The sequence below is a fragment of the Sorex fumeus genome, unplaced genomic scaffold (assembly GCF_029834395.1).
Source record: "Sorex fumeus unplaced genomic scaffold, SorFum_2.1 ptg000063l, whole genome shotgun sequence".
In the NCBI taxonomy this organism is placed as follows: Eukaryota; Metazoa; Chordata; class Mammalia; order Eulipotyphla; family Soricidae; genus Sorex; species Sorex fumeus.
The window spans coordinates 78,436,493-78,508,054 of record NW_026606120.1 but is presented as its reverse complement, the minus strand read 5'-3'; the positions used below and the strand labels follow the sequence as shown (position 1 = coordinate 78,508,054).

The following is a 71,562-nucleotide window of genomic DNA, read 5'->3' as shown; positions in this document are numbered from 1 at the left end:
CCTTCCTCTTTCCCTTTCTCAGGGTAAGTTTATGACCCATGTAAACTGCTTTGCACAGGTTTGGGCCCAGGATCCTTCCATCATACTTGGGGGTCACCTGTATCTCAGTCTGAGATATGTCATTTTTCTTTCCCTTCATAGCAGACTTCACCCTGTACTCTCCCCTCTGGAGATACCTGTGGTTTTTATTTTTGGTACAGAGCTCTCTCTCTCTCTCTCTCTCTCTCTCTCTCTCTCTCTCTCTCTCTATATATATATATGTATGTATATATATGTATGTATATATACACATATATAATATTTCTCTAAATAAAACTATTTTACTTTAAAAATATGGTTTGGAGGCTGGAGCAATAGCACAGTGGGTAGGGCGTTTGCCTTGCACGCGGCCGACCTGGGTTCGATTCCCAGCACCCCATATGGTCCCCCAAGCACCGCCAGGGGTTATTCCTGAGTGCAGAGCCAAGAGTAACCCCTGAGCCCAAAAGCAAAAAAATAAAATAAAATAAAATATGGTTGGGCCCTTGCTCTAAAAGCATTTTTTTTTCAGGAATGTATCCTTTTGTTTTGCTTTGTTTTGTTTTTGGCCACATCTGATGGTGCTCAGCAATCACTCCTGACAGGTTTCAGGAACCATATGAGATCCTGGGAAGCAAACCTGGGCCAGCCACATGCAAGGTAAGTACTTTACCTGCTATACTGTCTCTCCGGCCCCTGTTTTGCATTGTTTTATTTACTTTTTAGACTTCTAGGGTACTTTAGATTTCTGGGTCTCCCAAGTGGCACTCAGCAGGCCTGGGGTCCCTCATGGCAATTCTTGGCCAGTCTGACCCATGCTGAGTGCACGGACTTGAGGATTTGCGCAGTCTGGGGTCTGTAGTGTCTGTGACTCCCCACGCCACTCTGCAGTGTTTGGGAGCCTTCAGAGCTGCACCCAGAGATGCTTGCGGAACCAGGTGGAGCTGGAGTGAAACTGGGGTCAACTGTACACAAAGCCTCTCTGTTAACCCCTAAACTATTTGTCTGACTCCCAGGATCCATTTAAATGGATGGGCTGTGGCTGGGGCTATGGCTGGGGCCAGAGAGATCGCACAGGGGTTTGTCTCGCATGTGACTGGCCCCAGTTTGATTTCTGATTTTGTGTCATCTCTGCATACCTCTAGGAGTGACTTCCTTATGTAGAACCAGAAGTTCCCAGCATGGCCAGTTGTGCCCCTGATCCCCCACTAAAGCTATGATAAAATAGGGGGTCGTCTTGGTGTTGAAGGATCAACGAAGTGGAATTGGGAGGTAAAGATACCCAAACCCCAGTTCTGATACTGTGTAAAACCAAGGCATCAGTACCCACCTTCCAGGGTTCTTAGCTCCGAGAGAATGCTGGTGGGTGACTGACAAATCCAACTTCCTGAACATGAATCACTGCTGGCCTCTAGTGGCTACTAGATCCATTACATAGTGAATGATCCCCTGACTTGAGCAAAGCCATAATCCCAGATGTGGCACCCCACCCCCACCCTCCCAACACACACACAGACACACAACACACACACACACACACACACACACACACACACAGAAAGAAGAAGTAGGGAAGTTTTCATTTTAGTTAGAATATGGAACCTATTAAACCCTCCTTTGGGGAGAACTTAAGGTATGATTTCTTGACTAGTTTGTAATCCATTTGTGTAGCAGTCCTGAAGTTTTTGAGACAGTATAAATTCTGTGGGATAAGATCCAAATCTGCTAATAAAACAAAACAAGAAAATAAATTTTATAGTGGTGAATTAAGGGGCAAAGAAATAGATCAGAGGCAAAGGATCCTGCCCTGCACACAGTTGATCCAGGTTCCACACCCCCACCCCCACACACACCACACGAGGTCCCCTGCCGGGCATGATTCCCAAGCACAGAGCCAGGAGTAAGCCCTGAGCAGTGCTGGGTGGGACCCCCCAAAGAAAAGCAACAAAATAGGGGTCAAATATAGAATGAAGAATAGGATTGGATTTTCAGGGTTGAGCTTAATGTGACCTATTCCCCTGCTGGTGCTCAATATTGTTTTGCAAAGTTACTTCTATAAACACAGGAGACTGAGCTAATTTGCCCAGTTAAGAGGATTTCCAAGAGAGTGTTGACATCACAGAAGTGGGGTTCCAGAAGGTGGGGGTCGCCAGCACTCCCACTTTCTTCAGAACATGACTCATGTTTGGACTAGTGCTTGTGGTTTATGAGGAAGTAGAGGCTCTGACCCCAAAGAGCCTTGTCACGCAGATTCTCACAGAGAGAACCTGGCTAGCTGGGACCAGAGTGAGAGAGGGATAGGAGGAAGGTAAGCGGCAGGGGGAGAGGCGGGGTGCCCTGTCGGAAGTGCTCTCACCTTGGGAAACTTCCAGAGGTAGCTGCATGGGCAGAAGTGGAGCTCCCCACTTCCACAGCTGTCTTTGAAGGTGCCTACTAGGGCCTGGCGGGCAGGGTTGTATGCAACAGACATGGATGAAAAAGTGTTTGTCTGGAATTCGAATGTAACTGGATGTCTCGCTAGGCTGGCAGGGAAAAGGAAGCAAACAAATGAGAGAACTAAGCTCAAACAATATAAAGTGAATCTTAAAGACACAACAGCAGGGGCGGGGATGGGGTTCGGGGTGAAGGCCAAGCGTTGCAAGTAACCTGGGTTCCCCACATTGCAAAGAAACCCAAGTAGACAAAACAGCATAGCATGAGACAAGAAGGACATCCAGGTGCTGGAGTCCTGAAAGCTGGTGGCTAGAGGAACCCAGGCTTTTATCCTCAGAAACACAGACACACACAGACACACACAGACACACATACACACTAGAGTAGTCATTTCCCCCATCCAAATGGCCAGTGAAAACACAAAAAGATGATGGAAATCATTAGCAGTCAGTCAATAATAGCCACAAAGCACTAGCACTTCACACCGACTAGGTTAGCTTCGAGCAAAAATGTCAAGTAAGGGAGCCAGAGTGATAGCAGCCAAGCGTTTGCCTTGCACATGGCTGACCCAAGTTCAATTCCCACCATCCCATACGGTCCTCCAAGCACCACCAGGAGTAATTTTCTGAGTGCAGAGCCAGGAGTGATCCCCAAGCATAAAGTGCCCTCAAACAAAAAAAGTTAAAAAAAAGTCAAGTAATATTCAGTTGGAAAGGAGGTAGAGAAAATTGAACCTTTATACACTCCTGTTGGGAAGGTAAACAATGTCACTACTTTGGAAGTCTGATGATTTTATACATTTTTTTTCCATACTGGGGCTTTAACCCAGGTCTCTCACATGTAAGGCTTACACTTTGCCTCTAAACCATATCACCAGTAAATGTTATGTAACCATATGACCCAGTAATTCTACCTCTTGATATATGTACTCAAATGATACTATTTGTCCACATAAAAAAGTACATGAATGTTCATAGCAGTTTCATTCATAATTAAAATCTACCCACAGGATGGAATACTATTTGGCTATAAAAAGAAATAAAATCTCGATATAGATATTATAGCATGAATAAACCTTGAAAATACAGTGAAGTAAAGAAGCTAGACACAAATGCTGCCTCTGAGTGCCCATCTGACACGCTTCGATTCTTTTTATTTGTTTGTTTTGCTTTTGGGGCCACACCTGATGGTACTAAGGAACTGCTCCCAAATCAGTGCTTCGGACCATGTGAAGGCAGGTGTTGAAACTGGGCCTCCCACATGCAAAACATGCCTACTTCCTTTTGAGCCTCCACTCCACAGCTCATAGGTAAAGCCCTTCCTCACTTTTTGGTATTAGGTAACCCAGACTTGTACCCTTTTCTACCCTCTGGGAAGTCCTGGTTCTTGCTTGTAAGTGTTGTGAAACCAAGAATTGCCCGCTTATTCTTTAGTTTTTTGTTTTGGGACCACACCTGGTGCTATTCAGGTGTCTTACACTCAGGAGTCACTTCTGGTGGGCCCTGGGGACCTTCAGGATGCCGGGGATGGTCCCAGGTTGGCCAATGCAAGGCAAATGCCCTCCCCACAGTACCATCGCTCTGGCTGCGACCACCACTTACTTTTTCCTTTACTCATCAGGACAGCCCTGTTAAGTAGGTGTCAGTAAATACTGAATGAATGAATTAACTGGGTGTGTGCTGGCTGCTCTCTCCAGATCCCACAGGTTCTCAGACCAGCAGGAAGCCAATGGCACTCTTAAGCACAAGCTGTCCATGGCTGCTCCTTCCCTCGATGACAATGGTGAGGATGCTCCTCATCTGCACGGTCAGCTGCCTTGAGGCCACCCATCATGCCCACATGATCAGCCGCTGTGAACTGGCCAAGTTGCTGAAGGAGGAGGACTTGGATGGGTTTGAGGGCTACTCCCTGAGTGACTGTGAGTGCCCATGCCTCCTCTCCCGGCTACAGCCTCTGGAGCCCTCGTTCTTTCTCCCTCAGATCTCATTTGAAGCCAGGTTCCATTAGCAATCTTGGAGCCGGATTGATATCATAGCGGGCAGGGCGTTTGCCTTGCACGTAGCTGACCCGGGTTCAATCCCTGGCATCCCATGTGGTCCCCTGAGCACTGCCAGAAATAACCTCAGAGTGCAGAGCCACGAGTAACCCCTGAGTATCTCTGGGTGTGGCCCCAAAACAAAAGCAATCAAATAGCAACCTCTCCCAAAAGACTTTCTAAATGTTCACTCCTTTATTCATCAAGCACTTAGTAGGTGTTGGGGATAGATAGAAAAACAGAGCTCCTCCCTGCACTGTGCTTGCTTTCTAGGGGGAAAGAGAAAAGTTATAAACTCATAAATGTATGAGCCCTTCCTGATCAATGGTGATATGTATTCTGCTGAAAAAGAAACTTGGAGAATGATAGGTGACATTGCTCTGAAAGGGGGAAGTTGAGGAGTCTGAGGAGGTGACATGGGGCAGTGCTGAAGTACAGTACTTGGTCCCCCAGCTGTCTGGAGGGAAGAGCATTCCAGGCAGAGGCAACAGCCAGTGCCAAGGCTTGGCCTTGCTCTGTTGGGGTGTGGGGTCAGGATGGGGGAATCTCTTTCTTTCACTCCAGATCTGTGTCTCACAGCACTGCTTTTATCTTGCTTTGTGATTGGGTTTTTTTTTTAGGTTGCTAATAGGGGACCACTGGATTAAGAAAGCATAAATGGACAGATAGACAGAGGGTGCACGGCTGACGGGTGGGTAGACGAAACAGAGGGTGAAAGGAAAAGGGAAGGGGTGATGAGACCATTCTTCACCTCCCAATCTCCCTCATCTCTGTTTCTGTCAGCAAGGCCCCTCTCACACCCCTCTCCCCTCCATTTGCAGGGATCTGCCTGGCTTTTGTGGAAAGCAACTTCAACACAACAAAGGTAAATGAAAACGTAGATGGCAGCTACGACTACGGCATCTTCCAGATCAACAGCCACCTCTGGTGCAACGATTACCTCAGCCACTCGGAAAACATTTGCCACGTGGAATGCAAAGGTCTGACTGGGAGGAGCGGTGAGGGGGGCCAGGATCTCCTCACAGGACTTCTCTCCCTGCCTTGCCGAGAGCCTGGGCAGAGGAGATGATGGGCAGCAAGATCCTCTTGAGAGCATCTGCCGTGACCTGAACATCTCCAAAGTTTCCAAGGAGCCGACAGGGCTGTAGGGCAGGAGCTGCAGCCACCAACGGTCCTGGAATGTATCAGACCCAAGCATGATACCTGTAGAGCTTGTGTCCTCCTGCTTCCTGTGAATGGAAGCTCGGATGAGCCCCACTTGGCTGAAGCGCAAACGGAGGCTTGGAGAACAAGTGTCAATGCCCAAGGCTCAGCTCCAGCCACTCGGCAGCTCTTTCTTGGGCTCAGGGTCAGACCAGAGGCCAAGTGCAAACTTCAAGCCTAGGTGCAAGGTGGCCCCCACGCCTGCTCTGAGGTGACTGATGTCCCTGGGCTCCTTCCCACAAGACCCTTCCTCTTAGGCGGGTCTTTGCCTTGGTCTCTCAGCTACTTGCATTGGCTTTTTCCTTTTCCGACAGATGGCCCCTAAATTTGGGGGAATAGGGGAACTTCCATTTCCTCTGATCAGGAAGTTGGTAATCAACAGGTCCAATGCACTGTCACTCCACCTGCCTGATCCGCCCACAGCTACCAACAATGGCTCCCAAACATTGGATAGCCTGTGTGCGGGAGGGAGGCTGCCCTGCAGGGTCACTCAGATCCGGGGGGGTGGAGTGGAACTAGGGAGTGTCTATCTCAGTGCTGGGGGGCTTCTCCTGTGCCCACATACAGAGCTGCTGTCTGTGAGTGTCTCTCTCTCTCCCTTTCAGAACTGCTTGTGCCTGATCTCCTCGCATCCGTCAACTGTGCCAAAAAGATTCTGTCCAGAGCAGGAGGGATGAGGAACTGGTGAGGAGGGAAGATGAACTAGGACTAGGGTAGATGGCAGCATCACTGGAAGGATGTGGTGACAGAAGAAGGAGCAGTGGGCAGGAACTGGCAGTGCCTAGCAGGCTTTGATTCACAAGGCCTGGGATTTTCTGGTTCTTTCTTGGATACAGCGTGGAGCAACCCTGGGTTGGTTGCAGTAAGAGACCCACTTAAGCTAAAGGAGAGAGAGGAAGAGGAGTCTTTTTAAAAATTTTTATTTTACTTATTCATTTATTTTTTTTTTTACATCATACCGGCAGTACTCAGGAGTGGTTCTGCACTCAGGAATTACTCTTGGCAGTGCTCTGGGGACTATATGGGACGCCCAGGATCGAACCTGGGTTGGCCACGTGCAAGGCAAATGCCCTACCCATTGTACTATTTCTCCAGCCCCCAAAATGAGGAGGCTTACAGAGCCCAGCCAAGAGGCTTGGGGAAACCTTGGGAAGAAAATGGAAATAAGACTGCGAAGTGTTTGCAGGAGGGGCCAGAGCCACAGTGGGTAAGGAGCTTGTTTACATGCAGCTGACCCGGGTTTGATTCACTGGCATCCTTTATGATCCCCTGAGCCAGGCAGAAGTAATTCCTGAGTGCAGAGCCAGCTAGATGGGACCCAAAAACCCTAGTCTACTGGCTACTGCTTTGCTGGGAATGTGGCTCACAGCACCCCCTGTATGCCAGCTTTCTCCACTCCTGATGGGCCCCTCAAGTTCCACCACTAAAGTCCTAAGCAGTCATGAGGATGGCTTCAGTCCAGACCAAGTACCTGGGATGCAAAGTCCCCTAGATCAGCTCTTGGTTCCATAATTGGAGCCATAGGAGCATTTGCACGAAACAATCGTGTCTAGGTGTAGCTAGCAGCAACATTTTCAGTGGAAAAAGAAATGTCCTATTCCCCAGAGAGGTAGACACCCTCAAACAATCAACTCAGCCATGGTGGGTGTTCCAATGGTTACTGAACTTCTCTGAATTTCACAGTGAACAGATAAATTAATTATATAAGCGCCTGCCCTCTCCAGGTGACTGTGTGGTGCTGGGCAAACTCTCAGGTACCTCAGGGGTACCTTAAGACTGACTCTTTCCAGAGAGAGAGTCTGTGGGGCAAGGGGGTGGGCAACATTTTTCTTGAGTAACTCTTGGCCCAAGACAAACAGGGCCCATTCCTGTCATAGGAGAAAACTGTTCGAAAATGTAGACGCACCCGAATGGGGGAAGAGCAAAGGCCACAGATGAGGACAATTGAAAGGAAGCATCAGAAGGGCCATGGGAGGCCGGAGCAGAGATCCACAAAGGAGACCCAGGGAGTGGCCGCGGGGGCTCACAGAGCACTGGGTCAGGGTGGATGGAAGCCAGAACCAGTGTTTTGTCTCCACAGGGTGAGGTGGAAGCTGCACTGTGAGGGCCGACCACTCTCTTACTGGTTGACCAGCTGTCACCTGGAATGAGGAGGGGAAAGCCGGCTTGCTGTGGAGTTTTTCCAGAACTTCCCTCTCTCCTCACTTGGGGATTCTTCATCTCTTCGGTCCTTTGCTTTCATTCTGTGTCACTTTCTTCCCTCTCCTTCACAAGCCAAATGGTACCAGAGCCCCAGGACTAAAGGATTTCCAAGGGCTGCCTCCTCGTTCCCGTGCAATTCCAGGCCCCTAGCTCCTGACTGTCATTTGTAAAATCAAGGGGACCCCGATGAAGTTTCTATATTTTGAGAATTATTAAAGCATTCCTTGTATGAAGAAAGTTCACATTTTCCTGATTGAATTTGAGTGCCTACTGCAATCGGAGCATAGTACTAAAACCTATTGTCTGCGACATGTTCATTGTAAAGTGGAGACCTGTGTGAGCAGTTTCACAGAGTAATGGGATAGGCAATGAACGCTGTAATTACTGGTTTGAAACAATATCAAACCAGGCTCCAGGTAACTTATCCAAAGCCAATTGTTTTTTTGTGGAGAGAGAATTCTCGAGAGTAGCTTAATGATCTGGCATGGAGGCAGAAAAAGACAGTGGTGGGTGGAGGAAGTGTATCAGAATGCCAGTGATTTCAGACTGATCTGGAAGAACAAACTAGAATTCAGATCATCTTTGAAAAGTCCTGGATAGAATCTATGTATTTGTTTTGTCCGGGGAGGGGTATTTGGGGCCACACCTAAGTGTCTGGGGCTATTCCTGAATGTCTTGCTTAGGAGTGACCCCTTGGAGTGCTGGGGATACACTCCCAGTCATCAAACAAAAGCAGGAATATTAATGATTAGGGACGATCCTTTCTAAAAAGACAGGGGTGGAGGGCAGCCAATATGTTTCTTTATATTTAGCACAGCGGTAGGGCGTTTGCCTTGCATGCAGCCAACATGGCCGACCCGAGTTCGATTCCTCCGCCCCTCTCGGAGAGCCCGGCAAGCTACCGAGAGTTTCTTGCTCACACGGCAGAGCCTGGCAAGCTCCCCGTGACGTATTAGATATGCCAAACACAGTAACAACAAAATCTCCAATGGAGACGTTACTGGGCCCACTCGAGCAAATCGATGAACAACGGGAGGGCCTTTACTTTACTTTATATTTTACATGCTATTCCAACAATAAAAGTTGGGTTGCCCACATGCAAAGCAAGCACCTTACACTCTGTCCTATCTATCTTACCCAGAATCTAATTTTTTTGTTTCTTTTTGCACCACACCCAGCGACGTTCAGGGGTTACTCCTGACTGTGCACTCAGGAATCACTCCTGGCAGTGTTCAGAAGACCATATGGGATGCAGGGGATCAAACCCAGGTCAGTCACATGCAAGACCAGCCTCCCCCTGTTGATTTAATTTTCTTAGGAGGTGCCAGTAGGGAATAAAATCTGTTTAAAGACAATACAGGGCAATTTTCAGAAAAGGGACAGATGGAGGCATATCCTGAGCGTAGCAGCCATCAGTCCTGGTAAAACTGGGGTGTGCCTTGAATCACTCATGTTCCTACTTCTGAGTTTTAACCAGTTTTAACCACAACAGCCACAAAATGAGAAATGATGATATGGTAGTTTCCAGACTTCTAGATTTACAGAACAGAAAAAACAACAATAATACAATTAAGACCATGATCAAAGATTTTTCACTTTTAAAACAACTTTAAGACTGAAGGGGATAAATAAAAATATCTTCCTCTTCACAAAACAATTATCAGCATTGTAAAGAGGTCACGCTTGATTAATGGAACCAATTTTTGTATTAGAAAAGAAGAACATTGGTTATATTATCCCTCTTGTTTTTTTGGGGGGCCAAGCCTGGCAATGCTCAGGGGTTTCTTCAGGCTCTGCACGCAGGAATTACTCCTGGGGGGTCCTCAGGGGACCATATGGGATGCTAGGGATTGAACTTGGTCAGCTGCATGCAAGGCAAATACTCTACCTGCTGTATTATCGCTCTGATCCGTGATTATATTATCCTTTTTTCAAGGACTAGGGAAAATGTCACAATGGGATTTGGTGTTGTCCTGACTCTGCTGACCTGGGTTCAATTCCCAGCTCCATGAGCACAAAGCCAGGAGTCAGCCTTGAGCATCACCAGGTGTGGCCCCCCAAACAAGTGAACTAACAGTTTAGAATTACAGATGGGTAGGACCTGCTTGCCTTCTCAGGTCGTTGCTCCACCAAATAGCTACAGGGAAGCTAAGAATAGTCTCTTGGGCTCCATGAGCTCCCATGTTGGAGCCACTACTTGAATCAACTCAATTCCCCAGTTTCTGCCCTGTTCTCAGCTCCCACATCATCCCAGCCCCACAAACATACCTTCACAATGGTCCAGTATCCTGTGGGGTTGGGATTGCGCGGAGAGGAAGGAAATTGTTTTTTAAGGATTCAGGCGGGACTACACCTGAATTAGTAGATTTAGTACATTTTTATTTACTAAAAATCTAATGACAAAGATTTTTATGACCTGCCTCTTCCATGGTAGTTTTCCCCATAGTCAGCACTCCTCATTTTCCAGTTTCACTAGGTGGTGCTCACTGTCTGCTACCCAAAGGATCCAGATGAACAAGAATCCGCTGCGTTCTAGAGGTCCTTACCCCAGCGTCCTTCAATTAGCTCTCTGGTCTCTAATCCCTGGGTTTAGTGACTCCAAGATGAGATACAACAATTTTCACACACTTTCCTCTATGGAAACCTTTTTGGATCATTTTTAGTCAATTATTTATAACAAGCATACAAAATAAGTCATTTAACATCCTCTTTTGAGGCAGTCTTGGGTAGTGGTGGGAAAACTCAAAGGTGGTGGAAAGGTGTAATGGTGGAATTGGTGTTGAAATATTGAATGTAACCAATTACCGTGAACAACTCTTTGAAAAAAAGAAAGAAAATTAGCCCTCTGGCCTCTTCAAGAAAGTCTTGAGCTGATGTGACACCGCGGAGTTCGAAGGTGGGAACTTAGCTCCGAGCCCCGCCCACTGTGGGCTGAGCGGGCCACAGAAGCCCCGCCCCCAACACGCCCCATCCCTCGCGCGCGCCCCCTATGGAAAAGCGCGGGCGAGTCCGGCGCAGGCGCAGTGCCGCGTGAGCAGGCGCGCGCAGGCGCAGTGAGGTCGAGGATGAAGGAGGCGGTTCCCGGCGAGAGTGACAGAACCCTGTTGGTTTGGGATCTGAGCCCTGGGCCCACGACCGAAGCGTTGCATGTGAGCCAGGCCCGGAGGGCAGGGCGGGGTGTTCCGGGAAAGACGCCCCGCGAGCCAGACTTCCCGCCACGACCCCGCGCCCTGCCGTGTGCCAAGGCAACCGTGGCTGTCAGCTCTCCGCGACAGATTCTCGTGCTGGCCCTCGAGCCCCTTGGCCGTGGCCGTACGACGCTGCTGCAGCCCGGGCTCGGAGAGCGCAGCGTGCTGGGGATGTGGCCCCCGCGCAGGGGTGGGCGTGTGCGGGGAGGGTGGGTCTTGGCCGCCTGACAGTGCGGTGGGTGACCGCGGCGGTCCCGCAGCATTTTCTGTCCTCAGCCTCCTCCCGCTTCGCCTTCTTTACGAGGTGCGTGTCTTCCCCAACGCTGCGGCCGCCCCGCCGGGGTTCTACGCCGTGGTCACCGTTTCAATTCGGCGCGCGCCGCCCACTCAGCCCAACGGGCCTGCGACCTGCAGCCGCTCTTTGAGTCCTCTCCCCTGAAGTTGGATCGGCGCTTGGCGGGGGTCGCGGCCCCGTGGGAAGCAGAGCTGGGCCGGAGCACCTTACACTGGCAGCTAGCCACCCCCACCCACCAGCATCCTGCTGCCTCGCAGCGCCCACCAGTATCCTGGCAGCACACAGCCGGTCCCCCCAGGCTGTCTTCTGCAGAAACTCCGAGGCTGGTTGCAGTAAGAGACTAGCTGGAAGGGTCAGAGCCCAGTGGCCAGCCACCTCTGGGCTTTGAGGGGGTCCAGGTGTGCGCTTGACAGTCCTGCTGGCTGGAGGGACTCGTGGCCAGCGCCATCGTTCTGTCTTCCACCAACCGTTCCCGATGCCCACCCTCAGTTCCCAGTTCCCACTGAAAACTTTCTTCCCTTTGCGTGCACCCTGGGCTCCACGGTCTCCAGCTCCTGAATTCCGTCTTGCTTGGGCGGGCCTCATTTTAGTCCCATTCTTTTGTGTGGCCCATTTCCATCTTTCTGAGGGTTGGTTCCGTTTTGGTGGAGCAGGGTGTTGTGTAGAAGGGAAGGGGGTAGAACCTGGGGGTCCCCTGCTCCGCTGTTTTCCCGTGCACACCCCCCCATCCCTTCCCATGCCTCTGAATATATGTATGAGGAATATTTTTTCCAAACCTTTAACTTGATAATTCTAAGCCTTCTCTGACTGACTCCCTGAAATGGCTTCTCACTCCTCGTCTTGCTGGTCATTCTCACTCCCCGTCCTTTTGTCCTTGCCTGTGCTTTCATCAGACATGAGAACACCCCTCCGTGTGTGTGTGTGTGTATACATTTGTAAAAATATTGTTCCCTCTATGATTGGTAGCCTTCTACTTTAAACCCCATCAATTGTGGTGTGCTACTCTTGGAATATTAGAGTGTGAGGTATGTCAAGTTCCTAGTTTATAATAGAGTAGTCTGTAGGGGTCAGCTTCAATTTGCCCATTTGAAATACATAATCAGTATGAGATCTGTGCCATGATCTTGACTAATTTCTCCATTCTAGTCACCTGTTTAGGAATGTCCAGAATAGATCAGACAGCAAAAATATACGGTAATAGCCCTGACAGAATATACCTACCACGGAGCCTTTGAGACATAGCCTTGTGTGATGCCTTCCCTTACTAAGATTGTGATGTAGTTCTCTTTTATTTTTTTAAATTTTTTTGATTTTTTTGGGTTATACCCAGCGATGTTCAGGGGTTGCTCCTGGTTCTGCACTCATAAATTACTTCTGGCAGTGCTGGGGGGACCATATGGGATGCAGGGGATTGAACCCGGGTCAGCCACATACAATGCAGATGCCCTACCTGTACTATTGTTCCAGCCCCAGTTCTCTTTTTATTTTATTGTTTTAATTTTTTTTTTTTTTACTTTTTGGGTCACACCCAGCGATGCTCAGGGTTTATTCCTGGCTCTGCACTTAGGAATTACTCCTGGCGGTGCTTAGGGGACCATATGGGATGCTGGGGATCGAACCAATGTCAGCCGTGTGCAAGACCTACTGCTGTCCTATCGCTCCAGCCCCTACAGTTCTCTTTTTACACTTCATAAAAATCAATTATACAGATTGGCTTTTGTAAATCTATTTGTTTTGGTTGGATTTAGGACCATTATCATTCCTTACTAAAAGGAAGACAACTCAGAAGTTTGCTATTCAAAAGTCTGTGTCAGATGCATTTCAGAAACTGATCATTGTGTTTTTAGCTAAGACTTTTCTAGGTTGTCCTTGAAGTACTGCAGTTTTCTTACTTGAAGAGCAAATAAATTGATTTTGAGAAGTCAATTTTATTGAAAATAATGGAAATATAAGTACTTCCTATTCTTTTTTTACTAGCTGCTTTACAGATTAGTCTCAAATTTTTTTTTTTTGGTGTGTAATCTGCGAAAAATAACTACAGCAAATGTTACCCCCAATGTATAAATGTAGGATAGTTTAGATTTTAGAGAGAGGAGCGTATTTGACCCAATTCTTCTTTCTCAACTGTTTGTCAAAAAAGCAGAACAGTATAGTGGTTCTAAACTTTAGACTCCTCTGTTTAAGTACTAGCTTTGCCCATTTTTTTTTCTTTTCTTGGTTTTTGGGCCACACCTGCTGATGCTTAGGGCTTACTCCTGGCTCTGTGCTCAAGGACCAGTCCTAGCAGGACTTGGGGAACCACATGGGGTGCCAGGGACTGAACCTGTGTTGTTGTATGCAGGGCAAATGTTCTACCCACTGTAATAGCATTCTGACCCCTGTAGGTCTTCTAAACATAATATTTGAAGGTATTTCTAAGCTCCAATTTTCTGAAAAAGTATACTTTTAATTTAGCTTACCTTATATTGTAAAGATAATATAAGGTACTGCTGGAGTGATAGCACAGCGGTAGGGCGTTCGCCTTACACGCGGCCAACATGGCCGACCCGAGTTCGATTCCTCCGCCCCTCTCGGAGAGCCCGGCAAGCTACCGAGAGTATTCGATATGCCAGACACAGTAACAACAAAGTCTCCAATGGAGACGTTACTGGGCCCGCTCGAGCAAATCGACGATCAACGGGAGGGCCTTTACCTTTTTACCTTTTATATTGTAAAAGTAAATACTTAACACTTACCTAGAACTGCACTCATTTGTGGAATATAAAGTAACAGAATGGGAGACTAACACCCAAGGATAGTCGAGATAGGGACCAGGAGGATTGCTCCACGATAGCATGGAAGCCGGCTTCACATGCTGGGTGAAAAGGCAGCTGAGATAGAGAAGGGACCACCAAGTAAAGGATGCTTGCAGGGCCCATTCGGGATAAGAGATGTGTGCTGAAGGTAGACTACAGACCGAACATGATGGCCATTTAATGCCTATATTGGAAACCACAACACCCAAAGGCAGAGAGAGATTAAAAGGGAATAGGCCTGCCATAGGAGAGTGGGAGGGATTGGGGGGTCATGAGAGGGATACTGGGAACATTGGTGGTGGAGAATGGGCACTGGTATAGTAATGGGTACTCAATCATTGTATGACTGAAACATAAGCAGAAAAGTTTGTAAGTCTGTGACTGTACCTCACAGTGATTCATTAAAAAAAAAGAAACATATTAAGTAATAAAAATAGTAGCACTGTAGCACTGTCCTCCCATGTTTATAGATTTGCTCTAGTGCACCCAGTAATGTCTCCATTGTGAGACTTGTTACTGTGTTTGGCATATGGAATATGGGTAGCTTGCCAGGCTTTAGTAACAGAAAAAATATTCTAATTATTGCTGCTGTTTTCCTGCTGAAGAGGAAACTTAACTGGAATGAGTTCAGGTTTGGTTTTCAGCCCTGACATATTGAGTGTTTGTGATTCTATGTAACAACCAACTATGTATTGTAAACCTTCACAGTGATTCTGCTGGGGCCAGGAAGACAGCTGAGAGGTCTAGTGCACATGCTGTGCATGTGGAAGGCCACGGTTGGATTCCTGGCACCACATGGGTATCCAGGAGCAACCCCTGAGTACTTAGGTCAGGAGAAGACTCTAAACACTGCTGGGTGTGGCCCCCAACAACAAAAACAAATAGTGGTCATACTATTTAAGATTTTTAATTTTTCTCTATCACTTAATCACTTAATCACTTAACTTCCCATTAGTCGGCGATTTGCTCGAGCGGGCGCCAGTAACGTCTCCATCTGTCCCTTTCGCGTGCTAGTGTAGCCCAATGGCATCTGTTCGCTCCGGGAACATGAAGGGCCTCAAACTGATCGTTCATGATCTTGACGAAGAAGTCTGACCATCTGGTAGGTGGGCGGCCACGCGGTCTTTTGACATCCCGTGGAATCCAGTCGGTAACAGCTTTAGTCCAGCGGTCGTCTTTAAATCTCATTACGTGACCAGCCCATCTGATTTTCGACACCTTGGCAATATAATATAAATTATAGTGCTATGAATATTACTAACTGTGCCCAAATGAAACTGAATAATCAGTACTGAATCCACAAATAGAATTGCTTTCCTTGCTCTGTAGACCTGCAGTCTTAGAGACACAAATTTGAAGTTGTCAGAGACCTTATTTATGACACGAGTAGATCCTGGGTTGACTTCAACCTTGTGATCTGGGCAATTCTTCTAGTAAATGTGACTTCTTTGGTCATCTGGTAAAATTTCTATCAACTTTATAACTTTCTATCTATAATAAAATTTCTATCAACTATAATGACTATAAAACTTTAAGAACCAATGGGGGCTAAGGAAGATGATACTGGAGCCAAGGCACCTGCCTTGCATATCCCTGGCACAGCATATGGTCCCCTCTAGCACCACCAGGGAGCTCAAAGCCAGGAATAGCCCCTGAGTACCAGAGGATAGGATTCGCAAACCCAAAATATAAAGAAATAAAAGAAGCAGTGGGTTGGAGAGATAGCTCGACAGGCTGAGCACATTCTTGGCATGCAGGAAGCATAGTTTCAGTTCCAACTCAGCACTGCATTGCCAGGAGTGACTCCCAAGTACTAAGTGGGTATAGTCCCTGAGCACCATTGAGTGTGGCTTTAAAACAGAGACACAAAAAGAACCAAACTTAATGTCTGCATTGACAAGGAAAATGCTTTTATTTTATGCTTTAAAAAAATTATTGGATGTATAAAGGAAGTACACACCCAGTATCATTGTATACTAACTTTATAGAAAGAACATTTTAGAAAATTAGTTTGAATTGATCCTTGTTAACTTTATTTCAGAAAGTGGTAAAATAGCTGTGGAATATAGGCCTTTTGAGGAGCTCACTGATGCCAGTACCAAAGACATACATGATTTAATTCAAGTACGTGAAGAGAAAAACTCAAGGATGACATATACAGGTTGGCTGTAATTCAAAATAATGAGCAGATTTTAGAAGTTTTTAGTATGTGTAGTTAATTCTACCATCCTCAGAAAAATATAAAACTCTAAAACTTTATTTGAGGAAATTTCTGAAGTTTTCTTGAAGTCCTGCCCCTTTCTAAACCCTTATTTGAAATTTGGAGAGTTCTGAGTGCCCTCTGAGTTCTGTCAGAGAAATACATTTTTTTAAATGTAGGATTACTATATTTATTCAGCCACTGATTACTCTGGTTTAATTGAGCATGAGCTCCACCTTACTTTTTTTTCACTTTTTATAATTTTATTTATTGAATCACTGTGAGAGCAGTTACAAAGCTTTTGGGTTTAAGTCTCGGTCATGCAATGAAACACCCATCCCTTCACCAGTGCCCATTCTCCACCACCCAGATCCCCAGTATACCCCCATCCCATACCCCCTACCTGTGGGGCAGATGATTTTCACATTACTCTCTCTCTACTTTGATTACATTCAATATTTTGACACCAGACCTACCATTGTTATTTGGGATTTTACCCCAACACTCAGATCTGCTGAAAAGGCAACAGTAGACAATTTGTTTTCTATTGCTGGTTATGAATAACATATGATGTCGCGCAGCTGCAGCAGTGGCCACGTGATTTTGAAATTCCAAAATTTTAACAATTAAATCTGGAGGGATTTCTGCCAAAACCTGCTGGGTTCTGAGACATGTTCCTGAGTCTCTGGGATCATGGCCGTTAAGCAGCTTGATCAGGAGCCAGAGAGGCCATTCATAGGAGGCGACTTGGGGTCTCGTTGGTGTGGGGATGGGAGGGCCAGCTCCACACCCATATCGTGAGGCCCCACGTGTCTCATCACTGAGGGCCCAAACCTGACTGTCCAATGGCCTCTGGAAGATGGCGGCCACTGAGCCGCGTAGGCGGAGCAGGCGGAGGGACAGCATCCTTTCCCCCCCAGGGTGGCCCGGTGACAGTAACCTACTGCAGGGTCCGGACGCAAAGAAATACCTTTTTGAACTCCCCTTAAACAGGATGTAGGGATTTGGGGCCTTAAGTGTGATTATGTTACAGCTTTTGAAAAGTTACATTTTTTTTCCAAGTATGATATCGTACCTAGAGCTCAGCATCTCATATATATCTCGTATGAAATATTTTATGAAAGAAGCTTTCTGTTCAACAATTGCACAGTATTAGGAATTAATTTGCTAATTTCCAGGAGAACATATGAATACACTATTTAAATGTGTGTGTTCTAGGGATGGTGGGGGGTGGCAAAATGTGTTTCCTATCATTGGGAACAAATTTGGAGTTGGGTATATGTAATTAACTTGACCCAAAGTCAGAAAATTTGTTTCCAAAGTTAGGGAGCTAGGGGAAGAAAGAGAGAGAAAAGGTGATTCTGTTCCTCTTGTTGAAAATCTGTTTTTTTTTCTTTCTAAAATAAATTTTACTTGTGGGTAAGGTGGTGGGGTTCACACTTGGCAGTGCTCAGGTATTACCCAGCCTGGCTCTTTGTTATAATCACTTGTTGAAGTGTTCAAGGGACCAGGTGTTGGTAGGGATCAAATTCAAACCTTTCTTGCACAAAGCATGTGCTCAATCTTTTGAACTACTGATCTAGTTCTGCAAAATAATTTTTAAAATAGTTTAAATCAAACCCACCAAGAAAACTTCAATCACCTATAATTGGGTCTTGAAAGACTAGCTTAGGAGCCTGAGACATACATAGTTCATCAGGCTGGAGCATGGACTGTGCTGAGGGAGACCTGGGTTTGATACCTGCCACTGCGTGGTTTCCCGAGCACTGCCAGGCTCCATGCAAGAAAGGGGAATTTCCTCCAGGCCGGTGTAAAGGAAGGAGTGTATATGGCTGTTCATTCAGTTTAAGACCAGTCTCCCAGAATAAACTGTTTATGGCCCCAGAGCCCTCCTTCAAATTACTTTAGGCCAGTGATTTCATGCTATCCCCTCTCTAGAAGAGTGATAAATAATCAGATACTAAGAGTTTAAAGGAAATGGAAACATTTGGGAACCCCCATTCACCCTTAGTATGCTCCCTTTGCAGGTCAGCTACCTTTCTTGGAAGCAGGATGGCCAAGGGGAGAAGAATGTCTTTCAAATTTCAGTAGCGAGGAGGAAGCACCTAGACCGCCACAACTGGACTAGTACTGTTGAATTCGCCAGCGTGCCAAGTCCAGGGACACGCTGTTCCTCCCCCCCACCCCCAGCACACTCTCCACCCTCGCCCACCCCAGGGCTCAGTGCACACTAGTCTGCAGTCCCAGTCTTATTTGGCTTGCGGGAGTGGGGAGGGGAGTCTGGGGGCAGGGGCGGGAAGAAGAGGACCTGATTTGACGACTTTGGTACCTTCACGAAAGAAGGAATGCCTGGGTCCTGCTAGTTATGATGTGCCAGCTGGGACCCAATAAAGGTGGCTTAAAGGCAGCATAAACGTGCTGCAGGGGAGGGGCGAGCCGGCTGCAATAACGGTGCAGCCATAATGGTGCTGCCACAACGGCTTGGCTCCCCTCAGGGCACCTGCGCCCTACTAGCCTGGATTGCAGCACCTCGGAGCCTCCGCATGTCATGTCTTGGCTGCTACTCTGGACTCTACGTCTCTTCAGGTGCCACCAATGTGGCTGCTGTGCAGGGAGCTTAGCCCCCAGAGTGGGTCCTGCACCCAGTCCCACTGACCTCTCTCTTACCCCAGGGCCCCCCCAAGCCCTGAATATTCATATTTCTCTGATCTTGCACCTTCAACCACCCCTTGCCCTTCAACCCAGGGCCAAGCCTGATTCATTCATCACCTGCATACCTCGACTGCTGCCCAGCTGTTGTTCCTGCCTCAGAAGTTGTCTAAGAGTTTGGTTCCCATCCTTAATGAGGATTCAAGTAAAGAGTTGCCCTTTGGGCTACATGAATTTCCCATTCAACAACAGGGTTTGAATGACAAGCCAGCAACACATCAGAGGCTCCCAGTTGATCCAATGATTCATTGGACTCAGGATCAGAGTCCGCCTCTAGCTTTGCCTCCTAGAGGGTCAAGTACAATTCCAGCTAGGTCTAGATCAACCCGAAGATCACTCATTTGAAGTGCCTGCTCCATGTCTCGGTGGACAGATTCCAAAATTTAATGAAAGTTCATTATTTCACCTGAAAACCGGAGGAAGGGTCTCGTTGGCTGTCACCATATTGCTGAAGTTGTTAGAACTCCCAGAAAATCTGAGACCTCATTGTCTACCACAACAGATGCAGGATGATTACTTAGATTCCGATATAGATATTTTTATCCCGAGGGGTGTGAACCTTTGGATGTACTAGGAGATTCAGAGCAAGTCCAAATCTCTCATGAGATTAATTCTTCCCCCCCTCCCCCCAGCATCCTTTGAAGAGATAGAACAGCTTCCCTTTAAGGCCCTGGAAGCTGAAGTTTGAGCAAGCGCACAACAGAGCCCAGCTGCACTTCCAGATCTCCTGAGGAATCAAAACCTCCTTTAGTTCCAGACTCACATTTGCTGTCAAGTACCCCTGAAGAGGGTGATACTGCTTCAGTCCTGCCAGAAACCCTAGTTCAGCCTACATTGGCTGCTGAGGAAAGGGGATCTTCAGTGCCTCAGGAGTTGGAAGCTCAGCCTTCAGTCAGGTCTGGAACTTGTAGTGCAGTTTTTACTGCATCATCAGGAAAATGAACTGTCTCCAATCCAGAAAGAAGCCCATCTTTCAAATGCATCTACTGTCACCATCAGACCTGCCAACTGCAGACTACGGGAACTCCAAGGGTCACTAATGAGGGCGAAACTTCCATCCAGCCAGAAACCCTAAACCTAACTCACACTGCAGAGAGCTCTGAAGGAATGAACAATCTCTAGCCCAAGAGGAGGCCCAGTTTCAGCCTCTAGAGAGCCCTGAGGGTGATTCTGCCATACAGCAGGAGGCAGTGGCTCAAGCTCCAAAGCCCTGAGGTGACTGAATCTTCAGTCCAGCAGGAATCCCTAGCTCAGCCTCCTGAATCCTGGAGTTAGAAGTGCAACCATTTCTGCATCCTGAGGAAAATGTTGCATCTCCAAGTCAGAATGATGCTCCATACTTAAACTTGCCTCTTGTCACTGCTAAATCTTTGGGTGTGTCATTTTCCATACTTTCAGAAGTCAGTGATGAGGTTGAACCTTCTCCAGTGCCACAGGAGACAGGAGACCCTGGATCAACCTTTTGAGCTACCTGAGGAATCTGTCGCTCAACCACTCTGTGTCCCGAAGAAAATATTCCGTCTCCAAGTAAGAATGAAGCTCCAAACTTAAATTTGCCCCATTCAACTGCTAAACCTATGGGTGTGACATTTTCCATATCTACAGAGTTCAGTAATGAGCATGAACCTTCAGTCCAGCAGGAGGTGCAGGCTCAGCCTCCAGAGCCACCTGAGGAATCTGTCACTCAGCCATTTCTGCATTCTGAAGAAAGTGTTCCATCTCCCAGTCAAAATCTCCATCTTCACATGAAAAGGTGCCCAGTGTCACTGCTACACAAAAATAAACAGTGGTCATACTATTTATTATTTATTTTTATTTATTTTTGATTGATTGGTTGCAGGTCAGGGACACATCCAGCAGAGCTCAGGACTTATTCCTGCCTCTGTGTTCAAGGGTTAGTCTTGGAGGTGCTAACAGATTATCTGTGGTATAAAAACAGATTATCTGTGGGTATAAAAACAGATTGTCCCATGCAAGGCAAGCACCCTACCCACTGTACTATCACTCAGCATCTAGGGAGCTGAGTGATTTTAAAATGCCTATAATCAGTATGAGAATATAGTTAATGTCTTGCCATTATCAAAACACAAATCCAAGCCACAATTAGATACTACTTTATACTCAGCAAGATGGCTAAAAACAGACAATAAGTGCAACCAGGGTGATGGAGAAATTGAAATCCTGGTGAAAATATTAAAGAGGCACTGCAGAAAAGCTTGATGGTTCCTCAAAAAATTTAGCCATAGACTCAGCAATTAAATATCTGGGTATGCACCGAAGGAAAAATGAAAACATGTCTATACAAAAGTGAGTATTTATAGTAAAAAATGGAAGGGCACCTGAGCACGTGCTTTGCATGTCAGTTCTTTCTCTGGCTGACTTCCTTCTGCATTTTATAGATAAATGTATGTGCATGCCTAGCACATTCATTGCCTCTTTTATATTCAAGAGCTTATCTTTATGCTTTATGGAATAAACTGTGGCAAAAGGACCAAGAAATAAGGCTCAGAGGTAAAACACTTGTCTTGCAGATATAAAGTTTGAGGTTCTATCCCCAGCCTGGTAAATAAAGGAGCAACAGTTTTCATCAGTCTCAGAGACCATGATTGAGTTGAGGAGTTAGCTCAGAGTGGCAGAGCATATGCCTGGCATTTGCGAGGTGCTGACTTTGATCCTGGTATAATCAGATCCGTGAGCACCAACATAATTGGTTCCTAGGTCCTTTGGACATTATTGGAGAATCCTATTTAAAACTAAATAAAAAGGGGTTTCAAACAAACCAACCAAAAAGGGCTGGGGTAAATGTCTTGCCTGTGGGAAAGGGGGGAGGCAGGTTCATAGTATTACATGGTCCCCCCCTCAAGCACCTCCTCAAGGACCAGCATCCCATGAGCACTGCAGGGTATAGTCCAAAAACAATAAAAATGACTGATCTCTTTCCCCTCCTTTTCTTTTGGTTATTGGGCCACACCCAGCAGTGCTAAGGGCTGACTCCTGGCTGTGCACTAAGGGATCAGCCCCGGTGGTGCTCCCGGGAACACATTCAGTGCTGGCGATTACACATGGGTCAGAGACGTGAAAGGCAAGTGCCTTCCCAACCATACCATCTCCTGCCCCCAGGCTATATTACTTTAAATGACCTTTTGAAATAGATCTTATCTGGGGACTCACTGCAAGCATGCAGCCTTGAATTCAATCCCCCGTGTCACCACATTGGCTGAGTGAGATTCCTGGCAGCTCTGGGGTCTGAGTCTTGCAGCTCTGCTGTCCCTCGTCCCTGGCAACTGATTTCTAGTTGCACTGCAGTCAGTCATAAGGATGTTAACATCACAACAAAAGAGGCCGAATCCCTGGCAAGCAACACCACTAAAAGGTTGTGGAAATACCCTTGAGTATCTAACCCCAGGATAGAAAAACATTCAAAAGGACACAAGAAAATAGATTCATCGCAGCACTCATTGCAATAGCTAAGATACGGACTCCACCTAGGTGTCCAATGACAGGTGACTGGTTTATGAAGATGTGGAATAGATATGCAATGAAATACTCTGCAGCTGCAAGAAACGATGAAATTGTGTTATTTGTTGCAACCTGATTGGAACTGGAAGATATCCTATTGAGTGAAGTCAGATGAGGACACATACAGGATGATCTCACTTCTCTGTGGTAGATAGAATAACTGGATGAGAAAATGCAATGCAGTAGGAGGGGATGCCTAGATCAGTCTTGACCCCAGAGTATAGGGAGGAGAATGACAGAGAAACAAAGAAACCAACAGGTGGTAGAAGATAAAAGGGGGACAAGGAAGGGTCGGGGCTTTATTTTACCAATGATATGAGAAAGTGGTATAGCGCTCTACCCAAAGCAGATGCTCAACACTGAAAACGTGAGACTTCAACAACCACCACTAGGCCAGAGCAATAGCCCAATGGGTAAGGCGCTTGCCTTGCACACGGCTGACCTGGGTTCAATCTCCGGCAACCCATATGGTCTCCTGAGCCTGTGAGGAGCGATCTCTGAGTGCAGAGTCAGGAGTAATTCCTGAGCACCATTGATTGTACTGCCCCCCTCCCCCCACAAAAAAAATCTACAACCACTGAACTTTGAAATGTGCCTGTCAAGGTGGTAGGTTGGGTGTAGGCACACTGGTGAAAGGAAGTGTAGGAACACTTGTGGTGGGATTGATGTCAAAATATTGTATGCCTAAGACCCAACAACCATGGTGGAAATGCCGCCTGGTCAAGCCACTTTGGAAAACAATCTGGGCATTCCTTAAAAGACTAGAAACTGAGCTTCCATATGACCCCAAAATACCACTGCTGGGAATATATTCCGAGGGTACAAAACAGCACAATAGAAATGACATCTGCATCTGTATACTCATTGCAGTATTGTTTATAATAACCAGAATCTGGAAACACCCCAAGTGCCCGAGAACAGACAACTAGTTAAAGAAACTTTGGTACACCTACACAATGGACTACTATGCAGCTGTTAGGAAAGATGCACTGTAGCACTGTCCACTGTCCTCCCATAGTTCCTCGATTTGCTTGAGTGGGCACCAGTAATGTCTCCATTGTGAGACTTCTTGTTACTGTTTTTGGCATATTGAATACATCACGGGTAGCTTGCCAGGCTTTGCCATGTGGGCAGAATACTCTCGGTAGCTTGTCGGGCTCTTCGAGAGGGGCAGAGGAATTGAACCCAGGTCGGCCATGTGCAAGGCAAATGCCCTACCCACTATGCTATTGCTCTGGCCAGGAAAGATGAAGTCATAAAATATGCTTATAAGTGGATGGTCATGAAGAGTATCATGCTAAGTCAAATGAGTCAGAAAGAGAGAGACAGGGATAGAATGGCTGCAGTCATTTGTGGAATACAAAATAACATGAGACTGACACCCAAGGACAGTGGAGACAAGTGCCAGGAATGTTGCTCCACAGTTGGCAGCCTGCCTCATGAGCTGGGGGAGAAGGCAACTGAAATAGAGAAGGGATCACTAAGTCAATGATGGTTGGAGGGATCGTTCGGGATGGGAGATGTGTACTGAAAGATAAAAATTCAAATGTGATGGCCTCTCAGTATCTATATTGCAAGTCACAATGTCCCAAGTAGAGAAAGAGTATGGGGAAAATTGTCTGCCGTAGAGGCAGGGGGAGGGGTAGGATTGTGGATGGGGGAGATCTGGGGACATTGATGGTGAAGAATGTGCACTGGTGAAGGGATGGGTGTTTGATCATTGTATAACTTAAACTCAAACCTAAAAGGTTTGTAACTGTAGCTCATGGTAATTCAATTAAAAAAAAACAACTCTCAACTTTATAAATCGTGGTTCTTTAAATATTTTTTTTTAAAAAGAGATATGCATACAGTGAACTTCATGTCTGTTCCCCCACCTCCTAGGTTACCTGAACAAACATGGATACTCAGTTGGGGGCAAAGCCACATTGTCCTTTTGCTAGGGACTATAGACTCTCTAGTGGCTTCCAGCCAAGGCCACTGTGTCTGAGCAGATGGCTCTCTGCCAGTGGGCACAGGGTGGAGTTCAGTCTCAGGAAAAGAAAGACCCCAAGAGGCACATGGATCCATCTGGAAATTCAGGCAACGAAGGTCTTTGCTGCTTTTTGATATAAAAGAGAAACGGTGCGCAAGAACCATGCTGAGAAGTGGCACCCCTGACAAGCACAGGTGTGAGCCCAGCTCTTAGAAGGTTCTTATACACGAGTAGAAGAGCGAACCCTGGTTGTCATGTATTTGATCTCCCGGCCCCAAAAGAACTGAGGCCTTCAGCAAAGCTCTTGGCCAGGGGGCAAGCACCTGGCCCTGATGTGGAATTTCTGGTTAGATTCGTAACTGAATATGGGAGCCAAGCTGTGTATGACCCACAGACATCTCACAACAATAAAGAGGAGGAGGAAAGGTAAAACCTGTTTGGTGGAGCGGCAGGGAGGCTAAAGGGGGTGGCTGGACACATCTGGGTGGTGCTCAGGAGTGACCCCTGGCAGTACTCCAGCAGCAGTACTAAGTTTAAACAGAAGATGTCTCCTTATAAAGATGGGTAGAAAAAGATGCACGTGGGAGACCAGAGGAGTTGATGAATGTGACGAACTCCTCAACTTTTCAACTATTACAAATAAATCAACTATTTACAAAGTCACCCCTAAACCATTCTAAGGTCCTGAGTGGTCTTCATCTTTAAGGTAGAAGCTTCTGAACTATGAGAAGCTGCTGCAAGGATTTCGGAACATAACCCCAAATGATAACAATGCCTTCGAGTAAGCTCTTGTGTGACCACTTATCTAAAGACAGGGCATTATGCCATGTGGCGGGGAGAGCATGAGAGCTTCACTGTGACCACAGCTCCGTCTGCCTTTACAGTGCAGCTCCCCACCTCACTGATCATCTCCACAGTGGGGTCAAGTGGTCAGTAGGAACAAGCTTTGGGCTTCCTTTGTTCTCTCTTAGTACTTATGTCTTGGTAAAATACTGATGTTCCACAAACAAGCAAGAGTGTCCACATGCTCTATCTGAGTAAGGCATCGCCTTTCTATTTTGTCAAGTCTTCAATTGCTACAATCATGGAACTTGTATGGTTGGAACTGATGAAATGACTAAAAGAATTTTTTAAACAAGCCATCAGTCTAGACCTGTGTAGGTGAATGAAGGAACACTTGAAAGTCAGAAGGAAAAACATAGATAGTTGGGGCCAGAGCAATTGTACAGCAGGTAGGGAGTTTGCCTTACACACGGCTGACCTGAAGAATTTTGTTTTTTGCTTAAAAAAATAATTCACTAATTTCTCTAGAACAGGGATTCATGACTTCAGCACTACTGCTACAGGGGAGCTGGGTAATTATGGGAGGGCTGTCCAGTGCATTGTAGATATTCAGCAGTGTATCTGGAGGCCTCTGCTCACTAGCTACCAACAGCATCATTATAGATCTGACAATTAAAGCAATAAAAAGAAACTCAAGACACATCAAGGGCATGTGGACACAAAATCATCCTGGTTTAGGGCCACTGTTCTATTATTCACATTGCTCTGACTAGTAATTCTCATATTAATTGTTACTTACAGGCAAAAAGGATTTGTTGTACAGTTTTAGTAGCTACTTACAATGTTCTAATAATATTCAAATGAATAACAGAGACTGAAAATTAAATGATATAAAAATTCCAGTAATAATGAAGCATATTTTTAACTTACACATACTGCAAAAATGGTAGTGCTTCAAATTTATGCCTTTCAATAAACTATTTTATTGCAGAATAAATCTCTAGGGAAAGGAAAAGGAAAATATTGCTTCATTTAACTACCAAATACCTAATTGTAGGAATACCTAGTATTAGTCAAAATAATATTGAATGAGTAGATTTGAATGTTCCAGAATGTTCCAGAATGCCTAACCTTGTTTTCATTTCTCTCAACCACTAATCTTCATGAATAAAATGTATGACCACTTCGTTCTAATATTGGAGTTAAACGTTTCTCTTAGCAGAGAAATTGATTAGGTGATATTTATGTTCTCAATTCTGGATGGAGTTCAATTTTTTATCTCCATCTAAGATTACTATATTTAATACAATTATTTCAAATATTAAAATGAATAATCTCATGTTTATATACCTTCCTGTTTAGCCAATTTTTAGGCTAATAAAAATTACCCTTTTTTTTTCTTTTTGTTTTAAATTTTATTGAATCACCGTGAGATAGTTACAAGCTTTCATGTTTGGGTTACAATCACACCATGATCAAACACCCATCCATCCACCAGTGCACATTCCCCGCCACCAATATCCCCGGTATACCCCCCCTTTCCCACCCTCCCCCTGCCTCCATGGCAGACAATATTCCCCACACTCTCTCTCTACTTTTGAGCATTAATATTGTATTGTTTGCAATACAGACACTGAGAAAATTACCCCTTTTCATATAATATGAAATGAAGCTACTCACAGACAGAACTTTGAACAAATTTAGAATTAAACTTTTCTATCATCATAGAAATTCAATTTTTGGTTCTACATTTTCTGAATATTCCTTGAATTTCACTGTTTTAATTGTACAGTGATGGAACAAAGAAAATCAGAGTACTGAATTTTTATTTGACTACAGGCTGGAGCGATAGCGGTAGGGCGTTTGCCTTGCACGCAGCCAACATGGCCGACCCTAGTTCGATTCCTCTGCCCCTCTCGGAGAGCCCGGCAAGCTACCGAGAGTATCTCACCCGCACGGCAAATCCTGGCAAGCTACCCGTGAGGTATTTGATATGCCAAACACAGTAACAAGAAGTCTCATGATAGAGACGTTACTGGGTCTGCTCGAGCAAATCGATAAACAACGGGAGGACCATGACCATGACAGTTGACTGTTTTATATCTACCCATTCTACTTAACTTCTTTCACATATGACCAAGATGGGTATAACTATCTCCTAGCTCATCCCTCTTCTTCCTCTTGCCTCCCTTCTTGCCTTCCTTCCTTCGTTGGCAGTCAGATCACTCTGGGGGGGCCCAAGGGTGCTGGGGATCAAACCTGGGACACCGATGTGCAGAATCAAGCACCTTACCCCTGTCCTACCACTCCAGTTCCAGCCTTTCCTGTTCTAACTAACAATGCACACCGTCATGTATTAACTTTCCAAATAGTTTTGAAATACCAGTCCGTGTGCAAGGCAAATGCCCTACCTGCTGTACTATCACGCCAGCCCTCTCTTGGTATTCTGGAAGCATTGAGGTATTTTTCCTGTGTTTTACCTTTCTCCTACTCTCCTTTTACAAGATTCTTTCCTAGATGTCTGACAATAGCCCAACAATTCCCTACACTGAAATTCTTATCACCAGAACTCTCCTCATGATAACCTCATGAGTTCTTAATACTACTGCTATAGAATCAATCTGTTTTAGCCACGTATTTCATATTTCAATGTTCGTTTAAGTTATAGATAATTCAGAAATATGCTGACATAGGGTGTAAGAATGTTGTATTGCAAATCACAATGAGGAAACTAAACATTTTTTAAAAATTCTGGGCATTCAAGTTAAGTTCTTTATTTTCTTGTTCAATAATGCAGGATTTTTAAAATTTTTTAAATAAAATTTTTTTATTAAACCAGCTTTTAAGTTTTCTATAAAGGTTAGAAATTTTAAAATAATAATATTCTCGATTTTGAAGAGCATATTTTTATTATTTTGCAAAAAAACACAAATGTAGATTTTATAAACACAAGCACAGTTTTAGCTTGCTCTTCAAGCTGTGCTCTCCCAGGGATCTTGCTTGCTAGTCACTATATTCCTTTGCTTATTCACTTCCACTCTGGAAAACCTGGTGCTCTCTCTCCAACATCACCCTCCTCTCTCTCCTCCCACATCTTCCTAAGCACGTTTCATTCAATAAAAACTAACCTGCTTCACTGTCTCACCTCTTTAAATTCTTTCCTGCAAGGGGCAGGCAGTGGACCCACAATTCCTGTGAGGAGGTTGGGACTGCTTTCCCGTTCCTGCTGGTGCAGGCTGGCGAGGGGCCCTGGAAATGTACTCTGGGGGAATAATAAAACTAAAGAAGAAATACCCTAGCCCCAAAGTAGCCCAAGAGCTTGACAATCAATCACATTATTTGAAATACAAATCCTGAGCTCTTGGAAGAGAAACTGAGGTACCACCAGGATGCAAAAATCCAAGGCCCCACCCAGAAAAGGCTGGTCCCCCTCAGAAAAGGAGAAGTTACACAAGAATCCCTGAGATTATAAAGAGAACATCAACAGTGCAAAGCATTCCTGTGACAACACCCATATTAGGTTTTAGAATGCAAAACTCCAGGAAAAAACAACCCTTGTGGAAGGATTAAATACAAGCACCTTCTGAAAGTCCTCAGGGCTTGCTCTTCATGCCCTGAATATCCCACTTGCTTCTTTCTGTTTCTTTGCTTGTTTATTTCCACTCAGGAGAGCCTGTGTTCTCTCTTGAACACATACTTCCTACTTTCTCTCCCCTGACATCTCTCGAAATAAATTTTAATAAAAGCTATCTTGCTTAGCACACAAAATAAAGAAATAAAGAAATAAAAACATGAGGCCAGAGTGATAGTACAGTGGGTGGGACATTTACCTTGCACACAGCTGACCCAGGTTTGATCCCAGGTATCTCATATGGTCCCCTCCAGTACCACCAGGAGTAATTCCTGAGTGCAGAGCCAGGAGTAACCCCTGAGCATTGCTGAGTGTGATCAAAAAAGCAAAATAAATAAATAAATAAATATTTTTTTTTTAAAAAGAACATATTTGCATATATCTTTGTTTTTATTTAGTAGTGCTCAGGACTACTTCAGGAACATTCCTGGGGGGTCAGGGAATGGGGAGCCCAGAACTGTATCCTGCGGGGGTATGGTGCCGTCAGCAGGTCAATCATACCTGTGAGGCGAGTTCATCAGCAGCCTGATGGCACCTTCAGACTTCCAGATACCCCAAAATTGCTACTATGCCTTTGGCCAGACCCCAAAAACTTGGGGCAAAGTTTACCAAGAAAGTAAATGGCCAAAATTGAGGTATGCGGGAGACACACCTACAAACCACCTCCGGCTCAGCTATATAATTGGAGGCATGGCCTCTCTGGTTCCTGATTGAACTGCTTGACGGCCATGATCCCAGAGCCTCAGAAACAAATCTCGAAACTAAACGGCTTTTGGCAGAAATGCGTCCTGTCCCTGCAGTAGGTTACGGGGCTGGGCCACCCCAGGTGGGAATAGGTTTCGTGCCTTGGCCGGTTCCCCCTGGCGGCCCGGCTGCCGCCATCCTCCAAAGTCCACTGGACAGTCGGGTTTGGGCCCGCAGTGACGAGACACGTGGGTCCTCATGGGATGGGGATGGAGCCGGCCCTTTCTTCGCCGGCCCTTTCCTCCCCTTCCCAACAAGACTCCGAGACTCCCAGTCGCCACCCACAAACAGCCTCTCTGGCTCCTGATCAAGCTGCTTAACGGCCATGATCCCAGAGACTCAGGAACAAATCTCGGAATGTAGTAGGTTTGGGCAAAAATCCCTCCAGATTTAATTGTTAAAATTCTGGAATTTCAAAATCATGTGGCCACTACTGCAGCTGCACAACATCATATGTTATTCATAACCAGCAATAGAAAATTGTTGGGGCTGGAGCCATAGCACAGCGGGTAGGGCATTTGCCTTGCACGCAGCCAACTTGGGTTTGATTTCCAGTATCCTATATGGTTCCCTGAGCACCGCCAGGAATAATTCCTGAGTGCAGAGCCAGGAGTAACCCCTGTGCATAGCTGGGTGTGACCCAAAAGCAAAAAAAAAAAAAACAAAAAAAAAAACCCAAAACTTTGTCTTCTGTTGCCTTTTCAGCAGATCTGAGTGTTGGGGTAAAATCCCAAATAATAATGGTGGATCTGGTGTCAAAATATTGAATGTAATCAAAGTAGAGAGAGAGAGAGTAATGTGGAAATCATCTGCCCCACAGGTAGGGGGAGGGTGTGGGATGGGGGTATACTGGGGGTTTTGGTGGTGGAGAATGGGCACTGGTGAAGGGACGGGTGTTACATTGTATGACCGAGACTTAAACCCAAAAGCTTTGTATCTGCTCTCACAGTGATTCAATAAAGAAAATAGCACAGCGGTAGGTTGTTTGCCTTGCACGCAGCCAACATGGCCAACCCGAGTTCGATTCCTCCGCCCCTCCCGGAGAGCCCGGCAAGCTACCAAGAGTATCTCGCCCACATGGCAGGGCCTGGCAAGCTCCCCGTGACGTATTCGATATGCCAAACACAGTAACAACAAAGTCTCCAATGGAGACGTTACTGGGCCTGCTTGAGCAAATCGATGATCAACGGGAGGGCCTTTACTTATCCTGCTGGGAATCCAACCTGGGCCTCCTGTTGCAAAGTATTACAGTCACCATTTGTGCAATCTCCCCACTTGACAAAAACAATTCTTAAATCAATGGACTATGTAAAACTGGACCATGCATTGGATTTAATCCATGGGACATAAAGTAACTCTATATGAACATGGAGGACATGGTATATTAGCACTTACGTTAGGTTTATATGGGTGACGCAGATTTAAGTTCTTTTCATCTATTAATAAAGTTTAAAAAAATATGTTTTCTTAAAACATGATCCCCCATGTCTGCCAGGAGTAATCCTTGAGCCCAGAACCAGTGGCTGTGCACCCCCCACACACCAAAACAAAAAACAAAAAACAACAACAACAAAAAAAACCAAAGCCCCAGACATATTCCTGACAAAGAACACAGCTTCCCAGAGGTCCCAAATGTGCCCTTACCAATCACACCCTCCTCTGACACACACCCCTGACTTTAGTGAACATTTGTTATTTGGGGGGGTTCTTTGGTGCTTTGTTTTGATTTGGGACCACACCCAGAAGTGCTCAGTGGTTACTCCTGGCTCTGCTCTCAGGGATCATTCCTGGTGGTGCTCAAGGGACCATATGGGATGCTAGGGATCAAACTCAGGTCAGCAGTCTGAAACACAAAAAAGCCTTTCCAGAGGCAGAAAATTTTTTCTTGGTCCATGGAACTGGGTTGCCTTGGACAGGAAGGACCAGAGGGCTAGAAAGCTAACCAAGATTTTCAAACAAAGACTTGCAACTCGGCTTCTCTTCCCACCTTTACCTTATCAGGACCAAATGTCAAAGGGTGTTCCACCGCATGGTCTGCCCCCAGCCCGACCCCAGAACTGGAAAGCTTTTATTGTCTGTTAGGGGATTCCCATATTGAAAACCTATGGTTGCTTCCAATTGTGGTTTGGATTCCCTGCTCCAATGTCCTCTTTTGTTTAGAAAATACCACCTTTCAGAGCTAAGGGTAACCCCTGAGAACCACTGGTGTGGCCCCAAAGCAAAATTAAAAAACAAAAATAAAGAAATGCCATAAACAGTTAATACTAACGGGCCTCATTCCCCTGACCCTGAAAGAGCCTCCAATACCGTTGGGGGAAAAGAGTAAGGAGAGGCTGCTAAAATCTAAAGACTCTGACGAATGGAGAAGTTACTGGCGATCACTCACAAATCGATGAACAACAGGATGACAGTGATACAGTGATACAGTAAAACATACATGCACCCAATGAGAGGCCAGCGAAATACTTAAAACAGCTGCTAATAGACTTCAAGGAGGACATAACATCACAATAGCAACACAACAGCAGTTGGAGACTACAATGGGAGTCAGAGTCTTCAACACCACCTTGTCACCTCTTGATAGACCAACAAGACTAAAACTGAACAAGGAAGTACTGACTCTGAAGGAAGAAATGAAAGAGACAGGGCTAAAAGATGTTTACAGGGCTTTTTATCTCCCAGAAGCCGAAGATACATTCTTCTCCAGTCCCCAAAGAACATTCTCTAAGATAAGCCACATGCTGGACCACAAAACATACCTCAAAAGAATCAGGAAATAGAAATTGTATCAACTAATTTTTCAGACCATGATGTCCTGAAGATAGACATCACACACAAAAATGGAGAATCAAATCAAACATCTGGAAATAAAACAGCTCAATGCTGAACAACCAGTGGGTTAGAGAGGAAATTAAGAAAGAAATCAAGATTCCTTGAAACAAATGAGAATGAAGACACAAGCTACCAGAACTTGTGGGACACAGCTAAAGCTGTGTTTAAGGGGAAAGATTATAGCTCTGCAAGCATTTATGACAAAGAAAGGGCTCACATAAATAACTTGACTTCACACCTTAAGATCTTAGACCAATAAAAGGAGCCCAAACCAGGCAGGAGTAGAGAAATAATAAAATTTAGAGCTGGAGCGATAGCACAGCAGGTAGGGCATTTGCCTTGCACGTGGCTGACCTGGGTTCGATTCCTCCACCCTTCTTGGAGAGTCCAGTAAGCTACCGAGAGTATCTCGCCTGCACGGCAAAGCCTGGCAAGCTACCCGTGTCATATTCGATATGCCCAAAACAGTAACAAGTCTTACAATTTTATGTGAGAAGTTACTGGTGCCTGTTCGAGCAAATCAATGAACAATGGGAGGACAGTGCTACAGTACTACAAGAACAGAAATCAAGAAGCTGGATTCCCAAAAACCAATTTAAAAAATCAACGAAACCAAGAGCTGGTTCTTTGAAAAAATAAACAAGATTGATAAACCACTTACAAGACACACAAATAAAGAGAGAGAACCCTAATGATCCAAATCAGAAATAAAAGGGGGAATATCACAACAGAAAACAGAGAAATTCAAAAGAGCAGAGAAAGTCCTTGGCATACAGACTTTAAAAGTCTGTATGCCTAGGAACAAGAGAACCTAGAAGAAATGGATACATTCCTGGATTCCTATAACTTCCCAAGGCTGAACCAGAAAGATCTGGAGTACCTGAATAGAACTATCACTATCAAGGAAATAGGAACAGTAATCAAAAGTCTCCCAAAAACAAAAGCCCAGGTTCAGATGGATTCACTAGGGAAGTCTTTCAAACATTTAAAGAAGACCTATTGCCAGTCCTTTTCAAACTTTTCTAGGAAACTGAAGAAACAGAGACATTCCCAAACAGTTTCTAGGAGATACGTATCATCCTGATACCAAAAGCAGAGACACCACAAAGAAAGAAAATAACAGGCCTAGATCACTGATGAACATGCATGCAAAGATCCTCAAAAAATATTAGCAAATAGAATCCAACAACTCATCAAAAAGATCAAACACCATGACCAAATGGGATTCATCCCAGGGATGCAAAGATGATTTAACATTCGCAAGTCAATCAACGAATTCATCATTGAGCAAAACCCTCCATTATATCAAAGCTAAAGGTATCTTCAAAGATGAAATGCCACTGACCAAGCATGTGGAAGCAAAAATAAACAAATGGAACTATCTTAAACAAAGAAACTTCTGTACCTCAAAAGAAATCGTGACCAGGAAACAAAGACAGCATATGGAATGGGAAAGGTTATTCACCCAATACCTTTCTGATAAAGGGTTAATATCAAAGATATACAAGGCACTGGTTGAAGTCTGCAAGAGAAAATCATCCAATTCCATCAGAAAATGGGACAAGGAAATGAACAGAAACTTTATCAAAAAAGAAATTCAGGGGCTGGAGCAATAGCACAGCGGGTAGGGTGTTTGCCTTGCATGCGGCCAACCCGGGTTTGGTTCCCAGCATCCCATATGGTCCCCTGAGCACCGCCAAGGGTAATTCCTGAGTGCAGAGCCAGGAGTAACCCCTGTGCATCACTGAGCGTGACCCAAAAAAGAAAAAAAGAAAGAAAGAAATTCAAATGGCCAAAAGGCACACACACAAAAAAAAATGCTGAGGAGGATGTGGGGAGAAAGGGATTTTCCTTCCTTGTTGGTGGGAATACTGACTGGTCCAGGCTTTGTGGAAAACAATATGGACATTCCTCAAAAAAACTAGAAATTGAGCTTCCATTTGACCCAGCAATACCACTTCTGGTAATATACCTTGAGGAACCAAATATACACAACAGAACTACCAAATGCACTCTGATGTTCATTGCAGCATTATTCACAATAGCCAGAATCTGGAAACAATCTGAGAAAAGATGAATGGATAAAGAAACTATGGCACATCTACATAGTGGAATACTACACAACTGTTAGGATAAAGAAAGTTATGAAATTTGCCTATAAATGGACATGGAGAGGATCATGATAAGTGAAATGAGTCAGATGGAGAGGGACAGATATAGAATGACAGATATAGATGGAAGACTAATATCCATTACCAGGGAAAACAGGGGCTAGGAAGACTGAGTCAAGGGTTGAGCTCAACCACAAATGTGTGTGGGGCAGAGGGTAGGTAAGATAGATAAGAGACCAGTATGACAATAATCACTGGGAATGATCACGCTGGACAAGAATTGAGTGTTAAAATTAGATAAGGGGATATTGTTGATAACCTTTCAGTATCAATATTGTAAATACAATGCACAGGAGAGAGACAGAGACAGAGATAGAGACAGAGACAGAGAGACAGAGAGAAGAAAAGTGCATGCCATAATGCAGGAATAGTGTGGGGATGGGGGGTGATGGGAGGGAACCTGGGGACACTAGTGTTGGGAAATGTACACTGGTGGGTGTGCAATTGAAACCTAATCATGAACAACTACCATGAAACACTACCATGGGCAGTACTGTAAAACTGCAAATCATGATGGCTAAAATAAAAAGATATTTCTAAAAAGGAATTAATTAAAACCTTTCCCCCTCTTGCCAATAGGTATCCAATTCCTATGACTACCATGCTTTCATTAATTTAAACGTCATTTATTACTTGTATTCAAGTTTAATCTGGTTTTTGGCATATCAAATACGCCACGGGTAGCTTGCCAGGCTCTGCCGTGTGAGCGGGATGCTCTTGGTAGCTTGGGGGGCTCTCTGAGAGAGATATGTATATATATATATATATATATATATATACTTATATATTTCTCTCTATGATTTGTTGCCTACTGTCTGAACCCCATCAAATATGGTGTGGTAATTATGAAAAATGAGTAGGGAGTGTTATTAGATATGCCCAAAACAATAACAATAACGGGTCTCATTCCCCTGACCCTGAAAGAACCTCCAATACGGTAGTGTTGGGAAAAATGAGTAAGGAGAGGCTGCTAAAATCTCAGGGCTGGGACAAATGGAGACGTTACTGGTGCCCGCCTGAGTAAATTGATGAACAACGGGATGACATTGATACAATGATCCAGTGATTAAAGTTTAATGAAATGCAAAACTCATGAAACATTAGTTTGCAACTTTGGATGTCAATATTTTTCTATACATCACTTGTGTCTAAACTGACTTATCAATTAAAAAAGCAATAAACATCAGAAAAAAATGGGCAAAGGACCATCAATTCAAAAAGTACAAAGGTTCAGTGAACATGTAAAAGTATTTAAATTAAAAAATAACCAGAAAAATTAAAATACGGATGGGATCCCTTTTATTTATTCATCAGACTAGCCCCCAAATGAAGAATACCCAGAGGTGGATGGGCATGAAGAATTAATGCTTTCATGAACTGTTAAATTAGCACAACTGTTTTGAGGGCAACTAACGTTTTATAACTACATACTCTACTGCGTCGGGCCACCCCAAAGGTTTAGCAGTGACACGGGGCAAGATTAAGTGTGGAGCTTCATTCTGACTTGGAGATGGAACATTTGCCTCAGGATGCAGAAATGGTGGAGCTTCAAACTCCAAGAATTCAGGAGGCCAAGCTAGGGATTCCTGTCGGCCTGAAGATTCAGTCACGTCAGGGATCTCTGTAGCTTGAACCACTGCCTCCTGCTGTATGGCAGTCACCCTCAGGGCTCTCTAGAGGCTGAAACTGGGCCTCCTCTTCAGGTTGGAATTGGAAGAGCTTCTCTTCAAAGCTCTTTGCAGTGTGAGTTAGGTTTAGGGTTTCTGGCTGGGTGGAAGTTTCACTCTCACTGGTGACTGTTGCAGTTCCGGTAATCTGCAGTTAGGCAGGTTTGATGGTGACAGTAGATATATTTAAAAGATGGGCTTCTTTCTGAATTGGAGACAGTTCATTTTCCTGATGAGGCAATAAAGACTGAGCTACAGTTTCCAGACCTGACTGACTCCAGGCCAAGCTACAAGTTCCAGACCTGACCTGGCTCCAGGCTGAGCTTCAACCTCCTGATGCACTGAAGATCCCCTTTCCTCAGCAGCCAACGTAGGCTGAACTAGGGTTTCTGGCAGGACTGAAGCAGTATCACCCTCTTCAGGGGTACTTGACATCAAATATCTGAGTCTGGAGCTTCAGAAGGTTTTGATTCCTCGGGAGATCCTGAAAGTGCAGCTGGGCTCTGTCGTGTGCTTGCTGAAAGTTCAGCTTCCAGGGCCTTAAAGGGAAGCTGTTCTATCTCTTCAAAGGGTTCTGAATGCTGGGGGGAGGGGGGAGGGGGGAGGATTCAATCTCGTGAGAGATTTGGACTTGTTCTGAATCTCTTAGTACATCCAAAGGTTCACACTCCTCGGGATAAAAGATATCTATATTGCAATCTAAGTCATCATCCTGTATCTGTTGTTGTAGACGATAAGGGCTCTTAGATTTTCTGGAAGGCCCAACAACTTTAGCAGCATGGTGAAGGTCAACTAGACCCTTCCTCCAGTTTTCAGGTGAAATAATAAACTTTTATAAAAATTTGAAATCTGTCCACCTAGAGGTGGAGCAGGCGTTTCAAATGACTGATCTTCAGGTTGGAATTGGAATTGTACTTGTCCCTCTAAGAGGCAAAGCTAGAGGAAGACTCTGATACTGTGTCCAACCTATCTTGGATCAACTGGGAGCCTCTGACGTGTTGCTGGCTTGTCAGTAAAACCCTGGCGTGGAACGGCAAATCGATGAGACCCACTGGGCAACTCCTTACCTGAATCCTCATCCAGGGCGGGAACCTAAGTCTTAAGCAACTTCTGAGGCGGGATCAACAACAGAGCAGCAGCCACCTTGATCGCCACGTGAGGAGATGTAGGGCCCAGAGTAGCAGCCAAGACATGAAATGAGGGGGACCTGAGGTGCTGCAATTCAGGCCAGTAGGGCGCATGGCGTTTATGCCGCATTTATAAGCCGCCTTTATTGGGTCTGGGCCACGCAGACTCTGCATAACCAGCAGGACCCAGGCTTTCCTTCTTCCCCCGAAGGCACAAAAGACATCCAATCAGGTCCTCTTTCGCTCCCCTTCGCCCCCAGCCTCCCCTCGCAACCCTGCCAGTCAAACAGGACTGGGACTACAGACTAGTATGGGGAGAGCACCGGGGTGGGGGTGGGGAGAAGGAACAGTGTGTCCCCCTGCAGGGAATGCTGGCGAATTCAATAGTACTAGTCCAGTTGTGGTGGTCTAGGTGCTTCCTCCTCACTACTGAAATCCGAGAGACATTCTTCCTCCCCTTGGCCATCCTGCTTCCAAGACAGGTAGCTGACCTGCAAAAGGAGCATACTTAGGGTAGATGGGGGTTCCCAAATATTGTCATTTCCTTTAAACTCTTAGTATCTGATTATTTATCACTCTCCTAAAGAGTGGAGAGCATGGAATCACACACCCAAAATTTTCTGAAGGAGGGCTTTGATTTAACTATTTTAAAAATTATTTTGCAGAAATAGATCAACAGTTCAAAAGATTGAGCACACGCTTTGCACAAGAAAGGTTTGAATTTGATCCCTACCATCCCCTGGTCCCTTGAGCACTTTGACAAGTGATTATAACAAAGAGCCAGGCTGGGAAATTCCTGAGCAGTGCCAAGTGTGAGCCACGCTTCCTTCCCCACAAATAAAAATTATTTTACAAAGGAAAAAAAGATTTTTCAACAAAAGGAACATAACCACCTTTTCTCTCCCTTTCTTCCCCTAAATTTGGAAACAAATTTTCTGAATTTGGGTAAAGTTAATTACATATATCCAACACCAAATTTATTCCCAGTGATATGAAACACATTTTGTTCCCCCCTTCCCTCCACTGCTATCACTAGAACACACACATTTAAATAGTGCATTCATATTTTCTCCTGGAAATTCATATTTCTCCTAATTTGGAACACTAACAGTAACATCTTCATTCATCCCTGTCATGTGCTAGTGTAGCATGATGGCATACTAGGGGCTCTTTCAGGGTGAGGAGAATGAGGACCATCATTGTTACTATTTTGGCCATATTGAGTATGCCACAGGTAGTTTGCCAGGCTCTGGTGTGTGTACCTTGCCAGAGATATTTTATTTTTTATTCTATAAAGGACACTCTCGATAGCTTGCTGGGTTCTCCAAGAGGGATGGAGGCTTTTAGGGCAGCCTCTAATCACCTTTACAGGTGTTCCCAGTCAGGCATATATGTGGGCAAGATATAAAATATTTCATACACGATATATATGAGATGTTGAGCTAATATACTAGTTGAAAAAAATGTAACCTTTCAAATGCTGTAACATAATGACATTTAAGGTCCCAAATCCCTAGGATCCTGTTTCAGGGGAGTTCAAAATGGTATTTCTCTGAAAGAATTAAGAGGACACTTAGAACTTTCCAAATTTCAAATAAGTGTTTAGAACCAAGGGCCTCAGGAAAACTTCAGAAATTTCCTCAAATAAATTTTTAGGATTTCATATTTTTCTGGGGATGGTAGAATTGACTACACTTGCTAAAAACTTCTAAAATCTGCTCATTATTTTGAATTACGGCCATCCTGTGTATGTCATCCTTGAGTTTTTCTCTTCACGTACTTGAATTAAATCATGTAGTTCTTCGGTTATGGCATCAGTGAGCTCCTCAAAATGTCGGTATTCCACAGCTATTTTACCACTTTCTGAAATAAAGTTAACAAGGATCAATTCAAAATTACTGGCTAAAATGTTCTTTCTATAAAGGTAGTATACAATGATACTGGGTGTGTACTTCCTTTATACAACCAAGAATTTTATTTTTAAAGCATAAAATAAGAGCATTTTCCTTGTCAATGCAGACATTAAGTTTGGTTCTTTTTGCTTCTGTTTTAAGGCCATTCTCAATGGTGCTCAGGGATTATACACACTTCATACTTGGGAGTAACTCTTGGCAATGCTGTGCTGAGCTGGAACTGAAACTATGCTTCCTGCATGCAAAGAATGTGCTCAGACTTTTGAGCTATATCTCCAACCCACTGCTTCGTTTATTTCTTTATATTTTGGGTTTGCGAATCCTATCTTCTGGTGCTCAGGGACTATTCCTGGCTCTGTGCTCCCTGGTGGTGCTAGAGGGGACCATATGCCATGCCAGGAATATGCAAGGCAGGTGCCTTGGCTCCGGTACCATCTTCTTAAGCCCCCATTAGTTCTTAAAGATTATTATGGTTTATAGAAATTTTACCAGATGAGCAAAGAAGTCACTTTTGCTAGAAGAATTGCCCAGACTGCAAGGCTGAAGTCAATCCAGGATCTACTCGTGTCATAAATAAGGTCTCTGACAACTTAAAATTTCTGATTCTGAGACTGCAGGACTATAAAGCAAGGAAAGCAATTCTGTTTTTGGATTCTCTACTGATTATTCAGTTTCCTTTGGGCACAGTCAGAAGTATTCATAGCACTATAAAATTCCATAAGAGGAGAAAATTTAAAAATTGTAAATAGTATGACCACTATGTGTTTTTGTTGTTGGGGGCCACACCCAGCAGTGTTTAGAGTCTTCTCCTGACCTAAGTACTCAGGGGTTGCTCCTGGACACCCACGTGGTGCCAGGAATCCAACTGTGGCCTTCCACATGCACAGCATGTGCACTAGGCCTCTCAGCTGTCTTCCTGGCCCCAGCAGAATCACTGTGAAGGTTCACAATACATAGTTGGTTGTTACATAGAATCTCAACCACTCAATATGTCAGTGCTGAAAATCAACCCTGAACTGATTCCAGTTATGTTTTCTCTTCAAGTAGGAAAATAGTAGCAATAATTAGAATATTTTGTCCATTCCTAAATTCTAGGTATGTTTTAAGTATTTTACTTTTACAACATTGCCCATAAGGTAAGCTAAATTACTAAGTGTATATTTTTAGAAAATTGCAGCTTAGAAATACCTTCACATATCTATTTAGAAGACCAACAGCTGCATTTTAAAAATGAGACAGAGAGGCCAGAGTGATATTACAGTGTATAGGACATTTGCCCTGCATGCAGCCAACACAGGTTCAGTCCCTGGCACCCATATTGTTCCCAAGTCCTGCTAGCAGTGACTGAGCGCAGAGCCAGGAGTAAGTCCTAAATATCAGCAGGTGTGGCCCAAAAACCAAGAAAAGAATAAAAAAAATGGGCAGAGCTAGTACTTAAACAGAGGAGTCTGAAGTTTATAATCACTATACTATTCTGGGGGCTGGAGTGATAGCACAGCGGTAGGGCGTTCGCCTTACAAGCAGCCAACATGGCCGACCCGAGTTCGATTCCTCCGCCCCTCTCGGAGAGCCCGGCAAGCTACTGAGAGTATTCGATATGCCAGACACAGTAACAACAAAGTCTCCAATGGAGACATTACTGGGCCCGCTCGAGCAAATCGACGATCAATGGGAGGGCCTTTACCTTTACCTTTTTATACTATTCTGCTTTATTGATAAGCAACTGAGAAAGAAGAATTGGATCAAATATTCTCTACAATCAAAACAATTCTACATATATGCATTGGGGGTAATATTTGCTGTAATCATTTTTCACAGATTCCACAAAGAACAAATTTGAGACTACTTCTGTAAAGGATCTAGTGAATAAAAGAAAAGGAAGTACTTATATTTCCATTATTTTGATATAATTGACTTTTCAAGATCAATTTATTTGCTCTTCAAATAAGAAAACTGCATGCAGTACTTCAAGGACAACCAAAAAAAGTCTTACCTAAAACCACAATGAGTAGTTTCTGAAATGCATCTGACACTGCCTTTTGTATAGCAAACTTCTGAGTTGTCTTTCTTTTCATAAGGAATGATAATGGTCCTAAATCCAACCAAAACAAATAGATTTACAATGCCAATCTGTATAAATGATTTTTATGAAGTCTAAAAAGAGAACTGGGGCTGGTCTATAGTACAGATGGTAGGGCATTTCCCTTGTATGCAGCCCACCTGGGTTCGATCCCTGGCATCCCATTTGATCCCCCGAGCACCGCCAGGAGTAATTCCTGAGTGCTGAGCCAGGAGTAACCCCTGAGCATTGCTGGGTGTGACCCAAAAAAGCAAAAAATATAAAAATAAATTAAAATTAAAATTAAAAAAATAAAATGAGAACTACATCAGGATCTTAGTAAGGGAAGGCACCACACAAGGCTATGTCTGGAAGGCTCTGTGGTAGGTATATTCTGTCAGGGTTATTACCATGCATTTTTGCTGTCAGATCTATTCTGTACATTCCTGAATAGGTCAACGAGAAGGGAGAAATTAGTCAAGATCATGGCACAGAACTCCACTGATTATATATTTCAAATGGGCAAATTGAAGCTAGACACCTAAAGATTACTCTATTATAAACCAGGAACTTGACGTACCTCACACCACTAATATTCCAAGAGAGCACACCACATTTATGGGGTTTAAAGTAGAAGGCAACCAATCTTAGAGGCAAATTTATTTTTACAGATTTGCCTTGCATGCAGCCGACACAGCCAACCCGAGTTTGATTCCTCTGACCTTATCGGAGAGCCCGGGAAGCTACTGAGAGTATCATCTCACCTGCACGGCAAAGCCTGGCAAGCTACCGTGACATATTCGATATGCCAAACACAGTAACAAGTCTCACAATGTTACTGGACCCGCTTGAGCAAATTGATGAACAATGAGAGGGCAGTGACAGTGATAAATATATATATTTATGCTCGAGCGGGCCCAGTAACGTCTCCATTGGAGACTTTGTTGTTACTGTGTCTGGCATATCGAATACGTCCCAGGGAGCTTGCCAGGCTCTGCCGTGCGGGCAAGATACTCTCGGTAGCTTGCCTGGCTCTCCGAGAGGGGCGGAGGAATCGAACCCGGGCCGGCCATGTTGGCTGCGTGCAAAGCAAACGCCTTACCCGCTGTGCTATTGCTCCAAAGCACACAAGGCTCAACCTTTAACAACATGTCAGTAATCTCTTATTGAAGGGCTTAATGGTCCCTGGGGGAAATACAAAAGTCTTCACATACTTTCCTCTAAGGAAATTTTTTGGATTATTTTCAGCAGTTGATTCAGAACACACAATCACTGTCATTGTCACTGTCCTCCCATTGTTCATCGATTTGCTTGAGCAGGCCCAGAAACATTGTGAGACTTATTACTGTGTTTGGCATATCGAATACGTCACGGGGAGCTTGCCAGGCTTTGCCATGGGGGCGAGATACTCTTGGTAACTTGCCGGGCTCTCTGAGAGGGGCGGAGGAATCGAAGTCAGGTTGGCCATGGTGGCTGCATGCAAGGCAAACACCCTACCCGCTGTGCTCCAGCCCCAGAACAAACAAAACAAAATAAATTATTTTGGTTCTGCTTTGGGGCAGGGGTTGGGGATCAGGATGGAAATATCCAAAATATTGTGGTGGGAAGGTGTAATGGTGTTGGGATTGGTGTTTGAATATTAAATGTAATCAAATATTGTGAATTACTTCATACAAATTAAATTAAAAAAAAAAACCCACAGGAACTTGAGAAAGGTTTGGTAGTAGCATAGATGAGCTGGTCTCTCCAAAAGATTCACCCACCAAAATCTGTTCCAGTTCTTTCACTAACAGCCCTGCCTTTGATTTAATACCCTAAGCCTAAGTGCCATAGATTCTGGGGGGAAAAACATTTATATTATTTAATTATCTAGATGGACTGGATTAGGTGTTCCCAGCACCCCTCACCCCCCCAAAAAAGTTTCTGTTGGTGACAACCTAAGATTTAAACAAATATTTTTAAAAACATCTGCCCAAGCAGATGTGAGGCTGGAGTCCATTTAGGGCCAGTGCTGGTCTGTGCGGGGGCCAGGGCCTGATGGTATAGGCCACTCTGGCTCTGCTGAGGAGGAATCAGTCTCTGTACTCCTGCAAGGCCACCAGCCTGAAGCCAGGCGGTGTGGATGGACAGTCCTTTTATCCACCCATCACAGGCCTTGGTGCTAGCGATGACATTATCACTCAGCCATGGTGTCCGGGTTCAGAGAATGCTCCGGCCAGCCCACCGCCCCCCTCTTCCCACCTGGCCTGCACACCCCACTCCACTCCCCTTCCCGGTTCAGAGCCCACCAGCCTGAGGCTTTCTTTAATTTCTGATGGGATTACTCATTCTAGACCTCTGCCCCTCCTCGGGAGGCTCAGGAAGGGAGAGGGGATTAGCAGGGCCTGTCAGAATTGAGGTATCCTGGCCATTAGTATCCAGGGCCCCAGAAATCCCAGCATTCTGGGGTGGAATACAGATGCCATCTGCAGGCAAAAGGCCTGGTGTTTTCCATGTCAGGAGGAGGCTAATGGGCTTATTCCCCTCTGTTGACCAGTCCCTCTCACCTTCCCCACCTCGCCCAGCCACTTCTCCAGGCAAGTCCCCCTCTGCCAAGAAACTTCTTTGCTTTTTTGGTTTTTTTCCCCGCTTTTCGCTTTTTTGGGCCACACCCAGATGTTCTGTGGGGGCTACTTGGGCTCTGTGCTTGGCGGGGTCACTCCTGGTGGTGCGTGGGGGGGATCATGGGGTATCAGGGATCAAATCTAGCCCTGCATGCAGAGCCCATGCCCTCTCTCTCTCCAGTCCCCCTTTGCTGCTTTTCCTTCCCTACTGGTGTAGTTGGGTTAGAGCAACAGCACACGGGTAGGGCATTTGCCTTGCACATGGCCGACCCGGGTTCGATTCCTTCATCCCTCTCGAGAGCCCAGCAAGCTATTGAGAGTATCCTGACCTCATGGCAGAGCCTGGCACGCTCCCTATGGCGTATTCAATATGCCAAACACAGTAACAACAGGTCTCACAATGGAGACATTACTGGTGCCCGCTCAAGTAAATTGATGAATAACGGGAGGACAGTGGTATAGTGCAGCACGGAGAGGGCTGTTTCTGATGTATATGAAAATATGGTGTGTGTGTGTGTGTGTGTGTGTGTGTGTGTGAGAGAGAGAGAGAGAGAGAGAGAGAGACAGACAGACAGACAGACAGACAGACAGACAAAGAGACAGACAGAGAGACAGAGAGAATGAATTCTTATGCACACCCCCATTCCAGTCCCCACACAGACCTTCCGTTTTATCCAAAGTCTCCTGGGCTATGCCAACTCCAGGGCTCTTGCAATCAAAGGATGGCAATACCACCTCTAAAGCACAGAAGATCTTCACGCTTTGCTTCTCAAGTGGTGCCACAATATCTTCATTTTCCCTTTCTTCAATGTCAGAAAGATCCTGAAGCTGTTAAGATTTTAGATTGAAGGTTTTCCTGAGCATCTCAATGTAGATTTTTAAATGTTTAATTAGAAATAAAAATGAAACTCCAGCTATCCTTGCTAACAGTGGAAGTAACCTGTGTCTTAACATTAAGAAAACATTCTGTGAACTAAACCAGCCACGCACATATAGAGCACATAAATGTTGTAGAATATGGACATCACCGTCAATTCACTGAAATCTTTATTGATTCTGGGGTGTGACCAGTGCTCACACTTTCACTTAGACAACTCTCATTTAGCAGGTCTGTAGGTTCTCATGGCCCACTGGGGTCACACCCCACAGTGCTGGGGAGTCGTGCAATACTCAGGACAAAACCCAGGGCCTTAAACACCGTGGGCACAGGCTCTGCACTGAACTCTCCACTTCCTACCTTGACAATCCTTTTAGACCATCCATTGAAACCAAAATAGTAGTTTGCCAGTTCTTGGCATTGGGAGCTGTTTAGGGCAAGAGTCCGATGTTGAACTGCTTTATGTCTGCTGAGACGAACCTAAAGACATAAGAGAGATACTCGATGATAGGAACAACTTCCCACAGAGATCTAACTCATCCGACAAAAGACTTCTCAATACAAGACTCATAAAGTGGCTGTGAAGAGCAAATCAAACAAACTTTGGTGGTGGTTGTTGTTTCAGAGCCATACTCAGCAGTAATCAGTCACTCCTAGCTCTTTGCTCCAGGATCACTCCAAGTGGTGGTTGGGGGAATCATATGTGCTGCTGGGGATAGAACTGGGTTGGCAGCAAGCAAGGCCAGCACATTAACTCCTGGCCTATTTCTTTGGTCCTTAAACATTTTAGGAATTAAGTTCATAGTAAGCACTAATACTTATTATTTTCAAGCCATGGTACTTCTCTGTATTATTTCTATAATCTCTGATTAGTCTCAGCATTTTCCTGACTTCTGGTTGTACGTGAAACTATAAGCCAAGAATATCTGCAAGACTGAAGATAAGCAAAAGAAGTAAATTGCTTCAGTGATTCTATCTAGCAGCTCTTGTCTGAAACTATAACCTGAAGGATAAGATAGACCTGCCACCAAGGGAGGACCTCCATTTGCAGCACTCCTCTCTCCAAATTACTCTTCTTAGAAGAATACATTTTATTTTTTTTATTATAGCATTTCATGATCAACTATTATCTGCATAGAACTTCCTTATAAAATAAAGAATACCTCTATTATTGTTCTCTAAATACACATTATTGTGGACTTATTACATCATTAGTTCTTAAAAGTCAATTTCAACTTTCAGCCAGGATGTACTATATGAACATATTTATAAAAATTTAAATGCAAGGGTGGAGAGATAGTTCAATGGGTAAGGCATTTTTGCCTTGCAATATGGCCAATCCGGGTTCAATCCCCAGCACCCCATGTGGTGCCACCAAGCCAGCCAGGAGTGATCCCTGAGTGCAGAGTCAGAAGAAAGCCTTGAGCACTCAAAACAAAAAAGAAAAACAATTCAAATACAAATAAAAGCAAAGCAATATTAATTATTGCTGCATTTGGTAGACTGGGAACACCTGTAAAAGCCATTAGAGGTCGCCCTAAAAGCCTCAGTCTCTTTCAAAGTGTCCGGCAACCTACCAAGAATATCCCACCCGAACGGCAGAGCCTGACGAGCTACCAGTGGCATATTCTATATGCCAAAAACAGTAACAATAAAGAGCCTCCAATACAGCACCAAGTAAGGAGAGTCTGCTAAAATCTCAGGGCTGGGATGAAAGGAGATGTTACTGGCAACCACTCAAGAAAATCGATAAACAACAGGAGGACAAGTGATCAAGTGATCACTATTACAAGTTTATAAGCACCTTGAGTGCTCAAAGGATCCATATTGTATCCTTTCCTCATTCTCTGAAGCAAGAAAAGTTTGTTATCGACAAAGGATTGATAGTTTGTTGGTTGATAGAATAAATCAAGGAATGAGAAAAGAGAACAAAATTAGTATCCCCAACTTAAAGTTGCCTGTGGAGAAGAAGCAATGAAGATTGATCTTTGAATGCTTACACCACAGACTAGCCTGTACCTGTAGTGACTGCAGCTTTGTCAACTAGGAACTTCAGAAGTTCTGAGACCCCAAGAGTAGTTATCTTAACTTTGTAACAGGTTTTTTTTTTTTTTGCTGGCACCCATGAAGAAACCTCTCTGATGACCTGATGACTTGGGTCTTTCCTTCATTTTACATTAAGATCCCTTTTACTTTTCTGTACTTACAGGACGTCAAAAATAGATAAGAACTATGGGTGCTCTCCAAGGTATAAAAGTTACCCATTTCTCTCATGGAAATGGGTTAAGTTTCAGAGGAAAGGTAGTAATCCCAGCCTCTGCATTAGATAATCTAACTAAAATAACACCTTCACAACTATAGACTGATCTGTAGAAGGTTCCCTTTGTCACTATATTGGTAAAGAATTTTATGCTATAAAAATCTCAACACCACATTTATGAAACTCGTCTTCTTCCCTCCTGCAGTGCCCTCACATTGGCAAGGTCTATGCTCTGCCATTGAGTCACATCCCTGTTCCTACAAAATGGTCTTAATAGCCAATGAGAGAAAGGGGTGGGGGGGAGTACCACTCATTAATTACAACGGATAAAAGTATATTTATTTATTTTGGGGTTTGGGGCCACACCTAGCAATGCCCAAGGCTTCTTCCTGGCTCTGCACTCAAGAACCACTCCTGGTGGGTCTTGGGATCTCCCAAGTTAGCAAGTGCAACCAGTGTTAGCAAGTGCAAGCCAAGAGCCCTCGCCGGCTATACAATCACTCTGGCTAAAAATGTTTTTAATACCAACTGTAATATGACTGTGAGATGGCAATAGGTTAGCTGCAGCATATAGTCTGCAAACCAAATAATGTCCAAGAGAGCTTGCTCTCACTCCAAGTGGGTGGAGTAGGGGCTTGAGCAGGTGCTAAGCCTGCAGAGGAGCAGCAGAGTCTATGGTCACACGGAGGGGTGTTTTCATGTCTGATGAAGGCGCAAGCAAGGACGAAAGGACAGGGAGTGAGAATGACCAGCAAGACAAAGATTGAGAAGCCAGTTCAGGGAGCCAATCAGAGCAGGCTTAGAATTATAAAGTTAAAGGTTTGGAAAAAAAAATAATCCTCATTCATATATTCAGGGGCATGGGAAGGGGTGGGGAGTGTACATGGGAAAACAGCGGAGCAGGGGACCCCTAGGTTCTACCCCCATCCCCTCCACACCCAACCCTGCTCCACCAAAACCAAACCAACCCACAGAAAAATGAACATGGGCCAGACAAAAGAATGGGACTAAAATGAGGCCCGCCCAAGCAAGATGGAATTCAGGAGCTGGAGACAGGTGGAGTCCGGGGTGCACGCAAAGGGAAGAAAGTTTTCAGTGGGAACTGGGAACTGAGGGTGGGCATCGGGGAACGGTTGGTGGAAGACAGGACGATGGCGCTGGCCACGAGTCCCTCCAGCCAGCAGGACTGTCAAGCGCACACCTGGACCCCCTCAAAGCCCAGAGGTGGCTGGCAACTGGGCTCTGACCCTTCCAGCTAGTCTCTTACGCAACTAGCCTCGGTGTTTCTGCAGCAGACAGCCCTGGGTGCTGCCCCGATTCTGGGGGACACTCTGCAAGGCAGCGGGAAGCTGGTGGGTGAGGGTGGGTAGCTGCCAGTTTAAGATGCCCCGGCCCAGCACTGCTTCCCACGGGCCCCGACCCCCAAGTGCCAACCCACCTTCAGCGGAGAGGACTGGAAGAGCGGCTGCTGGTGGCAGGCCTGTTGGGCTGAGTGAGCAGCGCGAGCTGAATAAAACTTGACCACGGCGTAGAACCCGGGCCGGGCGGCCGCAGCGTTGGGGAAGACGCGCACCGAATACAGAAGGCCGAAGCGGGAGAAGGCTGCGGACAGAGAATGCTGCGGGGCCGCCGCGGTCACCCACGGCACAGTCCGGCGGCCAAGGCCCACGGTCCCCGCACACCCCTACCCCGCCGCGCGGGAGGCCACATCCCCAGCACGTTGCAGCTGCAAGCCCGGGCTGCAGCCGCGTCGCACGACCACGGCGTCCGAGGGCCAGCACGAGAAACTGTCGCGGCTGCTGACAGCCACGGTTTCCTTGGCACACGGCAGGGCGCGGGGCCGCGGCGGGAAGTCTGGGCTCGCGGGGCGACTTTCCCGGAACACCCCGCCCTGACCTCCGGACCCGACTCACATGCAACTCTTCGGCCGTGGGACCTGGGCTTAGCTCCCACACCAACAGGGTTTTGTCACTCTCGCTGGGAACCGTGAAAGGTATCACCTCAGCCATGCCAGGCCTCACTGAGCGTGAGCGCGCCAGGCTCACTCGGCATTGCGCCTGCGCAAAACGCGCCCGCGGTTTTTCAAAGGGGTTCGCGCAGGGGGTGGGGCGTGCTGGGGGCGGGGCTACTGTGGCCAGGCCCAGCCTACCATGGGGCGGGGCTCGGCACTGAGTCCCCACCTTAGAACTCTGTGATGTCCCATCAGCTCAAGTCCTTCTTGGAGAGCAGAGTGCTAATTTATTTTCTTTCTTTCTCTTTCCTTCCTTCTTTCTTTCTCTTTTCTTCCTTCTCTTTCTTTCTTTCTCTTTTCTTCCCTTCCTTCCCTTTCTAAGAGTTGATCACAGTACTTGGTTACATTCAATATTTCAACACCAACTTCACCACCGTTACATCTTTCCACCACCTTTAAGTTTCCCACCACTACCCAAGATGTTAATTTTGTTATAAATAGTTGACTAAAAATGATCCAAAAAGGTTTCCTTAAAGTGTGCGAAAATTGTTGTATCTCATCTCGGAGCCATTAAACCCCAGGATTAGAACCCAGAGAGCTAATTTAAGGATGCTGGGGCAAGGACCACTATGAAGCAGTGTTTTCTTCTTCATCCAGGACCTTTGGGTAGCAGACAGAGAGCACCACCTAGTGAAACTGTAAAATGTCCCAAGCACAAAAATTTGTAAGTGTACAACTGTACCTCATGGTGTTTCACTAATAAAAATTTAAAAGAAAAAAAAAAGAAACTGGAAAATGAGGAGCACTTACTGTGTGGGGGAAACTACCTTGGAAGAGGCACAGTAGCACTGCAGCACTGTCCTATTGTTCATTAATTTGCTCGAGCGGACCAGTAACGTCTCCATTGTGAAACTTGTTACTGTCTTTGGCATATTGACTACGTCACGGTACTTGCCAGGCTTTGCTGTGTGGGTGAGAGACTCTTGGTAGCTTGCTGGGCTCTCCGGTCGGGTGCAAGGCAAATGCCCTACTGCTGTGCTATTGGAAGAGGCGGGTCATAAAAATCTGTCATTGGTAGTCCCATCTGAATCCTTAAAAAAAATTTTTTTCCTCCCCACCCCAATCCCAACTCCACATGATACTGGACCATTGTGAAGGTGTGTTTGTGGGGCCAAGATGATTTCGCAGCTGAGAGCAGGGCAGAAACTGGGGAATCGAGTTGATTCAAGTAGTAGCTCCAATATGAGAGGTCATGGTGCCCGAGAGACTATTCTTAGCTTCCCTGTAACTATTTGGTGGAGCAACAGCCTGAGAAGGTAAGCTGGTCCTATCCATCTGTAATTCTACTTAGTTGACTTGTTTTGGGGGCACACCCAGTGATGCTCAAGGCTGACTCCTGGCTTTGTGCTCAGGCATCACAGAACTCCTGGCAGGGCTTGGGGGACAATTTATGGAGCTGGGGATTGAACTCAGGCCAGGAGAGTCAGGACAGCACCAAATCCTATCTGTGACATTTTCCTTGGTCCTTGAAAAAAGAATACTATAATCAGGAGTCAGAGTGAGAATACAGCAGGTAGAGTATTTGTCTTGTATGCAGCTGACCAGGTTCAATCCCTAGCATCCCATATGGGCCCCTGAGGACCACCAGGAGTAACTCTTGAGTGCAAAGCAGGAGAAACTCCTGAGCATTGCCAGACTTGCCCCCCCCCCAAAAAAAGGGATAATATAATCAATGTTCTTCTTTTCTAAGACAAAAATTGATTCCATTAATATAGTGTGACCTCTCTACAATGCTAATAATTGTTTTGTGAAGAGGAACATTTTATTTATCCCTTTCATTGTTAAACTTGGTTTCAAAATGGAAAATCTTTGATCTTGGTCTTAATTTTATTGTTGTTGTTTTAACTGTTATGGAAATCTAGAAGTCTGGAAACAACCACATCATCATTTTTCATTTTATGGCTGCTGTTGTTAAACCTCAGAAGTAGGAACATGAGCGATTCAAGGCACACCCCAGTTTTATCAGGACTGATGGCTGCTACATGCAGGACATGCCTGCATCTGTCCCTTTTCTGAAAATATTCCTGTGTTGTCCTTAAGCAGGTTTTATTAATACTGGCACACTTCAGCAGAGGAGCCTCTGGAGAGCACCCCCCATTAAACCCAGCTGCAGAAGGTGAAAACCAGTCCTGGCACCTCAGGACTTCCTGGCACCTCAAGGAGGGGGATCCTAAAAGCACCTAAAGGAGTCTCAAAGGAACGAGACTCAAAGAATCAGCACAGAGATGACGGGTTCTCCTTGGGGTCCTTATCAACATCTGTGAAATGACCAACTCTCTGCTGTCCGGTCAAGAGAACGTGGAGGAAATGTGCACCCACCACGCATGGGGCAAGCGTGTGTGCTGCTCTGAGGTCAGTTCCTTGGGTTCAGGAGTGTCCCAAATGGTCAAAAGTCAATGATCTGGCACCTGCAGAAAGAAGACATAAGTTTGACAGCTCCTGTGCCCACCCTGGCAGTAGCCTCCCCAGGACCCACTTACCCACTCCCCTAACTACAAGACTCATTGCCAAATGCTCTCGGGTGGTTGTTGGGGCTGACCAGCAAACAGCTCTGGCTGGGGGAGCACAGGGTGCGGAGTCTTAACATGTGCCAGGACAACTCACACAGCGTTCTGCGACCACACCGTGGCACTCTCCACATCCCCAGGCCAGCACCGGGGAAGGAAGGGCTGGTTCCCACCACTGCAGTGGAGGGAGTGACTGAGGCACCAGCACTCACCTTCAGGGACTTGGCCAATGCCTACCAGGCAGGTGGCCAGCACAGGGAATCCAACACCAGTGCTGGACACACAAACCCCAGGGGAACAGAAGGTGAGGAGAAACCCTGGCCACGCAGCAGAGGCAGCCCCCCAGCTAGCCCACCACTGACGCCCCTGGCGGGGGGCAGTCCAGACACCCCCCTTAACTGCCATGTCCCCCAAGCTAGCTGACCACGGGAGCCCCCTCCGGGGTCAGTCTAGCCACCCCTTAACTGCCGGGCTGTGCGCACGCGTCTATATTTGGCTGCTGGGGGCAGTGAGGGGGGTTGGCGGAGAACTCTGACCCTTCTCAGACCACACGGGGACTGGGTCAACGGTCAATGGGTGCGGAGCTGAGGCCGCGGGCAGAGTGCGAGGACCCTGCTGGGTTTGTCATGAGGCGGATGAGGAAGCGGAGATGGGCGGCCCAGGAGGACCGGGAGGACACGGGGGTGAGGCGCTGAGCTCGGGCACATTTCAGGGCTGGATCCAGGTTGTCACGAAGCGCTGGGCTCCACCGGCCACGCACCTTCGGCTTTTGTCGGGGCAACACCCGACAGTGCTCAGGGCTCAGCCCCGCGCTCCGCATTCAGGAATCCCATATGCGATGCCACAGGGAATCGAACCCGGGTCTCCGGGGCGGGCCTCGGGGTGCACTGCAGGGAGCTGAGGGAAACTGGGCTAAGGGAGCCGAGCCCGCAAGGGCTGTCCCCGAGGTCGCGGGTGATGATGCGCCGGGCGGGGTGGCGTCTGGCCGGGGTTCGGGCTCGCGGGCTCGGGTGGGGAAGGGGCTGGCAGACGCCCGGCTCGGGGAGGGCACCCGGCGGGGTTCCGCGGGGCTGCCCCGCCGCCGCGGCGCTTCCCCCCTCCTCGTCCCCTCAGCCGTCACTCACCACAGCGAGCCTGTGGGAGGCTGTGAGGGGCGCTCAGGGCCGCGGCAGCACCTGAGATCTGTTCCTGACACGGCGGCAGCCTCCCAGCCCCAGACAACAGGAAGCAGAGCCCGCGGCGATGACGCAAGCACGTCGCCTGGACGTCGGGCCACGCCCCCAAGCCAACGGCCCAATCGCGGAGCTAGGAAGAGTTTGGGGGCGGGGCCAGCGCGTCGGCATTCCGCCAAACGTCCCAGAGGAAGCTGCAGACCTGTCCCCCAGCGGGGCTTGCCGGTTGCCGCAGGTGTCCCCATGCGACTAAATCCTACTGGCTACGTTCCCTTGCCGGCTACCTTCTGCGTAACGATGGGGCCCTCTTGGCTTCCGTGAGTGACGCTTGCCCACTTGTTGAAGCTCCTTGTCTTTGCTTTCCCAGGGTGTAGGCTCTGGGAACCGACAGAGCTCAGGGACCTTCCTGCCCAGGGGACTCTCCGGGAAAACGAGTTTTCCCTACGCCTTATTCAATATGCCAAGCACAGTAACAAGAAGTCTCACAATGGAGACGTTTACTGGGCCGGCTCGAGCAAATCGATGAACAACGGGAGGACAGAGACAGAGATTTTATACCGGAGCGCGCCCTGAGCACCCCCTCCCCCCGCCCCGTGATGTTTTATAGGAACTGCTTGGCATCTGTCCCAAAGACCCAAGACATTTGCACCCTTCTGTTTTTTGCAGCACTATTCACATCAGTCAAAATATAGAACCGACCCAAATGTCCAAGAAGAGAGGACTGGTTAAAGAAACTGTCTTTGTCTTTAAAGGTACATCTACAGAATGGAATACTACTCAGCTCTAAGAAAAAATGAAATCTTTTGAAATGAAATCTGCTATGTGAGCGATCTGTGATTTGCCCTTGTTTTTACTTTATTCATCACTTCATTCAACAAGTGTTTTCTGGGTTCTAGTGTGTGTCACCCACGCACTGTTCTGGGCCCTAGAGGTGCACTAGTGGATGACTTGTGGAGAGGGGAAGTTCCTGTTTTCATTCAAAGTCCTAGGGAACATGAGAGAAGAGTGTGTGAGAGAGAAAAAAGGTGTTCTTGACTGGATGGAAGGAAAGAACATCTTCATCTGGTGTCTCCCAGCCTGCCTGTTGTTGCCTCCCTCGTCCTAAGCTTAGTCTGGGAATCATACAGTGGAAGTTTTCTCCCCCTGTACTTGGTTCCTTCAAAGGCTCAGTTCCCATTCTACCTCTCAGACTTATCAGGTGGCACCACCTCCTGGTGCAAAGGGACAGCTTGCCCTGTTTTGGCGTGTGTTTTTTGTTTTTGTTTTTTTAATTTAACTTTTTTTTTTCATTTTATTTTCCCTTACCTTATATAGACACTGTGGTTTACAAAATTTTTCATGACGATTTGTTACAGGCATTCAGTCCCACCATCATTGCACCTTCCCACCACCATTATCTCCAGTTTTTCCAATCATCCCTTAAGCCTACCCCCAAGGCACGTACTCAGTAATTTATTTTATATTTCTTCTTATAATTTGCTAAAAGAATAATGAAAAAATATTTCCTCAGAAGAAAGTTAGTGAAGATTGTGTATCTCACCCTAGAGCTATTATTTTAGGGTTTTTTGTTTGTTTGTTTTTGCTTTTTGGGTCTCACCCGGCGATGGACAGGGGTTACTCCTGGCTCTGCACTCATAAATTATCCCCGGCGGTGCTCAGGGGATCATATGGGATGCTGAGAACCGAACCCGGGTTGGTTGCATGCAAGGGAAACGCCCTACCCGCTGTACTATTCCTCCAGCCCCTCACCCTGGAGCTATTAAGCAATTGTACAAGACATTGCTAAGATGTTACAGGTTAAGCCTTCTATATTGCTACTTTCTTAATCAAGATTGGATGCCTTCTAATTTACATCTCATCCAGTCTGGTGTGTTACTCCTGTTTTATCTTTGTTGTACAGTTTGGGGTGTCATGTGGCTGTAAATGCCCCTACACATTCTAGTAAGTCCAAAGTTTTCAAGGGGCTGACACAGGTGGAGTTAAATTTTTAACTGCTAATCTAGCCAAGGCATGTGATTTGGTTTGAAGGCCTAAGAATGAGATCCTTTTGTGCCAGAGATCACCAGTGTGACTGGTGATCCTCAAGGGTCTCCAGGACTATACCCAGAGATGCTTGAAAGAGCGTCTCATGGTGCCAGGGGTCAAATCCAGGCCTGGTGTGCACCACAGCCCCTGAGCTGTGTCTTTATCTTCTGCCACATAAATATTTTTTGTTTGTTTATGTTTTGGGACCATACCTTATGGCACTCAGGGCTTACTCCTGGCTCTGTGCTCAGGGGTCACTTCTGGTGGGACACCGGAGACCATATATGGTGCTGGGGATCAAACCCAGGTTGGCCGTCTGCAAGGTAAATGCCTTACCCACTGTCCCATAGCTCCATCAAAAGTTTTCAGTTTTGATGTACTCCAGCATATCTATTTCCTTTTGTCACTTAGGGTTTGGGTGTTTGTAATTAAGATCCTAATTGCCAGGTCTAAGGTCACAAAGATTTATTTATTTCCCAGAAGCCTGTGGAAGCTGAGGATGATCTTGCAGAACCTTTTAGACTAGGTGACCCTTGTCAGAAGGAGTAAGGCCCTTCCATTAGATGACAAATTTAAGGTGAAATGTGACAGCAGTCCTCCTTACTTTCAATAGCTGTTTCCCAAAATACTTAATTTTATTTGCTCTCAGATGAGTCCGTCCTGATGAGAGGGCACTTTGTTGGTAAAATTGACCCTCACAGAACAAACCATCATCTCCATGCTGTTTTACAGGTCTCTTCCTTTGGGTTAGGATAAATCCATAGGAAAGCCCACAATCATCTCTTCCCTCCTTTTATGCTTGTGGGCCTTTGATCAGTCCTGTTTCTCTGCCCACTAAGCCTGGTGAGACATGGGCAGAAGCAATTTGAGCTAACTGGCAGTCATCCCCTTCCCCCCTTCAGGGATGGGTAGTTTTGGTGGGTTCTGGAAAGCCCGAGTTCATCAAGGCACTTTCTCTCCTTGGATGCTTAGATGCTGACTGAATTCAACAGATTCCGCACTCTGTGCAATGACCATGCCAGGGATTCCATTCCATCATGTAATTCTCTGAATTACAGTAGCATTTATACAATATAATTTACTGAACTTGAAACTTTATAACATTGTAGAAGCAAGCAAAAGGAGTTTTAGTAGGAAATGTAGCTCAGTAGAAAGAAGAAACTAAAAATTGCTCTGAGTTCTCTGATTAGAGGTAACCAGCACTGGGTCAGTGCTTGATGTTTCAGATTTTTTTCGACTTTTTTCAGTATACACACAGATAAATGAGTACACATGAGTAAGTTAACATTTTTTTTTTTTGAACAGAAGAAGGCAGGCGTGCTTCTTATTCTTATTGCTTCTGGGAATTGGCTTATGTATTAGCCAGATCACTCTTTTGACTTATGATGGTCATTAGGAATTCTTCTGTGGAGAAATAAGCATTGTTAAACAGTCAATTTTTTTTCACAAAATATTGCTTCAGGGGCTGGAGCAATAGCACAGCGGGTAGGGCGTTTGCCTTGCACGTGGCCGACCCAGGTTCGATTCCCAGCATCCCATATGGTCTCCTGAGCACTGCCAGGGGTAATTCCTGAGTGCAGAACCAGGAGTAAACTCTGTGCAATGCTGGATGTGACCCAAAAAGAAAAAAAAATTGCTTCGAATTGTTTTCAGTTAGTAATATATTATAGTCACCTTTCATCGCTGGTAGAGTACTTTGGTGCTATAAATTTTTTTTTGAACTTTTGGGTAACATAAAAGGTAAAGGCCCTCCCGTTGATCATCGATTTGCTCGAGCGGGCCCAGTAACGTCTCCATTAGAGACTTTGTTGTTACTGTGTCTGGCATATCGAATACGTCACGGGGAGCTTGCCAGGCTCTGCCATGCGGGCGAGATACTCTCGGTAGCTTGCCAGGCTCTCCGAGAGGGGCAGAAGAATTGAACTCGGGTCAGCCATGTTGGCCGCTTGTAAGGCGAACGCCCTACCGCTGATTGGAGGCAACCAGTGATGGGACGTACTCCTAGCTCTGTGCTCAGGGATCACTCCTGGCGGTGCTCGGGGGCCTTTGGGGTGTTATGGATAGAGCTTGGGTCAGCTCATGTAAGGCAAGTGCTTTACCCACTGTATTATCCCTCTGACCCCAGTGCTATAATTTTGATAGCTTCATGATGTTTCTGTTGCATAGGCATAATATGTGATTTAGATAATTTATATATTTTATATATTTTACATATAACAGATAGCGATAGCACTATGAGAACTCCCAGAATGACCACCAACTGGGAGCTCTTTGGCACTATTGCGGCAACATGGGAAGATGCCATTGTTGACAACATTGACGAGGAATACGATCGACTGGTTCAGCACCTCCATGATTGTGTGAGGAACGCCAAGAGAGAAATAGCCACAAAAAAACACCTGTCTTCGAAAACTCTTGAGCTTATTCGCCAACGTGGTTTGGCACATGCCTCAGGCAACCACAAGCAAACGTCCGAGCTCGCAAAGCAGTGCAGAGATGTGATCAAGGAAGACCTCAAAGAGAGAAGAGCAGAAGTGCTGGTAGATGCGGCAGAAGCCGGGAAAAGTATTCATAACGCCCGCCTGTTCTTCGCCAACTACAAGACCAAGATGACTGCCCTCCGACGTCCTGATGGATCTATCACATCTTCCAGAATGGCAATGGAGAAGATTATCCATGACTTCTACTCAAATCTCTTCGATAGCCCTGTCCACCTGCCGACATACCAAATTCCACAGGATGGATATGTCATTCCCAGTGTTCTCCCTTCCAAAATCCGACACGCCATTTCGTCAATAAAGAAACGAACAGCACCCGGCCCAGACAAGGTCAGACCTGAACACCTGAAGAACCTGCCATCAGTACTCATCAATATGCTGGCTCAGCTCTTTACACGCTACCGGTCTGAATGCAAGGTTCCATCCCAATGGAAAACCAGCAGGACTGTACTACTGTACAAGAAGGGAGACATCCATGACATATGCAACTATCGCCCGATCTGCCTATTGTCTGTCATCTACAAGTTGTTCACTCGAGTCATCCTGAATAGGATTGGCAGAACACTAGATGAAGGACAACCATGCGAGCAAGCCAGGTTCCGCAAAGGATTCAGCACCATTGACCATATCCACACGATAACCAAGCTCATTGAGGTTTCTCGGGAGTTCAAGATGCCGCTCTGTCTAACGTCCATTGATTTAAAGAAGGCCTTTGATTCTGTTGAGATGGAAGCGGTCATTGAAGCCCTAGCCAATCAGGGCATTCAAACTCAATACATCAAGATCCTCCATGAGCTGTATTACAGATTCACTACCAAGATCTCACCATTCTACAAAGACGTAATCATTGATGTCAAGAGAGGGGTTCGGCAGGGTGATACCATTTCACCGAAACTCTTCAGTGCCACCCTCGAGAACATCATGTGACGACTGGAATGGGAAGGAATGGGAGTGAAGATAGATGGTTGGCAACTACACCACCTCCGCTTTGCTGATGACATTGTTTTAATAACACCAAACATCAGCCAAGCGGCACAAATGCTGGCCGACTTCGACCTGGCAAGCTACCGAGATTATCTCACATGCACAGCAAAGCCTGGCAAGCTACCCGTGATGTATTCGATATGCCAAACACAGTAACAACAAGTCTCACAATGGAGACATTATTGGGCCCGCTCGAGCAAATCGATGAACAATGGGAAGACAGTACTACTGTGCTACAGTGCTTTTTCTCTATCACTATCACTATCACCCCGTTCTTCATCGATTTGCTCGAGTGGGCACCAGTAACGTTTCCATTCATCCCCGTCACTTGCTAGTGTAGCCCGATGGCATATTGGGGGCTCTTTCAAGGTCAGGGGAATGAGGACCATCATTGTTACTGTTTTTGGCATATCGAGTGGCGTACTCGATACTCAATATGCTTTTTTGCAGGAACTTGATTTTTGCTTTGGGACCACAGCTAGTTGTATAAGGAGGTGACTCTTGGCTCTCTGTTTGGGGGTCAGCCCTGACGATGCTGAGGGGAACCTGCAATGCTGAGGATCAAACTGGGCCTCCTGTGTACAGCAGATGTATTCAGTCTGCTGGGCAGCCCTCTGACCCTCTGCTTCATAGTTACGGGTTTAGCTCTTACGTTTAGGTCCATGAGCTGCTTGAGCTCCCTTCTGTGTCTGTTATAAAAGGCCCAGCATCTGCTTATGCCCGCCCATCACTGAAGTTTGTTCTTCCTGCCTCTTCCTCGGCTCCCCTTAATATATCTCTGTATTTACAGTTTCCTTATTTTTTGTGTACCCCTCAGTAATACCTACATCTTGCATATACTCTGTGGCCACTTTTAGTATCAAATTCTGGAGCATTTCTAGCCCACGACAACAGTGATTTCCCAAGCCCCAGTCTGTGGACAGGTGCCAGCCTGTCCTGCCAGAATGTTCCTGCCACTTTGTGAACAAGTGCTTGCCACTTTCTACGTGGCAAACCAGGGACACGATTTTCACTTTGTAATATTAGACTTTAAAATGAATCCACAAAGTGACATTAATAAGAAGGCTTTGTGTCCCTGCATTTTGGCCTGCAAAAGATTTCTCCCCTTTTCTCTGGTTCCACGGAAAAAGGTTGAAAACCACTGGCCCCCTGCCTTGGTTGTAACTGCCAGGCCAGGACAGCTGTCGGTCAAGGACAAGGTCGAAGAACACTGCTCTCGAAGGTACCCTTCCCCCCACAGAAACCACACTCTGACTGATTGCTTTTCCCCGGGATTGCAGCACAGTGTACTATTTATGCCTGACATCTTCCGCTGAGTAAAATGACCAAGATCCACCTGTAAATACAGCAGGAGGCTATGTTTGTGAGTTTTCCCTTTGTGCAGTAGTATGCCCTAGTAATACCCTTGCCATATGTATTTTCCATTCTTTTCTTAATAGGCAGGTGGATTATTTCCAGGGTTAGGTTATTATGAAGAAAGCTTCGGAGGTGAACATTGGTTGTTCTGTGGCCACAACCAGGTGTGTGATCAGTGACTGGGGACTGGGTCCCAGCCTCCTACATGCCAAGCATGCACTCCAGCCCTTTCAACTCTCTCCCCGGCCCAGCTTTTGTGTTTTGTCATGGTGGCTACCACGTGGGGCTGGGCCGTAAGTCCCCCTGCATCATTGTTCACCCTGGATCTGCAGGCCTGATGCTCTGGCACCCAGAGGTGTGTTACTTGAGCCTGATGGGACTTTGGGCTGGGGGTGTTTGAATCCTCCAGAACTCCTCCTGACTGTGCATGGGAGAGTACAAGAGTTGGCCATGCAACCTGGGCCTCGCACATACCAGCCCTATGCTCCCCCCGATCCCATTCCTGGCCAAGTCTAAAACCCTGAGAGCCACTGGTTTTGCTACTTTACCAAAAAGATGGGGCTGGAGAGCTAGTGCAGCAGGTAGGGCACTTGCCTGGCATGCGATCGACCGAGGTTTAACCCTCAGCGCCACATATGGCTTCTGGAGCCCACCAGGAGTGATCCCTGAGCACAGAGCCAGGAGTGATATCTGAGCAGCACTGAGTGGGGCCCAAAAACCAATAATAAAAATAATATTACAGAAAAGAAAGGGACTAAAACACAGAGGGGAGGGCGTTTGCCTTGCCTTGCTGACCCTGGTTCAATTCCCAGCATCCCGTGTAGTCGCCCCACCTAGCACCACTAGGCATAATTCCTGAGTGTAGAGCCAGGAGTAACTCCTTGCATCACCGGATGGGACCCAAAACAGAAAGAAAAAAGAGAAAAGGAGCCAGCCCAGATAGCTGGAGGCACTGGGATGGAGGAAGCCCAGGTGAGGACCTGTTGGGAAAGGTCCTGGAGCCACTCCCCCCCTTCCCCCACCCATTTTCCTAGGGGAGGGCTGCCAGTGACTCTGGCACCTTTGTTCAATGGCTGCACTGTGAATGGGCCCCAGTGGCCGCCCAGGTTGACATGCGGTTCCTGTCACCAGCGAGGAAGCACCTGTGGGTGAGAGGGTGGAAACCTGGGAGACTTAGTGCTGAGGCTCCCCAGTGCCTGACTCAGGTCCAGTCTCTCTGGGCCCAGGAAGCTGAGACACCCCCCCCCCCCCAAGCCGCATCCCTGCTTGGCTGTAGCAGGAGGTGGCAGTCCTGATGGACATGTGGGAAACAAAAGCAGCAGGGGGAGTTATGTGGTGCTGGGCCCAGCCCTCATTGACCCATTTCCTCCCTGGTCAGTCACTGCAAATGCTCAACCAGCTTCCTGGCCTCTGCCTTCCCATGCTAGGCACCAGAAGGCAGGGAGGGCTTGGAAAAGCGAGAAAAGAAACCAGAAAGGAGCTGGAATCGTTCTCCCGAGCTCCCCAGCCAGTGAGTGAGTGAGTCACTGGTGACAGGAGAGACAGTCATGGCAGGGAAGGGGTCAGGTCTGGCCATCCTCAGCTCACATTGTACATGTAGAGCCCAAATGCTCATGATCTCTTGAACAAACAATTCTGGGCTCATCAGAGAACCCCCATGCCAAAGATCAGAGGTGGACCCCTTCCTCAGAACACATGCACAAGTGAGCTCAGATATGAAGTGGCATGAAAAAACTGAGTGGACAGGACTGGAGCAATAGTATAGTGGGTTGGGCACTTGCCTTGTATCCAACTGACCGGGGTTCAATCCCCAACACCACACATGATCCCCCGCATCCCACCAGGAATGATTCCTGGCCTCAGAGCCAGGAGTAAGCCCTGAACACCATTGACTGTGGAACCACAAAAAATTAAGCTTTGAAAGTTCATAAAGAAATTAAGCTTTGAAAGTTCATAAAGAGTCAGTTTTGCAGTTGCTTAGGACAATAGCATAGAGACCAAAAACATGCTAGTTAAGGTGGTCATCCTCAAAACGAAAACTTCGTCAGTTCCTAAGATGTAATCATGAAAGTAAAAACACAGCCTAAGACCTACAAAGTTGGGCCAGAGCTGTAGCATAGAGGGTCAGTGTTGCCTTTTAGCACCCAACCAGGTTTGATCCTCAACACCCCACATCTTTGAGTAACTCCTGAGCATATCCAGAGTGGCAGGGGGGAAAAAGGAAAAATTTCTGTACAAGCTCAGTACAGATGCAACCATCACCATCACGGTGACCTAGTGGCCTAGTGTTTCCCACTGGTTGATGGTGGGCCTGGGGACACAGGTCAAATGGACCCACAGGAGTCCAAGCAGGTATGGAGAAACGTCCCCTGTGCACTGCTGACAGGGATGTGAAAGGGTGCAGAGTTCCTCAAAAAGATACACAAGGGGAGGAGGAAAGGAGGAGGAGGAGGAGGAGGAGGAGGGAGGAGGGGGACGACACAGTGGGTAAGGAGTTTGCTTTGTGTGCAGCTGACTGAATGATCCGCCCCCACCCCTTCCCAGGCATCCTTTATGGTCCCTTAAGCCCAGCAGGAGTAATTCCTGAGTGCAGAGCCAGCCAGATGGGACCCAAAAACCCAACAGTCGGCTAGCCACTGCTTTGCTGGGAACCTTGCTCCAAAGCGCCCTGTGCATACCAGCTTTCTCCACTCCTCATGGGCCCCTCAAGTTCCACCACTAAAGTCCTAAGCAGCCATGAGGATGGCTTCAGTCCAGACCAAGTACCTGGGATGCAAAGTCCGCTGGATCAGCAATTGGTTCCATAATTGGAGTCATGGGAACATTTGCATAAAACGGTCGTATCTGGTCTCAGCTAGCAGCAACATTTTCAGTGGAAAAAGAAATGTCCCATTCCCCAGAGAGGTAGACATCCTGAAACAGTCAGCTTAGCCATGTTGGGTGTTCCAATGGTTACTGAACTTCTCTGCACTTCTTGGTGAACAGATACATTAACTATCTAAGCACCTGCCCTGTCCAGGTGACTGTATGGCACTGGGTAAACACTCAGGTACCTCAGGGGTACCTTAAGACTGACTCTTTCCAGAGAGAGAGTCTGTGTGGCAAGAAGGGGGGCAACATTTTTCTTGAGTAAGTCTTGGCCCAAGCAAATAGGGTTCATTCCTGTCATGGGAAAAAACTGTTTGAAAATGTGGAAGCAGCCAAATGGGGGAAGAGCAAAGGCCACAGATGAGGGCAATTGAAAGGAAGCATCAGAAGGGCCACAGGAGGCCAGAACAGAGATCCACAAAGGAGGCCCAGGGAGTGGTCGCAGGGGCTCACAGAGCACTGGGTCAGGGTGGATGAAGCCAGAACCAGTGTTTTGTCTCCTCAGGGTGAGGTGGAAGCTGCACTGTGAGGGCCGACCGTTCTTTTTTCTGGTTGACAGGTTGTCACCTGGAATTATTCAGGGGAAGCTGGCCTGCTGTGGAGTTTTCCAGAACTCGTCTCTCTCCTCATTTGGGGATTCTCCATTTCTTCTGTCCTTTCCTTTCATTCTGTGTCACTTTCTTCCCTTCCCTTTCACAAACCAAATGGCACCAGGGCCTCAGGAATAAAGGATTTCCAAGGGCTTCCTCCTCCTTCCCATGCAATTCCAGGCCCCTAGCTCCTGACTATCAGTTGTAAAACCAAGGGGACCCCGATGAAGTTTCTATATTTTGGGGATTATTAAAGTGTTCCTTGTACAAAGAAAGTGATAATATTTTCCTGATTGAATTTGAGTGCCTACTGCAATCGGAGCACTCATAGTGCTAAAGGGAAGATAAAACCTATTGTCCGCGACATGTTCATTGTGAAGTAGAGACCTGTGTGAACAGTTTCACAGGGTAATGGGAGAGGAAATGAATGCTATAATTACTGGCCTGAAACAATATCAGGCTCCAGTAACTTATCCAAAGCCAATTGTGTTGTGTGGAGAGAGAAAGCTCGGGTGCAGATTAGTGATCTGGTACGGAGGCATAGAAAATAGTGGTGGGTGGAGGAAGCGTGTCAGAATGCCAATGATTTCAGGCTACTCTGGAAGAATGGACTAGAATTCAGATCATCTTTCAAAAGTCCTGGGTAGAATCTGTTTTTGTTTTGTTTCGGGGAGAGGTATTTGGGACCACACCCAAGTGTCTGGGGCTATTCCTGAATGTCTTGCTCAGGAGTAACCCCTTGGAGTGCTGGGGATACACTCCCAGTCATCAAACAAAAGCAGGAACATTAATATTAGGGATGACTCTTTTTAAAAAGACAGGGGTGGGGGGCTCCCAACATGTTTCTTTATATTTTACATACTATTCCAAGGATTAGAATTGGGTTGGCCACATGCAAGGCAAGCACCTTACCCTCACTCCTGTCTTTCTTAGCTCGGATCTAATTTTTGTTTTGTTTTGTTTTTGCACCACACCTGGCGATATTTGGGGGTTACTCTTGACTGTGCACTCAGGAATCACTCCTGGCAATGCTCAGGATACCATATGGCATGCCAGGGATCGAACCCAGGTCAGTCACATGCAAGGCAAGCACCCTCCCCCTGCTGATTTAATTTTCTTAGGAGGTGCCGATATGGAATAAAACCTGTTTAAGGACAATACAGGGCAATTTTCAGAAAAGGGACAAATGAAGGTTTGTCTTGCATGTAACACCCATCAGTCCTGATAAAACTGGGGTGTGCCTTGAATCACTCATGTTCCCACTTTGAGTTTTAATTACAGCAGCCATAAAACGAGAAATGATGATGTGGTAGTTTCCAGACTTGTAGATTTCCAGAACAGAAAAAACAACAATACAATTAAGATCATGATCAAAGATTTTCCACTTTTAAAACAACTTTAAGACTGAAGGGGATAAATAAAAATATCTTCCTTTTCATGGGCTGGAGTGATAGCACAATGGTAGAGCGTTTGCCTTGCGCACAGCCAGCCCAGCCAAGCTGGGTTCGATTCCTCCAGCCCCTCTCGGAGAGCCCGGCAAGCTACCGAGAGTATCTTGCCTGCACAGCAAAGCCTGGCAAAGCCTGGCAAGCTAACCTGTGACGTATTCGATATGCCAAACACAGTAACAACAAGTCTCAAAAAAATGGAGACATTACTGGGCCCACTTGAGCAAATCGATGAACAACAGGAGGACAGTGTATTACAGCGTGTTCCTTTTCATAAAACAATTATTAGTATTGTAGAAAGATCACACTTGATTAATGGAACCAATTTTTTCTTAGAAAAGAACATTGGTTATATTATCCTTTATGTTTTTTGGGGGGGGAGCAAACCTGGCAATGTTCAGGCGTTTCTCCTAGCTCTGCTCTCAGGAATTACTCCCGGGGGTCCTCAGGGAACCATATGGGATGCTAGGGATTGAACCTGGTCAGCTGTATGAAAGGTAAATACTCTACTTGTTGTACTATCACTCTGACAACTGAATATATTATTCTTTTTTTCAAGGACTAGGGAAAATGTCACAGATGGGATTTGGTGCTGTCCTGACTCCTCTGACCTGGGTTTAATTCCCAGCTCCATCAATGGTCCCCCACCCCCTGCCAGGGGTTCAATGATGCCTGAGCACAAAGCCAGGAGTCAGCCTTGAGCATCACCGGGTATGGCCCCAAAATGAATGAACACAATTCCATCTGACACTAACTTTTTTTTTCCCATTTTGAGTCACAGAGGTTACTCCTGGCTCTGCACTCAGGAATTGCTCCTGGTGGTGCTCGGGGGACAATATGAGGTGCCAGAATCTAACCCAGGTTGGCCACATGCATGGCAAACACCCTGCCCGCTGTGTTATTGCTCTAGCCCCTGATACTAACATTTTAGAATTACAGATGAGTAGGACCTGCTTGCCGTCCCAGGTTATTGCTCCACCAAATAGCTATAGGGAAGCTAAGAATAGTCGCTTGGGCACCACGAGCTCCCAAGTTGGAGCCACTACTTGAATCAGCTCGATTCCCCAGTTTCTGCCCTGATCTCAGCTCCGACATCATCCCGGCCCCACAAACTCATCTTCACAATAGTCCAGAATCCTTAGGGGTCGGGATTGGGGTAGGGAGGAAGGAAATTGTTTTTTAAGGATTCAGGTGACTAGCATGACAAAAAAATTTATGACCTGCCTCTTCCAAGGTAGTTTCCCACACACAGCACTCCTCATTTTACAGTTTCACTGGGTGGTGCTCTCTGTCTGCTACCTAAAGGTCCCTGATGAACAAGAGAGCTCTGCTTCCTAGAGGTCCTTGCCCCAGCATCCTTAAATTAGCTCTCTGGTCCCTCATCCTGGCACTCAATGGCTTTAAGATACAACAATTTTCACACACTTTGCTCTACTGAAACCTTTTTGGATCATTTTTAGTTAATTATTTATAAATAAATTATTTAACATCATCTTTTGGGGCAGTCTTGGGGAGTGGTGGGAAAACTCAAAGGTGGTGGAAAGGTATAATGATGGTGGAATTGGTGTTGAAATATTGAATATAATCAAATATTGAATATAATCAAATATTGTGAAAAACTCTGAAAAAAAAAAAAGAAAGAAAATTAGCCCACTGGGCTCTTCAAGAAAGGCTTGTGCTGGTGGGATACCTTGGAGTTCGAGGTGGGGACTTAGCGCCGAGCCCCGCCCACTGTGGGCTGAGCGGGCCACAGAAGCCCCGCCCCCAGCACGCCCCACCCCTCGCGCGAACCCCCTACGAAAAGTACTAGCGCGTCCTGCGCAGGCGCAGTGCCGCGGGAGCCTGGCGAGCACAGATGCAGTGAGGACGAGGACGGCTGAGGTGGTACCTTTCACGGTTCCCAGTGAGAGTGACAAAACCCTGGAGCTGAGCCCTGGGCCCACGGCCGAAGCGTTGCATGTGAGCCAGGCCCGGAGGGCAGGGCGGGGTGTTCCGGGAAAGACGCCCCGCGAGCCCAGACTTCCCGCCACGACCCCGCGCCCTGCCGTGTGCCAAGGCAACCGTGGCTGTCAGCTCTCCGCGACAGATTCTCGTGCTGGCCCTCGAGCCCCTTGGCCGTGGCCGTAGGGCGCTGCTGCAGCCCGGGCTCGGAGAGCGCAGCGGGCTGGGGATGTGGCCCCCGCGCAGGGGTGGGCGTGTGCGGGGAGGGTGGCTCTTGGCCGCCTGACAGTGCGGTGGGTGACCGCGGCGGTCCCGCAGCATTTTCTGTCCTCAGCCTCCTCCCGCTTCGCCTTCTTTACGAGGTGCGTGTCTTCCCCAACGCTGCGGCCGCCCCGCCGGGGTTCTACGCCGTGGTCACCGTTTCAATTCGGCGCGCGCCGCCCACTCAGCCCAACGGGCCTGCGACCTGCAGCCGCTCTTTGAGTCCTCTCCCCTGAAGTTGGATCGGCGCTTGGCGGGGGTCGCGGCCCCGTGGGAAGCAGAGCTGGGCCGGAGCACCTTACACTGGCAGCTAGCCACCCCCACCCACCAGCATCCTGCTGCCTCGCAGCGCCCACCAGTATCCTGGCAGCACACAGCCGGTCCCCCCAGGCTGTCTTCTGCAGAAACTCCGAGGCTGGTTGCAGTAAGAGACTAGCTGGAAGGGTCAGAGCCCAGTGGCCAGCCACCTCTGGGCCTTGAGGGGGTCCAGGTGTGCGCTTGACAGTCCTGCTGGCTGGAGGGACTCGTGGCCAGCGCCATCGTTCTGTCTTCCACCAACCGTTCCCGATGCCCACCCTCAGTTCCCAGTTCCCACTGAAAACTTTCTTCCCTTTGCGTGCACCCCGGGCTCTACGGTCTCCAGCTCCTGAATTCCGTCTTGCTTGGGCGGGCCTCATTTTAGTCCCATTCTTTTGTGTGGCCCATTTCCATCTTTCTGTGGGTTGGTTTGGTTTTGGTGGAGCAGGGTTGGGTGTAGAGAGGATGGGGGTAAGAATCTAGGGTTTCCCCGCTCCGCTGTTTTCCCATGCACACCCCCACCCCTTCCCATGCCTCTGAATATTTGAATGAGGATTGTTTCTTTCAAACCTTTCTCATGATAATTCGAAGCCTGCTCTGATTGGCTCCCTGAACTGGCTTCTCACTCCTCATCTTGCTGGTCATTCTCACTCCCTGTCATTTCATCCTTGCCTGCACCTTCATCAGACATGAGAACACCCCTCCGTGTGACAGGCTAGTCTGTGGTGTAAGCATTCAAAGATCAATCTTCATTGCTCCTTCTCCCCAGGCAGCTTTAAATTGGGCAAACTAATTTTGTTCTCTTTTCTCATTCCTTGATTTATTCTCTCAACCAACAAACTATCAATCATTTGTTGGTAACAAACTTTTCTCGCTTCAGAGAAAGAGGAAAGGATACAATATGGATCCATTGAGCACTCAAGGTGCTTATGAACTGGTAATAGTGATAGACACATAAAACAAATCAATAATTAATATTGCTTTTATTTGTATTTGAATAGTTTTTCTTTTTTGTTTTGCAATACTCAAGGCTTTTTTCTGATTCTGCACTCAGGGATCACTCCTGGCAGGCTTGGCGGCACCACATGGGGATGTGGGGGTTGAACCATGATTGGCCATATGCAAGGCAAAAATGCCTTATCCATTGAACTATCTCTCCACCCTTGCATTTGAATTTTTATTAATATGTTCATATAGAATATCCTGGCTGAAAGTTGAAATTGTCATTTAAGAACTAATGATGTAAGAAGTCCACAATAATATATTTAGGTAAAGGTAAAGGTAAAGGCCCTCCCGTTGATCGTCGATTTGCTCGAGCGGGCCCAGTAACGTCTCCATTGGAGACTTTGTTGTTACTGTGTCTGGCATATCCAATACTCTCGGTAGCTTGCCGGGCTCTCCGAGAGGGGCGGAGGAATCGAACTCGGGTCGGCCATGTTGGCCGCTTGTAAGGCGAACGCCCTACCCGCTGTGCTATCGCTCCAGCCCTATAATATATTTAGAGAACTAATAATAGAGGTACTTTTTGCTTTATAAAGAAGTACTTATGCAGATGGTAGTTGCTCATAAAATGGTATAAGAAAAAAATAAACGAAACTGTAGTCTCTTCTAACAAGGCTAATACTTTGGAGAGGGGAGTGCTGCAGATGGAGGTCCTCCCTTGGTGGCAGGTCTATCTTATCTATCTTTCAGGTTATAGTGAAAGATAGCCCCATGACAATTGGGCCCTAGCAAAGCAAGTCCCAGCCCATATCCCGTCCTGCAGCTGTGGCAGGCTAGCAACACCAAGTACCCCCAACTCCTCCTTGCACCTGGAATTCGCCAGATAAGGCCACAAGGCCGGAGAAGGCCTAATGAGGCATCTCCTTGTCCTGGAATCCGCCTAACAAGGCCCAACATCAAGTACCTCCATCTCCTCCTTGCACCTGGAATTCACCAGATAAGGCCACAAGGTCGGAGAAGGCCTAATGAAAAGGCCTAATTGACTGCCCCTTGGGAGGGCCTGGTGACAGGTACAGAAGAGAGTGGCTGGTGCTGATGGCTTGTTGCAAAATGATTGGCTGCCTGTGTGCAGCATCTAATGTGATAATTCAAATGTATTGGGTGATTTGTGCGTGCGCTTTCTGAAATGCGCGGGAGGATGCCCTATAAAAAGCCCCCTTTGAAGAGGCTCGGGACTCTCAGTCACTGACGGTTTGCGATCATGCTGTGAGCCCAAGCATGCTCGAATAAACCTCTTGCTTTTGCATGGACTTGGTCTCTCAGAGTTTTCCTTGACAGGTGAGGCTGTCCTGAGCTCGGACCCTAATAATAGTTACAGGCAAGAGCTGCTAGATAGAATCACTGAAGCAGTTTACTTCTTTTGATTATCTACAGTCTTGCAGATCTTCCCGGCTTATAGTTTCACATACCACCAGAAGTCAGGGACACACTCAGATTAATCAGAGATTTTGGAAATAATACAGAGAAGTGCCATGGCTTGAAAATAATAAGTATTAGTGCTTACTATGAACTTAATGCCTAAAATGTTTAAGGACCAAGAAATAGGCCAGGAGTTAATGTGCCAGGAGTTAATATCCTGGCTGAAAGTTGAAATTGTCATTTAAGAACTAATGATGCGGGGCTGGAGCGATAGCACAGCAGATAGGGTGTTTGCCTTGCACACAGCCAACATAGCCGACACAGGTTCGATTCCCAGCATCCCATATGGTCCCCCGAGCACCGCCAGGAGTGATTTCTGAGTGCATGAGCCAGGAGTAACCCCTGAGCATCGCCGGGTGTGACCCAAAAAGCAAAAAAAAAAAAAGTACGTTACCAACAAATGATTGATAGTTTGTTGGTTGAGAGAATAAATCAAGGAATGAGAAAGGAGAACAAAATTAGTTTGCCCAATTTAAAGCTGCCTGGAGAGAAGGAGCAATGAAGATTGATCTTTGAATGCTTACACCACAGTTAATGTGCTGGCCTTGCTTGCTGCCAACCCGGTTCTATACTCAGTAGCACATATGATTCGCCCATCCACCACCTGGAGTGATACCAGAGCACAGAGCTAGGAGTGACTGATTACTGCTGAGTATGGCTCTGAAACAACAACCACCACCAAAGTTTGTTTGATTTGCTCTTCACAGCCACTTTATGAAACTTGTATTGAGAAGTCTTGGGTCGGCTGAATTAGATCTCTGTGGGAAGTTGATCCTAACCTCGAGTATCTCTCTTATGTCTTTAGGTTCATCTCAGCAGACATAAAGCAGTCTGACATCGGACACTTGCCCTAAACAGCTCCCAATGCCTGGAACTGGCAAACTACCGTTTTGGTTTCAATGGATGGTCTAAAAGGATTATTAAGGTAGGAAGTGGAGAGAGAGTTCAAGTGCAGAGCCTGTGCCCACCGTGTTCAAGGCCCGGGGGTTTTGTCTTGAGTATTGCACGACTCCCCAGCACTGTGGGGTATGACCCCAGCAGGCTCTGAGAACCTACAGACCTGATAGATGTGAGTTGTCTAAGTGAAAGTGTTGGAGCACCGGTCACACCACAGAATCAATAAGGTCTCAGTGAATTGATGGTGGTGTCCATATTCTACAACACTTGTGTGCTCTGTATGTGCATGGCTGGTGTAGTTCATGGAAAGTTTTGCTTAATGTTAAAGTCACAGGTTACACAGGTTACTCAATGGTTGGCAAGGATTGCTGGAGTTTCGTTTTTATTTCTAATTTAATATTTCAAAATCTACATTGAGATGTTCAGAAGGACCTTCAATCTAAAATCTTAACAGCTTCAGGATCTTTCTGAAGTTGAAGGAAGGGAAAATGAAGATATTATGGCACCACTTCAGAAGCAAAGCATGAAGATCTTCCGTGTTTTAGAGGTGGTATTGTCGTCCTTTGATTGCCGAGGAGACTTTGGATAAATCGGCAGATGTTTTTAACAATACTTGTTTAAATCTTAGGTAGTAACCAACAGAACCAGGTTTTTTTTTTTTTTTTTGGAGGGCGGGAGGACCCGGGGACACTTCACAATTTTAGAGCTGTCTTCCTACCAAGAACCTTAGGGGTATAAGGATGGAAATAGTGTTTCTACTATTTGGGGGTAACAATCTTCTTTTTTCCAAAGTAATTTTTCAAATATAGATCATGTGTAATTGTCCGTTATCCCAGCAAAATCTTCATTTTGATAATGAAATAAACTAATATAAATGTTTTTCCCCCCAGAATCTATGGCACTTAGGCTTAGAATATTAAATCAAAGGCAGGGCTATTAGTGAAAGAACTGGAACAGACTCTGGTAGGTGAATCTTAGGGAGAGACCAGCTCATCTATGCCCCTACCAAGCCTTTCTCAAGTTCCTGAAGTTGATAGGTGATAGGGC

General features: G+C 46.3%; 2 protein-coding genes and 1 pseudogene across 2 annotated transcripts; 2 read left to right on the top strand and 1 right to left on the bottom strand.

Annotated features, from left to right (window-relative positions):
- Positions 1–4,155: 4,155 nt before the first annotated feature.
- LYZL6 (lysozyme like 6) lies at positions 4,156–7,870 on the top strand. The gene is made up of 4 exons (XM_056128019.1): positions 4,156–4,369; positions 5,308–5,466; positions 6,295–6,373; positions 7,770–7,870. Exons 1-4 carry the CDS (start codon positions 4,180–4,182, stop codon positions 7,837–7,839), a joined length of 498 nt encoding a protein of 165 aa, XP_055983994.1. The 5' UTR covers positions 4,156–4,179; the 3' UTR covers positions 7,840–7,870.
- A 29,965-nt stretch (positions 7,871–37,835) lies between these two features.
- Positions 37,836–49,248, bottom strand: LOC130035595 (RAD52 motif-containing protein 1-like). Its single transcript, XM_056127379.1, has 7 exons — positions 49,153–49,248; positions 48,678–48,857; positions 45,340–45,459; positions 44,765–44,930; positions 41,434–41,532; positions 39,308–39,390; positions 37,836–38,018 (listed from the first exon to the last, which is right to left on the bottom strand). The coding sequence occupies exons 1-7, from the start codon at positions 49,246–49,248 to the stop codon at positions 37,917–37,919; spliced, it is 846 nt and encodes a 281-aa protein (XP_055983354.1). The 3' UTR covers positions 37,836–37,916.
- Positions 49,249–52,999: 3,751 nt separating this feature from the next.
- LOC130035093 (RAD52 motif-containing protein 1-like) lies at positions 53,000–71,104 on the top strand (annotated as a pseudogene).
- The last annotated feature ends 458 nt before the right edge of the window (positions 71,105–71,562 follow it).

Coding starts and splice junctions, on each gene's coding strand:
- LYZL6 (XM_056128019.1), top strand. CDS start 4,180: ATGGCACTCTTAAGCACAAGCTGTCCATGGCTGCTCCTTCCCTCGATG. Junction 4,370..5,307: donor GGGCTACTCCCTGAGTGACT/GTGAGTGCCCAT, acceptor CTCCATTTGCAG/GGATCTGCCTGGCTTTTGTG. Junction 5,467..6,294: donor TTGCCACGTGGAATGCAAAG/GTCTGACTGGGA, acceptor TCTCCCTTTCAG/AACTGCTTGTGCCTGATCTC.
- LOC130035595 (XM_056127379.1), bottom strand. CDS start 49,248: ATGGCTGAGGTGATACCTTTCACGGTTCCCAGCGAGAGTGACAAAACC. Junction 44,931..45,339: donor GGTCTAAAAGGATTGTCAAG/GTAGGAAGTGGA, acceptor AAATCTTAACAG/CTTCAGGATCTTTCTGACAT. Junction 41,533..44,764: donor GACTTTGGATAAAACGGAAG/GTCTGTGTGGGG, acceptor GGTTGGATTTAG/GACCATTATCATTCCTTATG.